At 53.2% G+C, this 71,300-nt stretch overlaps 2 protein-coding genes across 9 annotated transcripts; one reads left to right on the forward strand and one right to left on the reverse strand.

Moving 5' to 3' along the window:
- The first annotated feature begins 3,471 nt into the window (after positions 1 to 3,471).
- On the forward strand, positions 3,472 to 27,157 carry PAN2 (poly(A) specific ribonuclease subunit PAN2). Of its 8 annotated transcripts, XM_078871118.1 has the most exons (27): positions 3,472 to 3,617; positions 5,269 to 5,574; positions 7,555 to 7,680; positions 10,240 to 10,409; positions 11,883 to 12,003; positions 12,206 to 12,283; positions 12,443 to 12,710; positions 13,520 to 13,686; positions 13,914 to 14,089; positions 14,420 to 14,516; positions 15,568 to 15,687; positions 16,016 to 16,135; positions 16,735 to 16,863; positions 17,084 to 17,283; positions 17,923 to 18,065; positions 19,763 to 19,869; positions 20,312 to 20,410; positions 20,589 to 20,665; positions 20,817 to 20,952; positions 21,524 to 21,661; positions 22,133 to 22,192; positions 23,132 to 23,222; positions 24,048 to 24,205; positions 24,701 to 24,844; positions 24,931 to 25,110; positions 25,458 to 25,551; positions 26,382 to 26,702. In XM_078871118.1, exons 2-27 carry the CDS (start codon positions 5,407 to 5,409, stop codon positions 26,555 to 26,557), a joined length of 3,543 nt encoding a protein of 1,180 aa, XP_078727244.1. In that variant the 5' UTR covers positions 3,472 to 3,617; positions 5,269 to 5,406; the 3' UTR covers positions 26,558 to 26,702. The 8 variants fall into 8 exon arrangements, with proteins under 8 accessions (XP_078727244.1, XP_078727239.1, XP_078727243.1 ...); XM_078871113.1 differs by lacking the exon at positions 25,458 to 25,551 and having other exon boundaries at positions 26,382 to 27,157; XM_078871117.1 differs by lacking the exon at positions 25,458 to 25,551 and having other exon boundaries at positions 5,347 to 5,574; positions 26,382 to 27,157.
- Positions 27,158 to 29,707: 2,550 nt separating this feature from the next.
- Positions 29,708 to 43,335, reverse strand: LOC144943547 (uncharacterized). Its single transcript, XM_078871121.1, has 3 exons — positions 43,211 to 43,335; positions 32,426 to 32,833; positions 29,708 to 31,740 (listed from the first exon to the last, which is right to left on the reverse strand). The coding sequence occupies exons 1-3, from the start codon at positions 43,240 to 43,242 to the stop codon at positions 30,768 to 30,770; spliced, it is 1,413 nt and encodes a 470-aa protein (XP_078727247.1). The 5' UTR covers positions 43,243 to 43,335; the 3' UTR covers positions 29,708 to 30,767.
- Between the last annotated feature and the right edge of the window lie 27,965 nt (positions 43,336 to 71,300).

The raw sequence follows: 71,300 nt of genomic DNA on the forward strand, positions 1-71,300 counted from the left end.
ATCTGGAATAATAAATTAAGAAAAAAACATTGCTGCGAGGTTTAACCAGCGAAGCTCATTTTAAATCGACTCTTTTCGGCTACGCGTCGTGTCGGCGTCACCCGTCTGTGTTTTTCACAACCATGACACCAGCGCAGCTTTTAGCTCAATAACCTGTGGGATTCTCATCACACGTAGGACCACGATTGCAAGCGTCGTAATGTTGTTGAAGGGTACTCGTCTGACACCTAGTGGTGGGCTTGTGAGTATATGAGGCGTATATTGCCAACATGTTTACCGCCCATTAAATAGATTTATTTTTTACAAAATGGAAATTTTGCTCTCCAACACACCGGTGTGCTGTACGAGTGACGAATTGGCATGTTCCGTTTACGCGATTATGCGATCGCAAGATTTCACGCAAAATCAGCCAAAGTCCGCATATTTATGCGGGGGGCGCATTTTTTCAAATACGTCGCACTTTCGCCGCATAAATTGCAGATTTCTGCGCGCAAAATATGCGGGCTTGCATGATTTCATAATCCCCGCATTTTCGTTGCAAAAAGTCACATATATCTTAGCAGAAAGTTGAAAAATGTTGCGTTTACTTCACACAAGCGCAGCCATTTCCCCTGTTGCCATGGGAACGTTATGAAGTGACGTCACTCATTACGCGACATCATTGAAAAGCTGCAAACCCCGCGATGCCAATGAAACCATGATGAAGCCCGCAAATCTTTCTCATTGCCAACAAACATAAGCGCAAAAGACCACGCAAAGCAGTTCCCCAGTGTGTTACATGACAGTGGGGGCAAATTATTTTGCATAGCTACCTCTGTAAAACAGGAAGCACACATTTTATTTTTTTATATTTTATTTATTCATTTTTACAGAAGTTGTAGCATATTCATTTTTTAAAGCTACAGAACTTGTTCGACTCAATGTTTTGTAAGTTTGAGCCATCTGTTTGTTAAGGTCTGAAATAAAACAAGATGAGAACTTAAATATTCCCAGCACTTTCTGTGATGTAGTATGCTTGCTTATCATAGGAAGTAATAAGAAATGACTCTTTACATTAAAGTAGTAGCCTAGTGAATAGGGTGTTGGGGGAATCACTTTTCTTTCTCTTTTTCATCAAACCGCAGTTTTTGCAAGTTCCCGCAATTTTTGCAAGTTCCTGCAATTTTTGCAAGTTCCCGCAATTTAATCGCATAAAATTGCATAAATATCCCGCATATTCCATCGCATTTTTTAAGAAAACGTGCCGCATAATCAACGATTTTTGCCCGCAACAATCACCAAAAAACTCCGCGTTTTTCTGGAGGGACTGACTTTTACTCGTTGGCTGTATCGGGTGGTGGCGGGTTTAACGACACAGGAGGTACTCAGTTGGAACAAAATTCAACAAGGGGGTGTACAGCAGCCAAAAAAAGTTGACAACCACTGATCTATAATGAGCAGACAGGAAGCCAGGTTGTTTTCATTTAAACATAGTAATATAAAAAAGTCACCTGCATTATGCGGCCTTCCAAATCAATATTTGACATTACTATTTGTTTAAACAGCCCCAACTCTCTTGTGAAATGCTTTGCTGAACAAGCTGCTGATGATTTCCAGGGTTTAGAGCAAAGAACGCTTACAGAAGAAAAAAACTGCGGGACCCATTGAGAACAAAAACAGCAAAGCCGCATCACTCATTGTCCGCCGTGTACTGCACGCGGAGAGGAGTTTCCGTTGAAACCTCTACACGCTGTACACAACTAAACTTTTTTATTTGACCAGGTAAGGCCCACTGAGCTATATATAGCTTTTTTCCATAAGCGACCTGGCCACAAATGATAGCTCAACGAAGTGGTTTATCATTATACTCTAAGCGCACGTTTCTAAATGTAGAGGGAAACCCCTGAGGACTCGCGGAAAATCCACACGACCACGGGAAGAATGTGCAAACAAATATACAGCAGCAGGCGTCATGGTCGGGATCGAACCCCACGACCTCCTGCATACCATGCAAAGTAGTTAACATCTCACCACTGCGGCGCCCCGGTACAAAAGCAGGTAAATATCATTCCTCCTGTGACCAGACCATGAGCCACAGGCTGCGTGTTCTGAAATCAGCTGCCAAGCAGGGCTGTAGAGCGATTTACAGGGTGTGCCACTAACATCACCAACACCAGCCACTCTATATCAGCTACAGCAGGGGTGGGGAACCATTTTCTGCCAAGGGCCATTAGGATATTTATAACATCATTCGCGGGCCATACTAAATTATCAACTTAAAAATTAGCCTGTTATATTTGGTGAAACATTTAATTAACCTACCCCTAATGTGATGGCTGGAACTGCATCTCTTTAGTGAGGCGTGTGATGTTAGCTGGTATTGATGATGTTGCTACTCACAACTGCTGTTCCAGGTTTGCTCCTAGATTTATTGAATTTCGAGTCCCGCCTGCAGTTGCCTTGGCAGGGCCAGACCAAATAATTTTGCAGGCTTTATACGCCCCGCGGGCCGGACGTTCCCCACCCCTGCGCTACAGGATGGAAGTTTCACCGTGCCTTCACTCTCTCCCACAGTTATATGATATCGCAAGCTTTCACACGCCTTCACGTGATAGTACCGCATCTGATCACTCCATCTCCACGGTGGTCAACCCTGCTAAGTTCTCCTCATTGTCAGTCTTGTTCATGCACAGCGCAAACAACTGCGATTGCGCTCAGTGGGGCATGGCCCAGCAACAGCAATACGGGACATCGCTCGCAACAGCAACAGTATCATCATGGCCACCAATCTACGCTGAGCCGTGGACAAATATGGAGATGAGGAATTTACTGTGTAACTATCCTTAATCTGGGTCCATACCTGATCGATCAGTTGCCAACTCGGTTACATGAAACTGAATAGGTTATGTGTGGACGTCTCTGCAAGTGGTTGCGAGCAGTTGTAAACAAATGTAAAATAATACAGGTTTTTGTGAGTTAGATCGCGTAAATATAAATGTGTCGTTAAACCCGTCACCACCCGACGCAGCCTATTAGTAAGGTTTGTTACATAAACAGAACGTGCCAATTTGTTACTAGTACAGCACACCGGTGTGTTGGAGAGCAAATCCACAACATTTACAACCCGAGTACGATTAGTCATTCAGTTGCATATGATGAAACTGAATGGCTAATCAGTTAAATACTAAAACAGTAATATATTTAGCATTAAATACTACATTTATTACCATTGAATTGTAAACTGAATTTAACTACGTATTAAATACAACATTTTATAGTATTTAGTATTTAAAACACTAAATCACATTAAATACTATTCCTACATGTAGTGCTCCTACATCGTCACGTGCTTCGTCCCGGTTTAAACCCTGCCCGCGCCGCCTCCTGATTGGCCACACGAGCACGAGGTCACGCGACAGCCGCTCGACGATGCCATTGGTCTCGTGGGTGACCCCCCCCCCCCCCCCGTGGCATTCCCTCGTGTTACCCGTTCAGCGCTGAGGGCCGCGTCTCTCGCCGGGGTTGTCTCACGGCGCCGTCCTCAGGCACGACTTTGAACGCGTTCGGAACCCTTCGGGGTCGTCGCCGACGCGTCACCCGCCTCCCCGATAGCAGCCAGGAGCCTGCGTCGCTGCGAGGTAGAATCCCTCTGTTCTGGCACCACCCCGCGCACCGCGGGTCAGGCGTCACAGCGGCCTGGGAATCATCTCCTCGGCGCTGCAGTTCTGCGATTTATCGGCCCTGCGTGATCGTGGCCAGCCCGCTTGTACTCCCCTCTCATGTGAGCGTGCTCCACCCCCCCCCCCCCGGACCAGCCCTCACGTTTCAGAAGCGATCCCTTCACCACCCCACCGCGAGAGCCCCGCGCGGCGCCGTCTCTGGGGTTCGTTTCCCGGTAGCCGAATCAGGCCAAAGCAGGCTTCGCGCGGGGCCTGCCTAGTGTTATTCTTCTTTGGCCGAGCTTATTAACTAACCCGAGCTTATTAACTAACTGTAGTAGTTAGCGGCTCGCGTAACGAGCCTCTAACTACTATAGACAGATAGTCACCCGAATGAGTTATCGAATTGATCGCTTAATATGTAAACTGAATCGCAAGCTCGTAATATTGAGGGACTGCGCGTGTTTATCTTTGTGTGGTCTGGGAACTGCTGTTGTTGTTTTAGTCCCCTTGCCCAATCTTGATGCATTGGACTGATATAATCGAATTATTTATATTTAGTGACTTGCTTACCATTTTCTTCAGTTTTTGCACTCGTATCGTTTGTTGTATTGTTTGCTGTTGTAACTGACCGTCCGATACTTGAAGCCTTTCAAAACGAGCTTTATAGCTCATCGGATTCCTCGTGCACTCAAAATACAAGATTCTGATTGTGAAGTCATCAGTCGGGCACCACCAGCTGACTACCGGACTAAGTAACGATTTAATTGGCTCGCTCAGTCACGTAGCTAATCACACAACTAATTATAATTATTACCCTGTGATGGACTCAATCGCAGGACACGCGAATTCTCACTGGGGCCCCATTCCGCTGTGAGAGCTGAAACGATGTATATAGTGGAAATTCGATATTCCTATGACAGGAGCCACATTCTTCTTCACCCCTCGTTACTAACAATTTCCCATCGCTACTCCCCACTGGTACTCATTCTCCTTGAGTACTTGGGGACTCCCCTGTCAGTGCTACAGTCTCCGTTATCTAATCTTCCTCGTAAGTATTATACGTATTCAACTAAACCTCGTATGTTACCTAGTAAGGCCCACTGAGCTACGTATCTCTCTTTCAGGAACGACCTGGCCACAAATTAAAGCTCAACGAAGTGGCTTATCGCGTGGAAATGTATCGCAGCCAAATACTCTAAACGCGTGTTTCTAAATGTGGCGGGGAAACCCAGAGGACTCGGAGAAAAAAATCAACGCTACCACAGGGAGAACGTGCAAGCTCCAAATATACACGGGTCCGGATCGAAACCACGACATCTTGTATACCAGGCGAGGTCGTTAACATCTCGCCACCGTGGCACTACAACAGTGGGGGGATATTAGTACTGTAGTTCCCCAATCAGTACCAGCGGCCCTGTTAGTATTCTCACCCCCATCAGTACTAATATCCCCCCCCCTATTCTGTCAATAACTCCTCGTCAGATCTCACTACCCCCTCGTAAATCTCCTATCCAGCCGGTATTAAATTATGTGTTTTTTGTTAGTGACTTGAGTAAATTAACTCTTCTTTTGTATTCATGCCTTCTCTGGGAAGGGCAGCCACATATCTAAGTGTCTCTCTTTCCAGGCTGTCATGTGGTCCACACATTTGCTAGAGCGCGTGCTGAACGGATAATAAAGTGGTGATGGGCGCTGGTCGGTGAAGGCAACAGCACGGGCGCAACCTGAACGGACGAAGAACACTGTGCCTTGCGTTTCACCAACCATGGAGTACAACGCGCTGAACGGCAGCCTGGGCAACTACGCTGGGGCTTTGCACCCCGGAATGGACTCCAGCCTGGACCCAGCCCTGCACGGTGGCCTGGAGCCCGTGGGCCTTGGTGCTACAATGATGGATGGAGATGGAATGCCTATCGACAGCCTGCCTGTCGGGGTGAGCGTCATTAATATTGAATAATATTAATGATTACTTCTCTATAGAAAAAGCCGAGCTATAGGACTTTTTTTGAGGGCCCTGCATTGGGTTTTTCAGATGTTTTCAACCAAGTATTGAGTGTGCACATGTGTGGGAGGAAACTAGAGCATCCAGAGTAAACCCACATGTATGATGGGGCAGCACTCTATCTGTACAGATGGAATCAGAGCAGTCCACTTGCTGTACTGCTTTCTCCTGGCGAGTCAGTGTGGCACCTACCAAAATAATCACAACTGTGACCTCCGTTCAACCACATGTAGTCACATGATGTGACCCCCACACAGGTACATATAGTAGCGCATGACGTGACCCTCACAGGAAGGGAGTTTGACAACATTTGCGTGATCACCAACTCTCGCGTTCACAGTGCTGGATTACAGGCGTATGCCACCGCCCAGTCCCCGTTGATCACCAAACATCACCACACTCCAATAAGGCAGTGTGGCTAATGGGATGTGCTCAAACTTACACTGTTTTTATGTGGAGAGACAAATATAAGGAGGTGATCTCTCTGCTCATTTAATTTGTTACGTATATTCTCCATAACGTTGCTTAATTAATATGTACTATTTCCCTTACACGCAAGTTACTTGGGACATAAATTATCACTCATGGGTTGTTAAAGTAGACAATGGGTCACTACAATAAGATTCTACACTGCAACATGGTTACCAGGGTACCATGTGCAAGCTACTATTGATATGCGTTCATAATGTTTGGATTTGATATTGCTCAAAGCAGAATTTTGGTCATTGTGAAGCCATCCTTACCCCCATAATTTCCCTTCCCACGACTACCACTTGTGTGTGCACCACTCCCACCCCTGACACAACCACCGCCACTGCTCGAACCAGCCCAATCTGGTGTCTGGAGGAAGGGGTGTGGGCCTGAAAAAAGGGCTTGGTCCTAAAAAGGAGAGGTGCTATCATTCTGCTGGCTCCTTCTTACTGTCTTACATGTGTGGAAAAAAAGCCTCATGGCTCATCGCATTCCTCCAGGTTAAAGATTCTGAATTCTGAAAGATTCCGAACGACCGGTGAGCTACGGACCACAGGTTGAGAACCACTGCTCTATGTAACAGTTAAAAATACATGTTATAATGAACGGAGTGTTTCAATTAAACCTTTTACCACTTACATTTGTGTCATTGAACACATAGCCATGTATTTAATGTAAATTGGTGGATTTTTAGGTGTGAAAACGTTTAAATAACCCAGGGGACTGAATATTTTTGGAAAGTAACATTAGGATTTGCAGTCAAACATCATTGGTTTTCCAAGAGAGCAAACCAAAATTATATATCCGGTTAAATGTTGGCTAGGGGAACACTTCCCATAAAAAGCATGTATTTAATGTTATTTATCTCCCTGCTATGTATTTTTTATCTCACTGCTTCTGTTGTGCTGTATATCTCTCTTCAAATTTACTGTCGCTCCATTTCGAAGCCCTCTGTGCTGTGTCTGCTTCTCTGTCAAGATATCTCCTTGCCATGTGTATCTGCTTGCCATTCACCACACACCTCCATGCTGTGCCTCTCTGTCCATACGCTTCCCACACCGTGTGTGTGTCTGCTGCTCTTTGTAAGTCTGTTCCATGTCTGTCTCTGCTTCTGTCAATCGAATTACCTCCCACCTCTACATTTTGTGCGGTCGGGAGGGGGTGGGGAATGTTTTTAGCTGGAACATAACATTGTCTGAGTGGGGAAGTTTTAGAACAAAAGAGAGGCGACATACAGGTGAGGTTTCACTGTCAAGGAATATTAATTATTACAAATTATGTCCAGTGATACAATTCCACATTTGCAATATAAAGGACAGAACATTTATATATTTCAAGTTTGACGTAAGATACACGATTAGGTGAATTGTATCACTCGTCATTCAGAATGTTTAGTCTACCATTGCATGAGGTGCATGGTGGTGCACGGTGTGTGTGAAGGAGGGACTTCCGCTGATGGAGGGTGCCTACTCGGAGCTGCACAGCATCATCTCGGAAGTGGGCGTGCCCATCAGCACCTCACACTTCGACGTCCACGAGGAGCTGCTCTGGGTTGGCAACCAGGGGGTATGAGCAAGCACCATGCACACACCCACACCCTGGCAGGACCAACAGCAACCGCCGTTCGGCACTAGGTGGTGGTGACGTCACCACGACGCTGGTGCCATGCTAGGTGCACTTTGAGGCCACGTCAAGTGTAGAAGGCCTCGCTGGCAGGAGGTCACGGAACAGACCCAGGTGCCATGGGTTCACTGACTGAACAAAAGCTTCATAGCTCATCAGATTTCTCGAGGATAAATCAAGATTCTGATAAAGATTCAGATTCTCACCGAGAAGCTGACACACTCACTGGAACACGCTTGCACACTCTGCCAGGCTCTTGTACACCTTAGCATACCCAGGTATACTCTATCAAGAGTTGCACGAGCATCCGCAGAAGTGAGTTTTGTACCTTCCTACTCATGGCCGGCGCTAGGGGGTGTGACGTGTGGCGCGCAGGGCGATCAGAGGAGGCTCTTTTTATTTATGGATAATGTGTAGTTATGTTTGTGATCTATTGTGCGTATAATCGCGCCACCTTGTGGTGGGTCTGTGGGAATTGCATGACTGCAGCAAATTGGAAGATGTGCAATATGTATGTTGAACTTCATCTTCGCTTCTGCAGCCGTCTGGAACACTCTTCCGATATTAGGAAGCCACTGGAGCTATGCACTTTTAAATCTATAGTAGAGTGAAAACTATTTTTTTTAGAACTGATGTTTGTGTTTAGTTTGTTGTCCTTCCCCCGCACCTTCGATCAGCATGATTGGCTATGTACAGTGCGAAAGAAGTTCAGCATACATACATGCACCTTATGTAGCCAACCGCACTAATCGGAGGTGCGGGCAAAGTGCAACAAACTAAGCACAGCAGTGAGTTCCATTTAGATTTAAAAGTGCATGGCTCCAGTCGCTTCCTAATATTGGAAGGAAGAGCGATCCAGACAGCCACAGAAGCGGATCTGAAAGCACGCAATGCAGTGACCGTCTTTGTTCGACGGCTAGCCAATAGCCGCTGGGAAGATAGCCGGAATTCGTGTGATGATTTATGCCCCTCGGCGAGATCGGCAAGTTGTTGTGGTTCATTTGTGGTAAGAACTTTGTGTGTAATGAGCTCGACCTTTTAAAAATAGCAGCGTGACCAATGGCGGAGCCAGGATTTTCAGGTAGGGGGGCAACCCCTCCAGCAATGAAAAATGATAGCAGTTGTTAGTAAGTAAGGACTTGTCCCTTGCTTTTTATTCGACGTGTGTGCGGCGATGGCGCAGCCATTGATCGAGGGTCAAATTCGAACTGCTTTGTGTGATCGCGCTCGCTGAAGGTGAATGCCTTCAGGGAAGTCGTGTGCTATATACGCAACTCCGTACAATTCTGAGTCACCTATAACCGCTTTGCCGTTACTTTTTGCCAATTATGGACTCAGACTATTGTCAGATCATCTCATAGAGTCCCTGGCACGTAATAATATGCTACACAGTGGCAGTGGGGGTTGCAAAATGCCAATTTATTACTAATAAACCCCAATGATCCGATCGAAATTATGGATTTCGATCGGATCATTGGGGGGACACGTGCCACCCTACCCCCCCACTGGCTCCGCCATGTGGGCGTGACTAACTCTGTGTCGCAATTGGCTGTGGACAGATGTGTGGTGCTCTAGACTCCGCACTTTCCACCTGATTTATGTTTAAAATTGTAAACCTAGCCATTTCTGAAACCTTCATTAAGACCACACGAATACACGAATTGGGGGCGGCAGGTTGCAGGGGAGACTAAAGCAAAGTGTGCTACCCACGAGCCATAACAGTGATGCCTTGGATATGATGCAGTGTGCATTGTGCTAAGGGAATGTAATGGAAACAAAATAGCTCGTGTATGTATGTTGAGCTTCTTTCGCACTGTACTTAGCCAACTGTACTAATCAGAGGTGCGAGGGATGATGGACAACAAACGACACACAAACAGCAGTTCTGAAGAAATGAGTCTTCAATCTGCATTTAAAAGTACATGGCTCCAGTGGCAGCCATGACCTATTCACTGCTGGATGAAGGCCTCCTCACGACGTCGCCATCCCTCATAGTCTTACGATGCCATGATATCGCTCCTGCATGTGAGACGACATTATTGCCCCATCTCCATAGCGGTGGGCCTCTCTGGCATGTTCTCTCTCATTTGGTTGCCATTCCATCACCAGTGCATGTCTCTCTGCATGATGGGAATTATAATGGGCGTTACAGTGGAACATGTCTCTTGGAGACTGGGGTCTCGTGGTTGAGCGCTCTATTCCCTTTGCCACTACCAATCATTCTCTTGACGAGCAGCGTGGCTTAAGCTGCCAGTAGCGATTATGAGAGCTTAGAGGTGGGGGAGCTTTTATTGGTGAACGCTTATTGAATTTCTTCTCGCGTTAAAGACAGCAGCTTTAGGAAGTCTTTATACTTGCCGCCTCCGCCTGTGTTGGTGCGAGGGTTGTACCGGACGACGTGACTGCCTCTCGCGTGAGCGGCGTGGAGGATTGGCCTGCGGCTTGATGTACGTAGAACTTCTTTCCCATCGTACGTAGCCAACCGTGCCGCTTCCCTTGCAGGGCCGCGTCGCCTCGTACTATGGGCCAGCGATGGAGCGCTACTCGGCGTTCGTCGTGCACCCCGCGGACGAAGTGCGGCAAGTGCAGAGCCTGGACAATGGCGTGCTCCTCCTTACCAAAAACAACCTCAAGTGCTTCTCACGAGGCGGCCTCATCATGTGTGACTACATGTGCGTGAGTAGGGGTCACATCGTGTGTGACTACATGTGCGTGACTAGGGGGTCACATCATGTGTGACTACATGTACGTGAGTAGGGGTCATTACGTGTGTGACTACATGTGCGTGAGTAGGGGGTCACATCGTGTGTGACTACATGTACGTGAGTAGGGGTCATTACGTGTGTGACTACATGTACGTGAGTAGGGGTCATTACGTGTGTGACTACATGTACGTGAGTAGGGGTCATTACGTGTGTGCCTACATGTACGTGAGTAGGGGTCATTGTGTGTGTGCCTACATGTACGTGAGTAGGGATAACATCGTCTGTGACTAATGACTACATGTGCGTGAGTGGGGGTCACAGTTGTGATTCTTTCGGTCGCTTCATTTGTGACTGTGTTGAGTGAGCAGCCCCTCACAGGACTATGTGAAAGGATGTCCCTTGGTATGTGATGGTTTTGCACGCACGAATGGATTTTATTTTGACATTTACCCACAAGCGTGGACTTGGTTTATGTTTCCCTCCTACGTTAGAATTTTTCTTGTAGCACTAAGGGTTTCATTTCACATCAGGGTGCTGATCTAATCAGTTTTGTGATCTTGCACCTGCCTTGCAATGATGTTGCTGGGCTCGGTGGTAAAAAATAATATTTGTTTTGCCAAAATAGTGTTCTTTTTATAATCTCCACTACGCTTAAGAAAACAGCATTGTTGAGAATTTTAAGCACCGAGTTTATATGAACACAATGTTCCAAGAAAAGTTGTTCCTCTTAACCTTTTTAGTGGGACACATATGCACCTTGCCCTGAGTCTGAAGAGATTATGGAGTCTTCATAACATATTACATTGGTTAGATGTATTTTTGGATTCCAGAGATTGTGTTTGAATGTCGTAGTAATATCGAGAATATCAAATGCAGGAGAAGATCCGATGGGATTTTAGATTTACATCTACATTGCCTCTTTCCCTGGTGCACATTAATAACAACCCTGACTCCAGGAATTGCTGACTTCAGAACGGTGGGCACAGCACCTAGCCTTGCATTCAGCCACTTCGCTTGTGTTGAGCGCTAAAAAAAAAAAGCAGTTACATGGTGGCATACTCGTGCGTGATATAATAAATCCTAGCACGCGACGTATGGTGAAAATGAGCTGTCGTGAGTCAGGAACTTGAGTGTGTCTGGGCTGCTGACTATAATCCGCCCATGTCTCGGATAAACAGATTGGAAGAAGGTACACTTTTTGGCTCTTAGCAGCAACTGCACAGGTGCATTTATCACAAGGGCCAGAAGAGACTTAAGCTCTTTTAATAACTTAGCGGGCCATTGGTGTTTCAAGAGCACTCGTGGGATATGATGCCAGTGCACTTTGTTAAGTGTTCAGATTTACAGCGGCCCGTGCCAACACAGTAAACTCCACCCGGCATTCGTTTCTTGCAGCCGCGCTGTGTGAACAGAAGATGTAGACATGTCCTTTGTTTTTAGGACGGAGGAGGCTCATGAAATGCACTGCATGTTGCTCACGACCAACAACTCGCTGCTGATTGGAGGCCAGCAGAACCACATTCTTGAGCTGGACCTGAGCAGTGCCCAGGAGATGCAGAAGGTGCGTGGTACCGCCCTGGCGGCACTAAGCACGGATATATGGATGCCTTTGTATAAAATAAGATTGGCACCCACAGCCATTGATAACTGGTATAAAAATTAAGATCTGTTTCACTGTTTTGAGCGCTGTTGGGCATTGGACTTGGCAGTCGCGTTGACAGCACCTTCTCCGATTTGTCCCGCACCTGTGTTCTCATTGGCAGTACGATGTCGAAACCACAGGGGTGACCATCATGAAGCAAGCCAACAGGTTCTTCTTCTGTGGCCACGCTGGAGGCAAGGTACCAAAATGGCAACATTGCCTCAGGATGTACGGTCTTGAAATATTAGCCGCTGTCTATTAACCAAAGTCGCACTGCGTCGGCACATCTCACAAGTGGTGTGCTGTGAAGTGGTAGCTCTGTATGCGATGTTCACCTCCGCCATTACGCCTCGCCTAGGTGACCCTGCATGACCCGCGCACCTTCAAGCCGGAGCACGAGTTTGAGGCCCACGCGAACAACCTGTCGGACTTCGACGTGCACGGCAACTTGCTGGTCACTTGCGGGCTCACGGCGCGCCTCAACCGGCTGGCGTGTGACCGCTTCCTCATGGTGTACGACATGCGCATGATGCGCGCCGTCACGCCGCTGCAAGTGCACCTGGAGCCCGCGTTCGTACGCTTCATCCCCACCTACACCTCACGCCTCGCCATCATCTCCCAGACTGGTGAGCACTGCCCTCGCAGGCACGCGCCCAAGGTGGCCGGGGCGCTCGAAGGCACGCCATTTCTAAAGCGTGCGCGCGTTATCTCTAAATTAACAACATCAAAAAAATCTAGGCGCTCACGAGACATCTAAACTGGGGGGCGGGGGTGGGAAAGAAATCGGAGCTCTTTAGTGTAAGAGTGGGGGAAAGTGCCTCACCCAGTCATGCAATTCAAATGAAGCTCAAGAGACTATCAGCGTGGTTTAGAAGCACACTCTTAGAATACTTATCATCGTCATTAACACTGCCTTGCAGAAACACGTATATAAAACTGAAATTAGAGATTTAACTCAACCGTCTTACATTTGCATGGAATTGTCATATTTCTCATTGGCAATGCAGTGTTAATGTCAGGTAAAAAAAATTTGCAGGCTGTGATAATGATGCTGATCTTCAATGATTCTCCCTGACATTAGCAAAGCCTGCATGCAAGTGTGCCTGTGCACTCCAAAGACAAAGATCCCCCGTATAGCCTGAACAGAATGGTGGGGCAAATGCTGTTAGCGAGCACCTATGCAGGCTGGCACGGCACACAAGGGGGTGGGTGGCCAACACCACGCCCGGCCGCCTTTGTCTCCCAAGTGGTGATTTTTACACACCCTACCAGGTACTCACTTGAGGCTGAGTCGACCTAGGGAGGTCCATAACCAGTTCAGATAACCGTCACTGGCATTGTCCGTGAACGGGAATCAAACTCGGGTCGCTGAGTTCAAAGTGCGGCGAGCTAACCGCTATGCGACCACTCCCCCCCCACACCTCCCCACACACAGGGCAGTGCCAGTTCTGTGAGCCGACAGGCCTGGCCAACCCGGCCGACATGATGCACGTGGACACGGTGGGCCAGCTCATCATGGCCTTCGACGTCTCCTCCAGCCGCCAGGCCCTGGCCTTCGGAGACTCTGGCGGCTGTCTGCATCTCTGGGCGGATAGCCCACAGGTACGTCGTCACCTCGAACGGCACACACGGCGCATGGGTTGTGTTGCGACGTTCTGAGCACTCTTTTGTTATTGTGCTTGTGTGTGTGTGTGTGGCTTGCTTTTGGCCACGCACCCGCTCGTGTGACATGCCGGCTTTCATAGGTGCTCGCGAACAACACTTGCCCCAACAGTCTGTTAAGGCTATACAGGTGGATCTTTGTCTTTGTGGCGTGGCGTGATGCACAGGTGACCTTTAACGAGTACTCCCGCGAAACGGAGTTTCCGTTGCCGTGCATGTCGGACAGCGTGCCCCACTTGGACTGGAGCGACGACTTGGCACCTCTGTCCCTCGTTTCCATGCCGTACACCAGCGACGCGTTGCTGTCCGACTGGCCCACCTCCAACTGCGCCGCCATCCGCCGGTCAGTGAAGACCCGGAGCCATTGCGCATGTTCGCGACAACCACTGTGTTTTGCTCTTTGACGGTGGCACTTGAAAGTTTTCGGAAAATTCAATCGTTGTACATCTTAATTGACCTCGTCGTATTCTCGCTGCAACTTAATGTGCCGGGTGGTCAAGGTGGCTATGTGTACGTGGCTTGTAATCCAGCCATGTGGAGGCGAGGGCTGGCGGATCACTCTAATGTTCTGAAGCTCCCTTCCTGTGGGCATCGCGGTGCCACAACTCTGGCCCGCCAGGAGGTGGGGGGTGTCGTTGTTGTTAGTGTGGCTCAATGCTGTCTTGCCCCGCAGGAGGGCCCCTCCCGTAGACCCCGAGATTCTGCGCTCCATGAAGATGGTCGGCTTCATCGGCTACGCCCCCAACCCTCGCACCAAACTGCGTAACCAGGTAACCCCACGCAGCCACCGCGTGTGCGCCCCGCACGGCACAAACACCGGCACCTGTGCTGCTCGAGATTGCGGGGCTTTGGCGTTCGGCCCGTGGGAGAGAAAAATAGGTTGTGGACATAGGTGGTGCCATGGCAACAAGAGGGGGCATTTGGGAGTGCTGGAGCTATAATGGGGTCGGGCGTTGTGTTCAGAAACAGAATATTTATTCTGGAGGATGAGCCATGACGCTCTTTTTCTCAGCCGTGGCTGATCATTATTTTAGCGCTGTGGGCACACGCGAAATTGATTTTGCCAAGACGAAGGTACTCTGCAAACCCACTGGCTATCAGCAAAGATTCGTTCATGAAGCCATCCAGATATGTAAACACAGACACAATTTCAGCTGAGAAGATGGGTACAAACTGAGCAATCATTGGAAGGACGTTATTAACCAGTTTAGGTCATAACTGGCTGTGTTGTTCCCTTCCTGCCTGCCTATGTTAGCAGTTATTTTCGACTCTGAGTTACATTCACTAACACAGTCACCGTTAGCTGTTTTAGTAAATGGCGGCTTGCCATTCTTTTCCACCTTCATGTGGTGATGGCTCTTTCCGAGCTCTCTCCGAGCTTACATTTACAAGCAAACATTGACATGCTAATCTCTCACAATACATTGGCCACCCCCACAGCTTCGTTTGTCAAGATTTACCCCATCTTACATTTACATGCAAATTTCATCTCTAGCCCCGCCCACTAACCCTTGGGCTACACCCATCTCAAACCTTTATAACGCCCTGCCTCATCAGCACTCCTGCCATATATTTTTTCCTGCCTCAGCAGCTCTCCCGCTATATATTTCACCTGATGACGATTGCTTGTGTTGCGATCGAAACATCGTGATATTGTTATTTTTTTATTTCATTTTTTCTATCTACGTGGCTTTACTGAAAGACCCAAAGAATATTTTTCACCTGCATGGTGAGTCCAGCCTGTGGTGGCACGAGTGGACGTTTTCCCTGCGACAGACAGTCAGTTAGGCCTGCCTCTGTGTCCGCGTGAAACATGAGCAGATGCCCTATAAGCTGAACGAGGCGGATGGGGAGGCGGACGGCTACTCCCAGGTGCCCGAGTCGCCCATTGGAAGGGAGGAGGAGCCGCACCTCTACATGGTGCCCAAGAAGTACAGGAAGGTGGGTTTCTGGCAGCAGCTTGGTCCAGTGGTTTTAGCAGGTGGGAGGGGGGGGGCACTTGCTTATGCGTGGGAGCCGTGTGCCGTCGTCTCTAGGGGCAGCCCAATCACTCACGCACTCGAGTCGGCAACACGAGCCTTTTCACAAGTACGGGATCGCCTCCTTTAATGTCCGGGACATTCAATATTGCATTTAAATAACCTTTGTGAACAAAGGAAAGGTATCCTATGGACCCAGCTCACATGTTTGAACGTTGTGAGCAATCGGGGGATACCTTGGGTTTACGTTTCCTCCGTGTAAGGTGTTAAGTTATTCTTTTTGTTCACAGGTGACTATCAAGTATTCTAAACTTGGCCTGGAGGATTTTGATTTCAAGCATTACAACAAGACCATGTTTGCAGGGCTGGAGACCCACATTCCCAACGCTTACTGCAACTCCATGATCCAGGCAAGCAAGCGAGTGGTGTTTGTCTATGTGGCATGAAGTGTATATGTATCACCTGGTTTGTGAGTCAGATGGTGTGGATGTTAGGTGGTGTGTGGGGAGCGATGGGGTAGTGGTTAGCACACTTCGCCATGAACTTGCCAACCTGAGTTAAATTTCCAGACCTCGATAATATCAGTGTTGAACATCTGAAATAGTTCTGGGCCTCCACCTGGTCAACTCAGACTTAAATGAGAACCTCGCATGGTGCGTAAACATCAGCACTGGGGAGACAAAGGTGGTCAGGCACGGTGCTGGTCATGCATTACCACTCCTCCGCCAGTCCAGCCTTCATAGGTACTCGCTTAACAGAATTTGTCCCAACAGCTTACTAAATAAGGCTGCACGGGAGGATCTTGTCTTTGTTAAGTGGTGTGTGTTGTGTGTGCTTTGTTCTGGCCACACCACCCCCTCGTGTGCCTTGCCAGCCTTCATATGGAGTGCTGATACTTGCTAACAGCAGTCACCCCAACATCCTGTGTAAGCTATAGTGGGGGGTTGGGGGATTCTTCGTCTTTGCCGTATGTTGACCGAGTGCTGTGTTCGATCCGCACATCTTGCAGGTGCTTTACTTCTTGGAGCCAGTGCGCCGCTCCATCCAGAGCCACCTGTGCCAGAAGGAGTTCTGCCTCGCCTGCGAGCTGGGATTCCTCTTCTACATGCTCGATCTCTCCAAAGGGGACCCGTGCCAGGCAAGATCGTCGCCTGCTCGGGCCACACTTGACATCACCACGTGGCGCACGCATTATCTTATGTTTGTAGTGTGATTGCACTTGGGCACATCACCTCTGATTAGCACGGGTGGCTACGTACAGTGCGAAATAAATTCAAGATATATGCAGTATTAACATAGCCTCGACTGTGAGGATGGGAAATGCATAATTGCCATCTAATTCCGCTTTCGCTGCACAGGCCAGTAACTTCCTGCGTGCTTTCCGCACCATTCCGGAGGCGTCGGCCCTTAGTCTCATCTTGGCGGACTCCGACGAGGCAACGGGCAAAGTGAATCTGGGTCAACTCATCCAAAGCTGGAATCGCTTCATCCTCACGCAGCTGCACCAGGAGATGCAGGAGCAAGAGGGCATGCCAGCCTACCGCAGCATAACTGGCAGGTGCCAGCCTCCTCTTGGCCACTCCCTGATGCAGCCTAGTTGCCTCTTCCCTCAACAGTGATACCTAAACATGCTACTACTAAAGTCACTAACCAAGCGGTGGTGTGATTTTATCTTCATCGCCTGGTATGCAGGATATCGAGGGTTCGATCCTGACCCTGACTCCTGCTTTATGTTCTTCCTATGGTCATGTGGATTTTTTCTTCAGCTCTTTTGGTTTTTCCCTCCACATTTGGAAACATGCATTGAGATTATTTAGAGATTTTTTCGGCTATAAATGTCCAAATGATAAGCCACTTTGTTGAGCTATCATTTGTGACCAGGTTGCTTCTGAAAAATAAGTTAATACCTCAGTGGGCTTTGCCTGGTCGGATGGGGATGGTTTAGTTTTATTTGTATGAGTATGGGTGATTTATTTACCTTTCTTGGACTACGATCATGTTTTTGTATTGTTGTAAAAATTTTACCCCACCTTACTGTACATCTGTGAAAAAGAGCTTTATAGCTCGTTGGATTTAATTCTTCCAATATAAATAAATATTCAGACTCTAATTCTGAACTGCTGTGGGTTAGGTGTACCCGTAACCATTGCTGTAACGGCGCGGTGGAACTAGTGAGGTGACGCTGTTGTGCGTGCAGCGCGCAGGCCTCCAGCGAGTCGGTGGTGAGCCAATTGTTCGGCACAGAGTTGGACAACTGCAGCACGTGCCGCTGTGGGAAGGAAACGTCGCGAGTTTCCTCCGCGCTGCTCTTCACGCTGCACCACCCGGACACCAGCAAAGGTGCTAAAGCCTGAAACCGCACATGCCAGTACTAACTCTGGCCCTGGCGAGCCCAGAAAATCACCAACAACACCAGTAGTCATACCCCGGCGATGCAAAGACGTGTATTTGTGTCACCTACTTCGCGGAGATCGTGATAAAACCATGCCCATAGGATGTTGTGCAGTCATGCTTTGAACTTTGAACTTTGTTCAAATTCAGGGGCATTCATAATCCAAGGCTGCGAGAAATGTTTAAATATCTGTTTAAGTTTGCTTTTCCAGCCAACTGTGGAGAGTCAAGAGGCAGAGGGGGTGGTGACAGAATGGGGACCAGGCCCACAGAGCCTCGCATATCATGAGGTGTGGGGACACGGTTCCACCACTGTGCTGTTGGAATGCTACCAAAGCCACTTCTGGACTGGCGGGCCCACTGCCCTCTTAGCCAGGGGGCTTACAAGGGTAAGACCTCGTGTAGGGTGGAGAGAACTTGCGGATTAGTCTATGGGCCAGAGCACAAATTGGTGCCAGCTATGGTGGAATATGTTGTAATGCCACTTGATTTGTGGCTGCTATGACTTTATTGTTGACCCACTCATTTCAAATCGTTGTCAAATAATTCACTGTTATTGACCCCATAAAAAAATTAGAACCCCTAAAGTGATGCCACACCATCTGAGACATCTAGTCTGGGCTCGGGGACTATGTTGACCACTGGTTGTTTAATATTTACTGCAGTGTGCTGACTCACGTATGTGTAGTGGGTAATAATCGACGGAGAACTTCTTGTGAGGCAACACGATATTTATTAGGACAAGGTTTCTAACACAAAGGGGTAGCGGCCCCTTTACCCGATACGTGGGGAGGTATGGCCTCTGGACTACACCGGCCCTAGTACTGGGAAACCCGTTAACTTCCCGTCCTCCGGCTGGAGCCCTAGGGGAGGCTACGCTGACCCGACCGTGCCAGGTCTACGGGTCCTGACCACTGGCCTCACTGAGCTCCGGCCCTTAGAAGGACGACGGAGTTTGGGGCCCAGGGTCCTAACCTCAGCCCAGGTCTTCAGTATTCGGCTTGGAGATGACTGAGCCAGACCCTTGAGAGGGTCCGGCTTATATACCAGTTCGTGGCTTGCTCCGCCCTAGCCACGCCTCCCTTCCAGAACTTTCTGGAAGGTGACATCATCCCCCAGTCCCCCCTCCCGGGGTCCGGGGAATGTGTCCCAGGATCCGCTTCCCAGGGATTGTCGTTGGCCCTTTGGGCCATGGTCACTAACAGTGGCGTGTTAGCGCTGCCGCCCCCTGTTGACGAGAAGGGAGAGCTTCCAGCCAACAGGATGGGGAGTGCTGATTAACACCCCCTACATATGTAATGATTCAACGATTAAATTAATTGTTATCCTCAAGATAATGCATCGAATCGGGTGTTTAAGAATCGTTTACATTTGACACGTGTTTACATGAGGTTAATAGTCTCAATCAGGCATAACATAGAGCTCAAATGAGACGGTACAAATGACAAACCAATGATTCTTGAAACCAAGCGGGACTTCAAAATGCTGAGGGATGTTACATGGGTACCAGCAGCAGATACATTCTAGATATCTGTAGGTTGTCACAGCACATCATTAATGCAGAAATAATGCATCTGTCGGCTCATTATTGGATGCTGATGCTGACGGTGATAATTTGTCTCACGTCCACCGTCGTCTCCCACCAGATGATCCGGGGAAGTTTTATGAATTTGTGGAGCTGCTTCGCAGGAGCATTTGCTTGGACCAGAGCACCCAGGCGTGGTGTGAGGTGTGCGAAAAGTACCAGCCCACGGTGAGTCGGCCCCGAAGGGCACACGCATGCTTACACGTCTGCGCACACACAACTTCTGTCGTGCACGTGCTTTGCGCTGCTTTGGAGAAAAAAATTGACCTGCGAAATCAAGCTATGCTCGTTGGCATAAGGTGCAGTAGTAGTGTGACAGGTTGGTTATAGTGGATACTTCTTGCTGCTTTGGGCTATCACGAGCATGATGAAATGTTAAACATTCTGACGCATTTATAGATGGTCATGCATCGCCCTATCAGAGGTTTGCAGATTGGGTTGAACATGCAGGAGGAGGGCATTTCGATCGCTAGGCTAACCCAGTTGATCCATGTCGCTACATTGGGTGAAACCTGCACATGTGTCCTCGTGGTGTCTGCACTGGTACAATGCAGCAGCTTCCTCTGCGTGTTGTTACTGTGTTGTGGAATACTGCCTCCGTGACCCACAGGTGCAGACCAGAAAGCTGCGCCGACTGCCTGACGTGCTCGTTATAAACTGCCAGGTCAACTCTCCCAAGGACTGTGAGTTCTGGAGGAATCAGTCGGAGGTACGTACGGAGTCCACAGGGGAAACTCCTGCTTGCCATGAAATATATTACATCTGCATTAAATAACTTTGATTTTCTTTTCCGTAATCAAATAATTATCAGTGTGTCGACACGGTGACCCGGTGTGGTTGAGAGCTTGAGTTCTCCGGTGTGCCGGTGGCTCTCTCCTTCCCTGCAGATCGCCTACCGCAGGCTCGTCGCCAAGGAGGAGGCCGAGGGCACCAAGGCCCACCCCCCCGCCAAGATCCCCGAATGGTACCCACCGCCACCACCACCACCACGCTCGCACCCCTTCTCATCTACTGGGGGAGAAAACAAATGTGTCGTGCCTTCCATTTTACAGTCGACGCCTTGTCGCGGGCGGGTAGGGCACGAGTGAAGCGGTGCGTTGTAATTGCTGACCCAGGCCCATGGCGGCCGAGGGGCTGGAGCTGGGTTCCAACCTGGATGAGATGAAGAACGTGTGGATTCCCTACGCCTTTCGCACCAAGCTCGCGGAAGACCGCAGCCTGGACATCACGCCCTGGAACGAACTCGACAAGGTGCGCGCGCCGTCTTCACTCGGCTGCCCGGCACATGGCTCGCAGCTGGTGGCTGCGGGTGGTTCCACGTGGAGGTTGCATGTGTGCACGTATGTTGAACTCCTTTCGCACCGTACCTAGCCAACTGCTACTTGGAGGTGCAGCGGAAGGACAACAAACTAAACACAAGAAGCAGTTCTAAAGAAATGAGTTTTCAATCGAGATCATTTAAAAGTGCATAGCTCAAGTGGCTTCCGAATATTGGAAGGAAGAACATTCCAGACGACTGCAGAAGTGCATCTGAATGCGCGCGATGCAGAGACAGTCTTTGTTCGATGGCTAGCCAAAGCCGCTGCGAGGATGCATGATGGTTTATGTTCTTTGCCGAGATCAACAAGGTATTGTGGTTCATTTGTAGCAAGCACTTTGTGTGTGTAATGAGTGCAACCTCGTAATATATTCGTTCGGCAACCAGAAGCCAATGCGGCTCGGCGAGGCCTGGACGGACATTGTAAGATCTTGCAGTTCCCGTCACGACACGCGCCAAAGAGTTTTGCTAGTGGATGAGCACAACGCGCTGTGGTTGGTGCAGGTGGAGGACGGCGAGGAAGATGGGGGCGGAGGGGTGTACCACCTGGCCGCGTCCGTGGCACACGTGCTGGACCAGCGCACCGGGGGAAACCTGATGGCGCACGTGCGTGTCGGTGAAACCTATCACCATCGGAAGGAGGTGAGAATCCACACGCCCCGGAGGGGGATGGAGGGCAGCATAGGAGAGGGGCGACAGCACGGTCATCAGTCACATGGTGGAGGTGCACTCTGTGGTTTTGTGCCCCCTGATTGTATGGGGCAGGTGTGACAGGCACGGTCACTGCATTTGTCTTTAAACGAAGCGCAAGGGGAATTTAATTGTCTGCATTCCTACCAACGGGTGGGGTGAGTGTTGGCACAATGGTTATCACACTGTGGTTCAAACCACGGCTAAGATCGGTGGTGAGTGATAAATAAACCGTCGCATCCCGTGCCCCACCCCCTTCACCAGCCTGCACTGATTGGCGTGGTGAAATATGGTCAAACAACTCCCATGACTGATGGTGTGAAAGGCCTTCACCCAGCACTAGAGGCAGGGCTGTACATTATTGTCGTTAACATTGTGCCTGCTGATGCTGTCTCTGACATCTAACACGTGTTTGTTCCCCAGGGTGTCACACACTTCCAGTGGTATCTGTTTAACGACTTTCTCATTGAACCTATTGATAAAGTAAGTGACCTCATTTTTCTATTATTGCAGACACTTTGAAGCATTTATGTTTAAGAACAAATTGTGCTCCCAGTGTGTAGCTTTTGTTTATGGCTGTCCTGTCACATGTGTGAGCAACCCCTGGCTCCAGGTCACACTGATTTTCTGAACTGTAGCTTATTTCCACTGTAGGATAATGCGTCTGCATACTTCCTTGCACTGACGCACTGAAAGCTGATTTTAGAGTATCTAAATACATTTACATATATATAGCGCTGTACTTTTAAAACATGACTAGAACGCAGCTTGTAATTGTAGCAGAGTGTTAATCGAAATATAATTCAACAAGCAGTTGGGAAAACAACCTCATAAGCCTACAGTGTGTGTTGCACGAAGAACTGCGGCTTGCGTATTCCGAGCAAGCTCTGATGTGAACGAGCGAAAGTGGGCGTCCGCTCTTGCAAGACCCGTTGCCTGGTGGCTCGGCGGTCGAGCGAGCGGCTCGCAATCCGAGAGTTATGGAGTTTCATTTCCTGGGTGGGGGTTAACTCAGGCCATCGGCTCTCTGGGGTCGATAAAATTAGTATCACCTTGTAGGGAAGTCCGGTTTGTCCTATGGAACGACTTGTCCGCCCCCCCCCCCCCATAAAATAGGTGGCTCAGAGCTGTAAAAAGGAGATGAGGACCACCTCAGTGCTCAATTGAGCAGGAAATCACTTGGATTTTTTGAATGAGCTTCAGAAGTTTATTATCCGAGTAAATTACCTGTTGAGCTACAACAGCTCTTTTTTTTTAAGGGTGACTCGGCCAGCTCAGACAGATACAGCAGCAAGTGTTAATAAACTAAATAAAACATATAAAAAATATAAAGTAATTAAAACCAAATCATCGTACAAAACAATTACGTACGTTCGCATTTGTATTGTTTCTACCTCAAATATGAAAGTCTCTGCCCACCAGTTTGAAGCGGTGCAGTTTGACGTGAGCTGGAAGATCCCGTGCGTGTTGTACTTTGTGCGGCAAGACCTCAACTCCAAGTACAATGTATCAAGTGAGTGAATACCAGTGAGAGATTCGGCAAGTGGCTATGTGAGAACCAGGGAACTTGCATAGCCCTTCTTGATGCCAGCTGTCTCCGGCATTGGTGAGACGTTTACTCCCTCACCTGGTATACAGGAGGTCGTGGGTTCAAACCCGACCCTGATGCCTGCACTTGCATGTTCTCCCCGTGATCATGTGGATTTTTGTCCGGGTCCTCTGGTTTTTCCCACCACATTTAGAAACACGCGTTTAAGATTACTTGGCTGCTATAAGTTTCCACGCGATAAGCCGCTTCGTTGAGCAATCATTTGTGATAGCCAGGTCCCTTATGGAAAAGAGCTACATAGCTCAGTTGGCCTAACCTGGTACGGTAAAAATAGTTTAATAGTTTTATAGTATTTACACCATTGGGTCGTGTCAGTTTTGTTGCCAGATAGAAGGGTAAAAAAACAATTATCATTTTTTACTGGCAAATGAGGTTCCAATGGTGTAAATGCTTACCCCGAGCTCTCATACTCTGATGGTGCATTGTCTTTGAGTTGTGCGCCTTTTGGCGTCATCTGGTCCAACACCATGTGAGACTAGGCTCTAAGGAAAGCTGTCTCGGGTGTGGACCAATCAATTTCAAGGACAAGTGCATACATTATCAGAGTTGTGTTTTTTGTTTGCATTATGACTGCAGGTATTGTGGTCTATGCAAACATGACTCCTTTTAAAAAAAAGGGTGTCAGTTTTGTTGCCAGATAAAAGGGTAAAAAAACTATTATCAGTTTTCTCGTAGTACAGTGACGGTGGCGCTCGGTCACGTGACACGGCTGTACCTCTTGGCCCCCAGTCAAGAATCCGATCGAGCCGAGTGTGCTGCTGGCGGAGGCGTCTCTGGCCAGGAAGCAGCGCAAGCGCAACGCCACCTTCATGCCACTGCAGATCTCGGAGCTGCCGCACAAGGGAGACCTGGTCGGCCTCGACGCAGAGTTTGTCACACTCAATCAGGTACGGAATTTGCGTACAGCGCGTGCATTACACCCGGTACACGGCACGCCCTGTTAAGCGTGTACTCCTGCCGTAGATGCACTTTGCCCCGCTCTCACCCAGACAGTAGACGTGTAAATAATTAATAGATTAAAATAAAAGTCAACGATACACGCATCAAATCATACGTGTAAGAATATTTCACGATTGATGAAGATGATATACACACAGACAATTGAGCGATCGGAACAGAACAAGCAAGGCAGATAATGCAAACGATATGGATAATATCGGTGAGACAGGAGAATTGATCCGTGAAGCGAGGCACGGGCGGGGTGAATTGTGATACCTCCCAGATATGTCGCATACAAATGGGACATCTTCCAGCAGGACACAGAATGCCTCTGCTGGGTGAAAGATTTGTATTATGATCGGGAAAAGAGAAATTCATCTTCATCCCGGCATGAGTGAGGAGGGATCGGCCTGTGTAGTGCTCACATGCGCTGCATCTTCCAGGAAGAAGCGGAGCTTAGGAGCGATGGAACAAAGTCGACCATCAAACCCAGCCAGATGTCGGTGGCAAGGATCACGTGTGTGCGCGGGCAGGGCGCCCACGAGGGCATTCCCTTCATCGACGACTACATCTCTACTCAGGAGCAGGTAAACACTCTCACTAACCTCACCGCATCTGTTAAAGATCTGCCTGCACAACACCCATGATAAACACGCTGAATCATCCCACGTAGGTCGTGGACTACTTGACCCAGTTTTCGGGCATCAAACCAGGAGACTTGGATGCTAAGGTCTCATCCAAGCACCTGACCACCCTCAAGTCCACATACCTCAAGCTGCGCTTCCTCATCGACAATGGAGTCAAGTTTGTTGGGCACGGGCTGCGCAAGGACTTCCGTGTCATCAACCTCATGGTAGGGTCGTGTGTGGAACGCGTTGGCGGTGTTCGGTGGCTGTGCACGTTTTTGTACGTGGATGTGCAATGCACTTCACCAACGATTTTATAAAAAAATAAAAACTCCACCCCAGTACAGTCAATTATTCGACATTCGCTATTCGGTGAATACGTATTTTTTTAGATACATTGTATAGGTTGACAACTTAATGTATGTTGTACTTATGTAAAGTAGTTGACGTTTGTGCACGAACTGAAGTTGAATTGTAACGAAAAACTGTGAACTCAAATGGATGCTGAACCTTCGAATGGGTTTTGTGCTCTCCAGTTGCCTTTCGGATTCACTCCGTGTGTTGCACTGGTTAGGTCCCAAAGGAACAAGTCATCGACACGGTCATCCTCTTCCACATACCCAGGAAGAGAATGATTTCTTTGAGGTTCCTGGCCTGGCATTTCCTTGGTACGTAACTATATATGACGCATTTACAAATTACTGTTGCTTTGTGCAGCAAATAGCCGCATTTAAGGTGACATTGATAATGCTGACGCGCCAGCATTACACGGGGGTGTTTAGTGATCAGTTTTAAGCGGCCAGAGGAATATGTTAAACTCATTCAGCATTTTCCAGGATGGAACAAGACTATAAAAAACCTCCGCACTAATCACTAACAGCAAGCACGTACATTGTAAATGTTGTGGATTTGCTCTCCAACACACCGGTGTGCTGTATTAGTAACGAATTGGCACGTTCTGTTTACATGACAAACCTTACTAGTTGGCTGTGTCGGGTGGTGGCGGGTTTAACGACACATTTCTATTTCCGTGATCTAACCCCAAAAAAACCTGTATTATGGACATACGCTATCCTAGCATATCAGGTAAACAGAGAAAATTGTGTCAATGAAGTTTCTGTTGATATGATGACTCGAGGTTTCCGCTTAGTTTCTTTGCAGTTGTACTGTTGTCCAAACAACACGTGGTAAAATCCGGAAACACATTGGAGAACGGTGACCTGGAAGATTTGGTTTGTTATTGGTATGTTGAGCCATGTGCTTTGGCAAGAGGTAATCGGGATCCCGGCGTGCCGTTACCCTGCACGTGCTGGAGGAGGAGGCTGTCATGGCCCTGTGGCTATGTGGGGGGGGGGGCTGACGTCACTCGCATAACATTGGCATACATATGTATAAATGTAATTATCCATGTTTCTTGTGTATCCGGTGCTCCGCACACAAGTCAAGTGTCGAAGCATTCGCTAAATAATCGGCATCCCCCCTCCCTGTGCCCTGGCAGAGCTGCACATCCAGGCGGAGACGCACGACAGCATTGAGGACGCCAACACCGCCCTGCAGCTCTACAGGAAGTACCTGGCGCTCAGTAACAACGGTCACGACGTCGACGGCTTCCGCAAGACGCTCAAGCAGCTGTATGAGGAGGGACGCAAGCGTGACTGGAAGGTCCCCGAGTAGCCATGCTCTGCACCGCGCACGCCCCAGGCTCCTCGGCCTGCACCGCCCGGAGCAGCCTGCACCACCCGGAGCAGCCTGCATGCGCTGCACGAGCCGCTGCACGAGCCGCTGCACGAGCCGCTGCACGAGCCGCTGCACGAGCCGCTGCACGAGCCGCTGCACGAGCCGCTGCACGAGCCGCTGCACGAGCCGCTGCACGAGCCGCTGCACGAGCCGCTGCACGAGCCGCTGCACAGCTTGGCACGGCTCCAGGCGGCTTTGCGAGCAGGGAATGCGAGTGAGAGGTCAACCCTTTTTAAGCGTCATCCTAAGGCCACCTGTCAGCCAATATACACTACTGTACTTTTGCCACACTGCTACAAACACAACTCTTATTGTTGGCTGTCTTTTATTTTAGTTGGAAGTTTTTTTGCGATTTGGACCCCCTCGTTAATTTTGAAGATATATTGATGTGGCAATTTTGTAAATACTGCCTTTTATAATGTTAAGTGTTTATGCGCACGCCACTTGCAAAATACATTTTTAAATGAAACCCTTTTGGTCGACGATAGTTGTCTGATGTACATGCGCCTATGTACTTAAATAAATGTGCAGATTGTTGGTTTGCGTTGATCCCGTTTATTTCAGGTCCCGATGAGGGTCCGTGGTTGTCCTGACTGGGTGTACGTTTGTTCCACATCTCAGTGCCATGTCTGGAAGGTGGTCGGCCTTCTGCTCCCAGCGCAGCCTCATGTATTGTAGGTCGTAGGAATTGAGAGCTGTAACTTGCGTTGCACTTTGAGCTTCAAGAGTCATTCTTTATTTGTTATAAGACAGTCAATATTTGAACATGTCCAATGAAATGGGGGGGTGTGCTTTCACCATTGTTGATGTAGTACACATTTGCCTTTTTTCATGGTTAAACATTCCTACGATTTAGTTTTTCATTTATGTTTATACATAAACATGTGGATGTGAGGAGTGGAATGCATTACTTATTATGCTCGACTAGCTGTACTACCCGGCTTCGCCCGGGACTTGGATCCACCACGCCCGGCCGCCTTTGTCTCCCCAGTGGCAATGTTCACACACCACACCAGTTACTCGTTTGAGGCTGAGTCAACCTAGGGGAGGCCCAGGAGCAGTTGAAATAATCGTTACCGGTGGTGGCCATGAGCGGGAATTGAACTCGGGTCGCCAGGTTCGTAGCGCAGCGCGCTAATTACTACACTACAACGCGTTACGCTTCCACATGCGCGGGTCACGTGACAGATTTGACGTCACAGCTCACTTGCTGTGCAAAAAATATATGCATTATTGAGCTCCCCCCCCCCCAAAAAAAAACCCGTGTCTTTTTATAATTTTTGCATGGTGTACAGTCTGGAAAGTACCCACATGGCAAATTTCCAGTTTGTCGCATGTCAGGAAGTACGCTAAACATTTTGAACAGACACACAATCACAACTTTGCCTTATATATATGGACATTACCCAGAAAAGCCTAGATGGGGGGGTCCTGCCAGGTGCTTGCAGTAGGGGGCGCCAGTTAACCCAATTGAGTAATTTGCAGGTAATTTTTCACCGTTTGGATGTGTGGCCATCACCAGTTGCGTTGTGTGAAGACATTGAAGAGAACGTGGAGGAATGGGTGCACAACAGGGGGAGAAAATACAAAGGTGCCCAAGTTGGGAATCAAACCCAGAGCGTTGTGGACAAGGAGGCATGAGCGCTACCTCTGCGGCCACCCTACCGCCCCGATGAATAACATTGAGGTCAATAAAATTGTCTCGTGTAAACATCAGAGCTGGAAGAATGGAATGCAAGCCGTGGCAGTCATCTGTAAAAATGTTCTCAACATATTATTGGTTCTTTCGGTAAAGTCACGTCGAAGGGAAATAAAATAAAAAAATATAAAACTATTTTATTGTTTCCCTTCTACGTGACTTTACCGATAGAATCAAGAATATGAATCCCTGCAGTCACGAAAGCTTTAAATTAAAATGTTCTCAACAGTTAAACTATATTTTACCGGGTGAGGCCTACCACGGAGCTCTAATGCTCTTTTTCAGAAGCGGCCTGGACACAAATAATAGCTCAACAAAGTGGCTTATCACGTGGAAATTTATAGCAGCCAAATACTCTTAAACGCATGTTGATTCTAACTGTGGAGGGAAAAACTGGAGAACCCGGAGAGAAATCCACACGGCCACGTGGAGACACACGCAAGATTGAACTCGCAACCTCCTGTATACCAGGTGAGGTAGTTAACACCTTGCCACTCACCTGGGATGATACGCTCATGACAACTGGAATTTCTTTGTTTCATTGATAGCTGCGTGAAAGGCTTCCAATATTGGACAATTAGTGACATGGAAGAGCAGTCATTGTATATTATTCAAAGGCACAGTTATGCAGAATCTTAAAGGAAAAGTGATTCGGTGCGTGCATCTCAATCGACTGGTGCAGCTCGCAAACCTGTGAACGGCGAATCAGTGCCTTTATTACAGACCAAATCAGACCTTATTGGTCACCCCGTGCCCTTCATCCTACAAAGTCCCACCACATGGGAGAAACACAGAAAAAAACTTGCTTTTGCCTGCATTGAAACGGCTGTACGCCGTATGGACCTGGAAACTCAATTTCCCTGTACAAGAATACGGGGTAAGCCGCATGGGTTGACGGGTATGAGCTCGGAGCTGGCTCCCTCAGCAAAGCTGAGCCACTCGGCAGAGGCCTCGCTGAGGGCACACGAGGCGAGTGGCACGTCCATCATCACCGCAGTCCTCAGCCACTCGTCTTAGCGGCTTGCAATGACAACAGTCCATTAGGGGGGACCGTCTTGTCCTCGGGGTGGCCTGAAGGCTGCGATGAGAATATCACAAGCGGTGGTGCTGTGCTGTGCGTGTGTACATCGTCATTTTTACCGCTGCCGTGTGTATTGGCCTGTAGCGTGTCCTGAATAACGGGTGACGCAGACACCACGGACAACAAAAAATAATCTTGATCACACGTTCAGGGAGACGCTGCAAAGCTCAGCTGGTCCCGTGCTGCAAATAGACGACCGTGATTATGAAGACAGGCCTGCCGCACGTCACCCACACTGTGTGTTTACAACAGACTCGTCCACGCAACTTTCACGATCGTCAGAAAAAAGTCACTCATCGAGCATTCGTTTTTTAGAAACCCCGGACAGTGCAAACATTTAATATACATTACGTATACAGTAAGTGCGTTACGTATAAGAATAGGTTTTACTACTGGTAGGATAGGCAAGGGGCCGTCAGTTTATGCTTTCCTCTGTTTACGTAAACATCGCAAAATAAAAAGCAGGAAACCGCTCGTGTTGGATTACATTTTTTGTAGCAAAAACGCGGCTTTATAAATCCTTCATGTTCTTCCCACCAGAATATCTGGTTAACTTTTTTTTTTGCAAATAAATAACTACTGCATGAAGGCCTCGATATGCACAGCGTTCGACACTGGCCAATAAAAGACTACGGATAAATGAGATACAATAAATGAGATACTAGTTACCTATTACTGTATACGTTATTGCAAAGCTTTGTACTGTGCAGAAATCTTATAAACAAAGCTAAACATAGAAAATGTCGGGACGTAGTTTTTAAACATTACTGCAGAATACACTTGTAGATATATCTGCAAGCAGTTAATCAGAAAGACTGGTTAAATAGGTGGACACTAAAAACATCTCGGGTTGACAACTTCACTGGTGCATGAGTCAAATGGAAGAATTCGAAATCACCGGCACGTAAATGTGTATTACAGGTCAGGAGAGATACCCACAAGGTACACATACAAATCTCAGGAAATATCTATTGCATGTAGGTCATGGATGGATAGCTTTCGGTGCAGATATGTGTTTTTGGGTCGTGATGTTAAGGATAATCGTATGGTCCAAAACATACAGAAAAACAATCATATCCTAACAATAGAAATGACTTTGCAAATAAAGTTGAAAATACTTTCGATGCAATACATTCAAAGTGTTAACAAAAGAAGTGTTTTGTCAAACACTGTACAACGTTAAGTAAAAGACTGATCACTAGCAACCTAACTTCTGGGAAAGCTAGGAAAACGTGTGTCAGGTCAAGCCCTACGGTTTATAGAAAGCGAGAATGCCAAAAGATCCTCCCACCCCCCCCCCGACCCCCCGTCACACACACGAGCGTCCACCGCGGGCACCGAGCCGGCCTCCCCGGCCGACACTGCCCTCAGTTTCCATCCTGGGCGTTCTTGGCCTCGACAGCCTTGGCCTGGTCCGGCTGCGAGGGCGACGAGCTGCTGTCTGGCACGGCGACCGCAGACTCCGTGGGCTGCTCCTTGGCGGCGGTCGCGGCGCACTCCTTCAGCTTGCCCTCCTCCGCAGGCTTCTGGGCGCCATCGTCCACCTTGATGGAAATGGACAGTACCTTTGGCTGCTTCGGCTCTTCCTTCTTCTTGGGCTTCTCCGTCACGTTATTCTTGGACCTCTGCTTGTAGAACTTGAGGTTGACCTTGGGCGGCGCGCCCAGGTCTGGCTGGCTCGCTTGCGGCTGCGCCTCTGGGGAGCTGCCCACCGTGGGCTCCTGAGCGGCGGCGGCGGGGACGGCGGCGGCGGCTGCGGCGACATTTCTGGAAGAAACCTCTGTGGAAGATGACGGCGGCTTCCCATCCTCGCGTTGCTTGCCGACTGCGGGCGTAACAGTTTCTAGCCTCGGCTTCTTTGGCGGGGGGACCGATTTCAGCAGCGGGTCTTTGTTTAACTTGGGTCGTCCGCGCTTTCGTTTAACCGGAACGCTCACGGCGGACCCGCCCGTTGCTGCCGCCGCCGCCGCCCCCGCCAGGGCGAAGGGCAGCTTCACCACGATGCTCTGAACGAGGGGGCTGGCTTGCTGGTCGTTCCGGGGTCTGCCGGGGGACCCGCGTCCCCTGCCGATGGTGCGGAGCACCGCCAGGGTGGTCCCCCTGCCACGGCCCCGCCCTCGGCCCCGGCCCCTCCCCCTTCCTCTCCCCCTCCCGAAACCCAAAGTGCCGGAGGCCGTTTTGGGAAGCCGTGGGAGTCGTGGAGACCGGTTACCACGGCCGTCCGAGCTTCCTCGCCCTGCCACCGTGAAGTCAAAGTCCTCCGGCTTGAGCACCACCTCTCCCGTTTTGCCAAAGTAACTCCTCAGCTCGGCGTGGGAGCGAAATTGCTTCCCTTGGGGGCTGCCAACGAGAGGTTAGACATCGCACGGAAGGTTGTATTTTAAAGCCACAATATCCATGGCAATAAAGTCGACCAACCGCAGGTGGAACAATAAACAAGCCGCTTCCCACTGGCAAGACTGCACAAAGTCTGTCAAGTAGTTGGTCGTGTTCATTTTATTGTTGGTGAGAGTGGCCGCTAGGCAACCCTTGGCAGGGGACGCACTCCCATTAGGTGTTCATTTCAAAAGCAAACAGAGTCTTATGCAAGAGCAACAGCACTTAAATAGTGACATTAAGTGAAACTTGGGTAGCTAGCCAAAAAAAATAGGTTGAAAATGTTTTCAACGACCAAAAGCTTACTTAAAACATAAAAAATCTCCATATAAATACCGACCAGATGGCTCCGTGGTAGAACCAACTCGCAATAAGGTTACAAATTCAAATTCCAGTGAGCAGTTGACCCATAATCCCTGCTAAAATGAGTACAGCTTTGTGGGTAAGTTAACAGTGGTCGTCCTATGAAAGAGACTGCCTGTCATCATGGGAATGTGGAATGTTCACCAGTGTCTCAGGGCTGTAAGCAGAAGGTCACCGCCTCAACGCTTTTTTGAACAGGAAATCACTTTGACATTAATGTCTCAAGGCCTTATCAAATGGCATCCTGTGAACTCCCAACACCAGAAAACTACGGGAATGCACTCACTTGAATATGTACACGTCGTACTTCCCCGCGGACCTCCCGGCCTTCCTCTGCTTCAGCCTCCTGACCCAGCCCTCCGGGAGCGACGGGTCGTCAAAGAGGGGTGGAGGCGGCCCCCGGCTGCTCCTTTTCCTCTTCAGGGGCGACGAGCCGATTCCGATCCCCTTCACGACGCTCTCGACGACGGCGTCCACCGAGTTGCCCTCGCCCTCGCCCTGGCCTCTGGGCTCGTGGATGAACAGCTTGTCGCTCTCCTCCTCCTCCTCCTCCTCGCGCTCAACGGCCCCGTCCTCTCCCTCTGCCGCCGCAGCCGCTGCGGCCGCCGCTGCCGCCGCCACCTCTTTGCCATCGTTGGAGCGCTCGTGGCAGCTCTTGTCCACTTTTGGCTTGTCCGTTTTTACAAATTCCTCACTGCAGAAACAATTCCAAGCCCACGTCGGACACTGTATTAGATCCTTCCGATGTGCAATGCACCGTCAACAAGCTGAGCCGGTACGGTACAGTCTGTTCTCCTACAACGTGCGTTTCCATCACGCGAATAGGATATAACGCGATAAATGTATTGCAACCGATTTTTTTATAACGCGGATGCGAATTGGATACAATGGCAGTCCTCGACTTCCGAACGCCTGACTTATGAACACCCGTACTTACGAACCATCTTCCATGATGGAAAAAAATGTAACATTGACTTAAAACACAAAATTGTAATAACCGCAGAATTATTTTGTTCAGAGGAGCGATCCTCAGCGAGATGCAGTGAGTCGGCCTCGCACTGGGAGTGTTTGCGTGCGTGTGCGCGAGCGGACGTGTGTGTGTGAAAGTTTCAGTGTGGGGAGTGGTAGTGTAGCGGCTAGCGCGCTGCTCTACGAAAGCGGCGACCTGAGTTCGATTCTTGCTCACGGTCTGTAAACATCACCACTGGGGAGACAAAGGCGGCCGGGCATGGTTTTGGCCAACACCCACTCATGTGCCATACCGGCCTTCATAAGTGAAACTCGCAAGCAGCACCTGCTTCTACAGTGTGTTACAGGCTATACGGGGGGGCCTGTCTTTGTGCGCATGCATGTGTGTGGGGGGGGGAGCGGTCGTGCAACTGTGAGCGCGCTGCCCTACGAACCTGGCAACCCAAGTTCGATTCCTGCTCACGGCTAACACCCGTGACGATTATCTGAATGGGACCTTGGCCTCCCCCAGGTCGACTCAGCCTCAAATGAGTACCTGGTGCGGTGTATAAACATCACCGCTGGGGAGACAAAGGAAGCTGGGTGTGGTGCTGACCACCCACCCCTCGTGTGCCGTACCCGGCCTTCATAGGTGCTGCTCACTAACAGCACTTGCCCCAACAGTCTGTTACAGGCTATACGGGTAATCGTTGTCGTTGGGGTGTGTGTGTGTCTTTGTGTGTGTATGCCCCGTGTGTGTGTATGCCCCGTGTGTGTGTATGCCCCGTGTGTGTGTGCCCCGTGTGTGTGTGTGTGTGTGCCCCGTGTGTGTGTGTGTGTATGCCCCGTGTGTGTGTGCCCCGTGTGTGTGTGCCCCGTGTGTGTCTGTGCCCCGTGTGTGTGTGTATGCCCCGTGTGTGTGTGTGTATGTGCCCTGTGTGTGTGTGCCCCGTGTGTGTGTGCCCCGTGTGTGTGTGCCCCGTGTGTGTGTGTGTGTGCCCCGTGTGTGTGTGTGTGCGCCCCGTGTATGTGTGTGTGCCCCGTGTATGTGTGTGTATTCCCCGTGTGTGTGTATGTGCCCTGTGTGTGTGTATGCCCCGTGTGTGTGTGTGTGTATGCCCCGTGTGTGTGTGTGTGTATGCCCCGTGTGTGTGTGTGTGTATGCCCCGTGTGTGTGTGCCCCGTGTGTGTGTGCCCTGTGTGTGTGTGTGTGCCCTGTGTGTGTGTGTGCCCCGTGTGTGTGCCCCGTGTATGTGTGTGTGTATGCCCCGTGTGTGTGTGCCCCGTGTGTGTGTGTGCCCCGTGTGTGTGTGTGCCCCGTGTGTGTGTGTGTGCCCCGTGTGTGTGCCCCGTGTGTGTGCCCCGTGTGTGTGTGTGCCCCGTGTATGTGTGTGTGTGTATGCCCCGTGTGTGTGTGTGTATGCCCCGTGTGTGTGTGTGTGTATGCCCCGTGTGTGTGTGCCCCGTGTGTGTGTGTGTGTATGCCCCGTGTGTGTGTGCCCCGTGTGTGTGTGCCCCGTGTGTGTGTGCCCCGTGTGTGTCTGTGCCCCGTGTGTGTCTGTGCCCCGTGTGTGTGTGTGTATGCCCCGTGTGTGTGTGCCCCGTGTGTGTGTGCCCCGTGTGTGTGTGCCCCGTGTGTGTGTGCCCCGTGTGTGTGTGCCCCGTGTGTGTGTGCCCCGTGTGTGTGTGCCCCGTGTGTGTGTGTGTGCCCCGTGTGTGTGTGTGTGCCCCGTGTGTGTGTGTGTGCCCCGTGTGTGTGTGTGCCCCGTGTGTGTGTGTGTGCGCCCCGTGTGTGTGTGTGCCCCGTGTGTGTGTGTGCCCCGTGTGTGTGTGTGTGCCCCGTGTGTGTGCCCCGTGTGTGTGCCCCGTGTGTGTGTGTGTGCCCCGTGTGTGTGTGTGTGTATGCCCCGTGTGTGTGTGTGTATGCCCCGTGTGTGTGTGTGTATGCCCCGTGTGTGTATGTGTATGCCCCGTGTGTGTGTGCCCCGTGTGTGTGTGTGTGCCCCGTGTGTGTGTGTGTGTATGCCCCGTGTGTGTGTGCCCCGTGTGTGTGTGCCCCGTGTGTGTGTGCCCCGTGTGTGTCTGTGCCCCGTGTGTGTGTGTGTATGCCCCGTGTGTGTGTGTGTATGTGCCCTGTGTGTGTGTGCCCCGTGTGTGTGTGCCCCGTGTGTGTGTGCCCCGTGTGTGTGTGCCCCGTGTGTGTGTGCCCCGTGTGTGTGTGCCCCGTGTGTGTGTGTGTGTGCCCCGTGTGTGTGTGTGCCCCGTGTGTGTGTGTGTGCGCCCCGTGTATGTGTGTGTGCCCCGTGTATGTGTGTGTATTCCCCGTGTGTGTGTATGTGCCCTGTGTGTGTGTATGCCCCGTGTGTGTGTGTGTATGCCCCGTGTGTGTGTGTGTGTATGCCCCGTGTGTGTGTGTGTATGCCCCGTGTGTGTGTGTGTGTATGCCCCGTGTGTGTGTGTGTGTGTGCCCCGTGTATGTGTGTGTATTCCCCGTGTGTGTGTATGTGCCCTGTGTGTGTGTGTGTATGCCCCGTGTGTGTGTGTATGCCCCGTGTGTGTGTGTGTGTATGCCCCGTGTGTGTGTGTGTATGCCCCGTGTGTGTGTGTGTGTATGCCCCGTGTGTGTGTGTGTGTGTATGCCCCGTGTGTGTGTGTGTGTGTATGCCCCGTGTGTGTGTGTGTGTATGCCCCGTGTGTGTGTATGCCCCGTGTGTGTGTGTATGCCCCGTGTGTGTGTGTGTGTATGCCCCGTGTGTGTGTGCCCCGTGTGTGTGTGCCCCGTGTGTGTGTGTGTGCCCTGTGTGTGTGTGCCCTGTGTGTGTGTGTGCCCCGTGTGTGTGCCCCGTGTATGTGTGTGTGTATGCCCCGTGTGTGTGTGTGTGCCCCGTGTGTGTGTGTGCCCCGTGTGTGTGTGTGCCCCGTGTGTGTGTGTGTGCCCCGTGTGTGTGCCCCGTGTGTGTGCCCCGTGTGTGTGCCCCGTGTGTGTGTGCCCCGTGTATGTGTGTGTGTGTGTGCCCCGTGTATGTGTGTGTGTATGCCCCGTGTGTGTGTGTATGCCCCGTGTGTGTGTGTGTATGTGCCCTGTGTGTGTGTGTGTGCCCCGTGTGTGTGTGTGCCCCGTGTGTGTGTGTGTATGCCCCGTGTGTGTGTGTGTGCCCCGTGTGTGTGTGTGTGTGCCCCGTGTGTGTGTGTGCCCCGTGTGTGTGTGTGTGTATGCCCCGTGTATGTGTGTGTATGCCCTGTGTGTGTGTGTATGTGCCCCGTGTGTGTGTGTGCCCCGTGTGTGTGTGCCCCGTGTGTGTGTGTGCCCCGTGTGTGTGTGTGTGTGTATGCCCCGTGTGTGTGTGTGTATGCCCCGTGTGTGTGTGTGCCCCGTGTGTGTGTGTGTGCCCCGTGTGTGTGTGTGTATTCCCCGTGTGTGTGTGTGTGCCCCGTGTGTGTGTGTGTGTATGCCCCGTGTGTGTGTGTGTGTATGCCCCGTGTGTGTGTGTGTGTGCCCCGTGTGTGTGTGTGCCCCGTGTGTGTGTGTGCCCCGTGTATGTGTGTGTGTATGCCCCGTGTGTGTGTGTGCCCCGTGTGTGTGTGTGTGCCCCGTGTGTGTGCCGTGTGTGTGTGCGCCCCGTGTATGTGTGTGTGTATGCCCCGTGTGTGTGTGTGTATGCCCCGTGTGTGTGTGTGTGTGCCCCGTGTGTGTGTGTGCCCCGTGTGTGTGTGTGCCCCGTGTGTGTGTGTGTGTGTATGCCCCGTGTGTGTGTGTGTGTGCCCCGTGTGTGTGTGTGTGTGTCCCGTGTGTGTGTGTATGCCCCGTGTATGTGTGTGTATGCCCTGTGTGTGTGTGTATGTGTGTGTGCCCCGTGTGTGTGTGCCCCGTGTGTGTGTGTGTGCCCCGTGTGTGTGTGTGTATGCCCCGTGTGTGTGTGTGCCCCGTGTGTGTGTGTGTGCCCCGTGTGTGTGTGTATTCCCCGTGTGTGTGTGTGTGCCCCGTGTGTGTGTGTATGCCCCGTGTGTGTGTGTGTATGCCCCGTGTGTGTGTGTGTGTGCCCCGTGTGTGTGTGTATGCCCCGTGTGTGTGTGTATGCAATTGTGGGGACTCATTGGCCCCCTTCCGACTACAAGCTTGCATCAGGACTCCAGGCAAGTGGAAATTTTAACAAAAATCCTATTTGTGTTACTTTATTTTATGTTTGATTTACTCTCCAGTATTATTTACAGTGTTACATGCCAATGTACAATATTATTATTTATGAGTTTAACAATGCTTCCCTTTGTTGTTGAACTGTAAAACATTTCATAACACCGACCGAAAAAGGCATTTAAATACGGTGCATTGTTGTGTTCCGACTTACGAACCGTTCGACTTAAGAACAGGTCTCTAGAACGAATTAGGTTCGTAACCCGAGTACTGCCCGTAACGTGATCGAGTTAACAGAACTACGTCACAGCGCAAGTAGGAATAAGCAGTTGTACGGCTGCCTCGGCGTAGCATCACGCAAGGCATTGGGATGCTGCTGGAAACTTGTAGATGCTACCCACGCGCCTCAGTCTTTGTTCAGCCTGCGTACACATCTCACGTGTTATCGCGGACTGCGCTTTGCCCTCTATGATATATTATTTATTATAACGTGGTTTTCCATAAAGCGGTGTTCTTCAGGAACGCAACTACTACCGCGTGACATGTACGCATGTTGAAATTTTGTCCCACCGCACATCGCCAACCATGCTGGGGGAAGGACAACAACCCAAACACAAAAAACCAGTTTGAAGAAATGAGTTTTCAATCTCGATTTCAATGTGCATAGAGCTCCAGTGGCTTCCTAATATCGGGAGGAAGAGCTATATGAGAGCAGACTGCACTTGTGATGCCCCTTCGCTGCTGGGACATCCAAGCTCAGCCAGCAAGGGGCCATCGTGGCACAGATGGTTTTCCGCCGGCTATTGGCTGTGCCTAGCCAGGAACCAAACCATGATAGCTGTCCTCACACGGCACCGGTGATCTGGCTCGGAGCCAAGTCGTGGAAGGAGGTGGGGAGGCTCATGACTCATTCATTGCAGTGACGCGGTACCCTATTCTCACTCAGTGTCGCCACCATCGACAGGCCGACTAAACCCGCTCTCGTTCGTGGCACGTCAGACCACATGCGTCCTTGTTGTATTTTCTCATTTGTTTGTCCCGATTGTGGCCTTGGTGTCACGCCATGAGTTGAAGTGCCCAGCCGGGCAGGAACTCTCGCAGAGCAATGTGAGAGAATGCCCCCATACAAGTGGACATCACAGAGCCAACTCTGAGACCCCTTTTAGCGATCTCTAGGCGGCGAACAAGAGGGCAGTACTTTCCCGTCCGCTTTACTTGGGAGTAATTTTTTGTCGCTGTAACAGTCAAACAAATTAAGTGCGGAACCAAATGTAACGCGATGTTCTTTTTGTGCAGTCACGGGTGACGGGGCTGAGACCAGCCATTCGTTACACTTGAGAACCCAGTGTAATCTCAGGTAACTGCCTGGATTCTAACCCAGGATTTCAGCGGTGCCAACACGGCTCCCTGACCTCTGAGCCACTCAGCCTCTCCTCCTCCAGCCACATCGCCAGGAAAATTGCAGACGTTGCTTTCGAGCGTTTCTTTTATTGCTCCCACGTAAATGTAATCTAAACTGCGCCTTTTGTTTTTTCAGTTGGCTGGCACATACTCCAGTTGTGTATTTTTAACGATAACGACTGGCTTCAACGCACAGCGCTAAACTTGACAAGTGCACCCGAGGCGCATCGCATGATGACAGCAAATCAGCGTCCAAACTGAAACCAGAGAGGCACGTGAATCTGCCATATTTTGCACCGCCTTCTGCCTTGCGAGCCCACGCCAACTACGAGCCAGGAGGGCACAGCAGCTCGCAAACGCGTCGCAAGCGGCGACTCCTTTGCTTGGTTGCTTTTGTCGAGGATGACCCCGACACGCGCGTGCACAAGCTACGGCGATGATGGTTGCCGCGTGTGGTTTGACGAGCACAACACCTCTGCTGCAAAACAAGCTTCATCGGAAGAAAAAAAAATCCACATTTTAAGCCACGAGACTATAACAAATTATTCAGTGTTAATGTAGGTTAACAGACATCGGAAAACCGTAATCCATCGGTCATGCCCTCCTTATGTAAGCACTTGAAACGTGCACCTAGGCTACAGTGAGCGATAATATAATTGTTCTTTCACAAGGCTAAAGGCTGCAATATTATTAATCTATATTACAAATTAATTGATGCGGTTTAATACGATCTCAGTTGATATTGATATCTTTAAAGTGGAAATCATTCCCCGGTGAAGTGAACTCCGTGTTCAATGAGCTCAGTAATCCAAATACAAACCTTACCCTCGTATGAGTAATCACCTGCAGTATTAACCAGCAGTATCAACAGCAGTATTAACAGCAGTATTAACCAGCAGTATTAGCCAGCAGTATTTAACCGGCAGTATTAACCAGGGCAGTGCCAGATGCGAACTGCAAACCTCTGCAACAAGCGGCGAACGCACTACTGCTGGACGTCACTGCCCCATCTGCTGTAAGAAACGGTACGATCCTATAGGGAATGGTGTGATGTTATAAATGCTATAGGAACCAATGTGATGTTATAGATGCTACAGGAAACGGTGTGATGCTGCCCTTTGCCCATGGCATCACACGTGCAGACTCCTCGAAGCAAGGCTGAGCAGATTCCATGTTGAGGTTTAAAATCTAGGAGTCTTGGCTTTGCCAGGTAATGCTTAATTTCCTGGTGCAATTGACTTAAACTCTTTAACGAGAACTACTGCACAGTTTAACCAAATTATACACGTCACTTAATCCGTGCCAGCCGGACTAATTTAGCCACTAAATATACATATATAAATGGAGGTACCCATACAAAGAGACTGATTAAGTGGAGCACAAATAGGAAGTTGGAACTTCATTCTTGCCCGGACGCCATCACCAATTACTGGAGATATCAAATGGCACGGACATCACACCTCGCTTACTAAATTACTTGAAGTAGACGTTACCAAGTAGGGCAAAGACTCGCCATCAGAGGGACTTCATGGTGGCGCACTGCAGACAAGCACGCGTCAAACACTGCGGGGCTGACTGTGCCAAAGACGTTATCTTCACATCCCGTCTGGATGTGTGCTACATTCATAACCACAGCCACGACCAAAGGCCCACTGACGAATTCCATCAGCAGGCTCTCCTCGTCTCGGGAGGTTCCCATCATGGGAGGTGAGGGGGGGAGGTGTCAGGGTTTGATGGCCGAGGGTGCGTGAGCACGAGGTGTTACGTGGGCCCCGCTCAACCTTCACCACGCACTGCCGCTTTGGCGCTATCGGTGGTCCCCTCAATAGCAGGGCCGCCCGGAGGTTCCCAGAAGCCCAGGGCTGCCATGCCCCTTATTCCACCGTCCACTTTGTTCAAACCTACATCCCATGTCCCCAAGGCAAAAGACCGCTTATTTTTGGGCAATTATGCATTTATCACAAGCGAGTACACTTATATTTGCCAAAATTTTAAATAGCAAACTTTTGCGATGCAAAAATCCTGTAGTGGAGCCCTCGTGTTTTTTTGTGAGGCCCGAAAGAAATTGCCACTTTTGCCTCCGTGCTAATCAGCGCCGACCCTAACTCAGCCCCAACCCAGCCCGAAATCAGCCCTCACCCAGCCACAACCCAGCCCTAACTCAGCCCTAAACCAGCCCTAACCCAGCAACAACCCTCCCCTAACCCAGCCCTCACCCAGCCACAACCCAGCCCTAACCCAGCCACAACCCAGCCCTAACCCGGCCACAACCCAGCCCTCACCCAGCCACAACCCAGCTCTAACCAAGACACAACCCAGCCCTAACTCGGCCACAACCCAGCCTTAACCCAGCTACAACCCAGCCCTAACTCGGCCACAACCAAGCTCTAACCAAGACACAACCCAGCCCTAACCAAGCCACAACCCGGCCACAACCCAGCACTCACCCAGCACTCACCCAGCACAACCCAGCCCTAACGCCGGCCACAACCCAGCCCAATCGGTACCCTCGTTCCCCTATGCCAGGGGTCGGCAACCAAAATAACAAGAAGAGCCATTTCTTTCCAATTCGGTACAAAAATCAGTATTTCAAGAGCCGCAATGCATCTGAGTACATACTGTACATACGTACATATCGTCAAGAAGCAGCCCGTAAAGAGCCGCATGCGGCTCCGGAGCCGTAGGTTGCCGACCCCTGCCCTATGCAATATCCACGTCGCGCCCATCACTGCGTCCGTGTGAGCCTCAACAGAATTCGCTACCACGGAAAGTGTAAACTATGTCGTGTATACCGGTTTGTGTATACGTACGGACAATCACGTCAAGTTTATTTCGAGCAAGCCGTGGTGAGCCTTTTCCAATCGGGAGCAATGGGGCAAACGAAAGTGGATTATGTTTTGCAATACTTTTTAGTCGTGCTATTTACATCTTTTTAATTAGCAACTAAAATGTTGGCTGTGCATTCTAAAGCTGGTACCAACAAGTAAAATTGGTCTTGTTGGTACCATTCTAAAGCTGGTACCAACAAGTAAAATTGGTCTTGTTGGTACCATTCTAAAGCTGGTACCAACAAGTAAAATTGTTCTTGTTGGTACCATTCTAAAGCTGATACCAACAAGTAAAATTGGTCTTGTTGGTACCATTCTAAAGCTGGTACCAACAAGTAAAATTGGTCTTGTTGGTACCATTCTAAAGCTGGTACCAACAAGTAAAATTGGTCTTGTTGGTACCATTCTAAAGCTGGTACCAACAAGTAAAATTGGTCTTGTTGGTACCATTCTAAAGCTGGTACCAACAAGTAAAATTGTTCTTGTTGGTACCATTCTAAAGCTGATACCAACAAGTAAAATTGGTCTTGTTGGTACCATTCTAAAGCTGATACCAACAAGTAAAATTGGTCTTGTTGGTACCATTCTAAAGCTGATACCAACAAGTAAAATTGTTCTTGTTGGTACCATTCTAAAGCTGGTACCAACAAGTAAAATTGGTCTTGTTGGTACCATTCTAAAGCTGGTACCAACAAGTAAAATTGGTCTTGTTGGTACCATTCTAAAGCTGGTACCAACAAGTAAAATTGGTCTTGTTGGTACCATTCTAAAGCTGGTACCAACAAGTAAAATTGGTCTTGTTGGTACCATTCTAAAGCTGGTACCAAAAATTGGTCTTTGGTTTTGTTTGGGGGGGGGGGTCCCATGGAACTATTGGACAGCTTTGTCGCTGTTCCTCCCGCCTGGCCTCCACAGAGGCCACGCTGGGCGTGGGGGGCACGCTCAGCGTGGGGGGCCACGCGTCCCCTTCCCCGTGATGCCTCATCACGACCCCGTGACCCCTGGCGGACCCCGAAACAGATCGCCGCGATATCTGACTTGGGATGAACGGCGCGGCTGGGATTCCCGCCCAACGCGCAAAACGTCTCCCACAACCACCACAACAACCAACACAACTACAACAACCACCACCACCACCACTCCCGTCAGAGGCGCTCAAATCTGCCCCGAGCGAACGGCGCCATTGACAAGGGAGGGCCCCCGTGGGCCCCCCACAACTGAGCCCCCCACCCCCCCAACTAACACCCACCCAGACCCCATTCTGAACAAGAACGCGACGGAGCCACGAATTCTACAAAACTCTAGAGCCCCGACATCACCCCGCTCGCTCACGGCAGCGCTCGGAGGGGTTTGGGGTGGGGGGGGGTCTCCCCTCCTGCTTCTTCATCCCCTTCGCTTGACGGCGCTGGAAGGGAGCCGCTCATGCCACCACCACCACCGCCTGCAGTTGAGAGCCGCGGGCGGCGGTGAGAGACTACGAGATGGGCGCGCTGGGGCCCACGGGGGCCCCCCGGTCTCCATGGGGATGCGGCCACCAAGGGGCCACCCCCTGCAAGCTGCTCGCGGCGGCCGCCACTGCGGCGAGAGGAGGGCCACGCAGAGGAGACCGAGAGGGAGACGGGAGAGAGACGAGAGAGGGGAGAGAGACGCCGCGGAGCGCGTCGCGAGCGAGCCGAAGGCGGTTGCGACGTCGCCTCCGTTGAGTTGCGGACGAGGGGAGACGCCGCGCGGGGGGGCCCGGGCCCGGGCCGGGTGCCCTCACCTCAACTTAGTTTCGCTCGCAGTCGCTGCCATCTTAGCGAGGCCGAGCTGCTTGGCTGCTATCGCGAGAGAAGCCGCCCGTGACGCAGTCCCACGCCGCCGCCGCCGCCTCCTCCTCCTCGCCTCCCGCCGCTGCCGCCAGGTGGCGCACGGCGGGCGCGGGAACTCCTCAACAGTGGGCAATAACCACGCCACGTGACACTGGGCAATAACCACGCCACGTGACACTGGGCAATAACCACGCCACGTGACACTGGGCAATAACCACGCCACGTGACACTGGGCAATAACCACGCCACGTGACACTGGGCAATAACCACGCCACGTGACACTGGGCAATAACCACGTCACGTGACACTGGGCAATAACCACGTCACGTGACACTGGGCAATAACCACGTCACGTGACACTGGGCAATAACCACGTCACGTGACACTGGGCAATAACCACGTCACGTGACACTGGGCAATAACCACGTCACGTGACACTGGGCAATAACCAGGCCACGTGACACTGGGCAATAACCACGTCACGTGACACTGGGCAATAACCACACCACGTGACACTGGGCAATAACCAGGCCACGTGACACTGGGCAATAACCAGGCCACGTGACACTGGGCAATAACCACGTCACGTGACACTGGGCAATAACCACGTCACGTGACACTGGGCAATAACCAGGCCACGTGACACTGGGCAATAACCACGTCACGTGACACTGGGCAATAACCACGTCACGTGACACTGGGCAATAACCAGGCCACGTGACACTGGGCAATAACCACGTCACGTGACACTGGGCAATAACCACACCACGTGACACTGGGCAATAACCACGCCACGTGACACTGGGCAATAACCACACCACGTGACACTGGGCAAGAGCCACGCAACGTGACAATGGGCAAGAGCCACGCCACGTGACACTGGGCAAGAGCCACGCCACGTGACACTGGGCAATAACCACACCATGCGACACTGGGCAATAACCACGCCACGTGACACTGGGCAATAACCACGCCACGTGACACTGGGCAATAACCACGCCACGTGACACTGGGCAAGAGCCACGCCACGTGACACTGGGCAATAACCATGCCACGTGACACTGGGCAATAACCACGCCACGTGACACTGGGCAAGAGCCACGCCACGTGACACTGGGCAAGAGCCACACCACGTGACACTGGGCAATAACCACGCCACGTGACACTGGGCAAGAGCCACGCCACGTGACACTGGGCAAGAGCCACACCACGTGACACTGGGCAATAACCACGCCACGTGACACTGGGCAATAACCACGCCACGTGACACTGGGCAAGAGCCACGCCACGTGACACTGGGCAAGAGCCACGCCACGTGACACTGGGCAATAACCACGCCACGTGACACTGGGCAAGAGCCACGCCACGTGACACTGGGCAAGAGCCACGCCACGTGACACTGGGCAATAACCACGCCACGTGACACTGGGCAATAACCACGCCACGTGAAACTGGGCAAGAGCCACGCCACGTGACACTGGGCAAGAGCCACGCCACGTGACACTGGGCAATAACCACGTCACGTGACACTGGGCAATAACCACGTCACGTGACACTGGGCAATAACCACACCACGTGACACTGGGCAAGAGCCACGCAACGTGACACTGGGCAATAACCAAACCACGTGACACTGGGCAAGAGCCACGCCACGTGACACTGGGCAATAACCACACCACGTGACACTGGGCAAGAGCCACGCCACGTGACACTGGGCAATAACCAAACCACGTGACACTGGGCAAGAGCCACGCAACGTGACACTGGGCAATAACCACACCACGTGACACTGGGCAAGAGCCACGCCACGTGACACTGGGCAAAAACCAAACCACGTGACACTGGGCAAGAGCCACACCACGTGACACTGGGCAAGGGCCACGCTACGTGACACTGGGCAAGAGCCACGCCACGTGACACTGGGCAATAACCACATCACGTGACACTGGGCAATAACCACGCCACGTGACACTGGGCAAGAGCCATGCCACGTGACACTGGGCAATAACCACATCACGTGACACTGGGCAATAACCACGCCACATGACACTGGGCAAGAGCCACGCCACGTGACACTGGGCAATAACCACGTCACGTGACACTGGGCAATAACCACGCCACGTGACACTGGGCAAAAACCACGCCACGTGACACTGGGCAATAACCACGCCACGTGACACTGGGCAATAACCACGCCACGTGACACTGGGCAATAACCAAGCCACGTGACACTGGCCAATAACCACGCCACGTGACACTGGGCAAAAACCACGCCACTTGACACTGGCCAATAACCACGCCACGTGACACTGGGCAATAACCACGCCACGTGACACTGGCCAATAACCACGCCACGTGACACTGGGCAATAACCACGCCACGTGACACTGGGCAAAAACCACGCCACTTGACACTGGCCAATAACCACGCCACGTGACACTGGGCAATAACCACGCCACGTGACACTGGCCAATAACCACGCCACGTGACACTGGCCAATAACCACGCCACGTGACACTGGGCAATAAACACGCCACGTGACACTGGGCAATAACCAAGCCACGTGACACTGGGCAATAACCACGCCACGTGACACTGGGCAAGAGCCACGCCACGTGACACTGGGCAAGAGCCACACCACGTGACACTGGGCAATAACCACACCACGTGACACTGGGAAAGAGCCAAACCACGTGACACTGGGCAAGAGCCACGCCACGTGACACTGGGCAATAACCACTCCACGTGACACTGGGAAAGAGCCACGCCATGTGACACTGGGCAAGAGCCACGCCACGTGACACTGGGCAATAACCACACCACGTGACACTGGGAAAGAGCCAAACCACGTGACACTGGGCAAGAGCCACGCCACGTGACACTGGGCAATAACCACATCACGTGACACTGGGCAAGAGCCACGCCACGTGACACTGGGCAAGAGCCATGCCACGTGACACTGGGCTATAACCACATCACGTGACACTGGGCAAGAGCCACGCCACGTGACACTGGGCAATAACCACATCACGTGACACTGGGCAAGAGCCACGCCACGTGACACTGGGCAAGAGCCATGCCACGTGACACTGGGCAATAACCACATCACGTGACACTGGGCAAGAGCCACGCCACGTGACACTGGGCAAGAGCCATGCCACGTGACACTGGGCTATAACCACATCACGTGACACTGGGAAAGAGCCATGCCACGTGACACTGGGCAATAACCACATCACGTGACACTGGGCAAGAGCCACGCCACGTGACACTGGGAAAGAGCCATGCCACGTGACTCTGGGCAATAACCACGCCACGTGACACTGGGCAAGAGCCACGCCACGTGACACTGGGCAAGAGCCACACCACGTGACACTGGGCAATAACCACGCCACGTGACACTGGGAAAGAGCCATGCCACGTGACACTGGGCAAGAGCCACGCCACGTGACACTGGGAAAGAGCCATGCCACGTGACACTGGGCAATAACCACATCACGTGACACTGGGCAATAACCACGCCACGTGACACTGGGAAAGAGCCATGCCACGTGACACTGGGCAATAACCACGCCACGTGACACTGGGAAAGAGCCATGCCACGTGACACTGGGCAATAACCACGCCACGTGACACTGGGAAAGAGCCATGCCACGTGACACTGGGCAATAACCACTCCACGTGACACTGGGAAAGAGCCATGCCACGTGACACTGGGCAATAACCACATCACGTGACACTGGGCAATAACCACGCCACGTGACACTGGGCAATAACCACGCCATGTGACACTGGGCAATAACCACGCCACGTGACACTGGGCAATAACCACGCCACGTGACACTGGGCAAGAGCCACGCCACGTGACACTGGGCAAGAGCCACACCACGTGACACTGGGCAATAACCACACCACGTGACACTGGGCAAGAGCCACGCCACGTGACACTGGGCAATAACCACGCCACGTGACACTGGGCAAGAGCCACACCACGTGACACTGGGCAATAACCACACCACGTGACACTGGGCAAGAGCCACGCCACGTGACACTGGGCAATAACCACGCCACGTGACACTGGGCAAGAGCCACACCACGTGACACTGGGCAATAACCACGCCACGTGACACTGGGCAATAACCACGCCATGTGACACTGGGCAAGAGCCACGCCACGTGACACTGGGCAAGAACCACACCACGTGACACTGGGCAATAACCACGCCACGTGACACTGGGCAATAACCACACCACGTGACACTGGGCAAGAACCACACCACGTGACACTGGGCAATAACCACGCCACGTGACACTGGGCAATAACCACGCCACGTGACACTGGGCAAGAGCCACACCACGTGACACTGGGCAATAACCATGCCACGTGACACTGGGCAAGAGCCACGCCACGTGACACTGGGCAAGAGCCACACCACGTGACACTGGGCAATAACCACGCCACGTGACACTGGGCAATAACCACGCCATGTGACACTGGGCAAGAGCCACGCCACGTGACACTGGGCAAGAACCACACCACGTGACACTGGGCAATAACCACGCCACGTGACACTGGGCAATAACCACGCCACGTGACACTGGGCAAGAGCCACGCCACGTGACACTGGGCAATAACCACGCCACGTGACACTGGGCAATAACCACGCCACGTGACACTGGGCGAAAACCACGCCACGTGACACTGGGCAAGAGCCACGCCACGTGACACTGGGCAATAACCACGCCACGTGACACTGGGCAAGAGCCACGCCACGTGACACTGGGCAATAACCACGCCACGTGACACTGGGCAATAACCACGCCACGTGACACTGGGCAATAACCACGCCACGTGACACTGGGCAAGAGCCACGCCACCTGACACTGGGCAATAGCCATGCCACGTGACACTGGGCAATAACCACGCCACGTGACACTGGGCGATAACCACGCCACGTGACACTGGGCAAGAGCCACGCCACGTGACACTGGGCAATAACCATGCCACGTGACACTGGGCAATCACCACGCCACGTGACACTGGGCAAGAGCCACGCCACGTGACACTGGGCAATAACCACACCACGTGACACTGGGCAATAACCACGCCACGTGACACTGGGCAAGAACCACGCCACGTGACACTGGGCAATAACCACGTCACGTGACACTGGACAAGATCCATGCCACGTGACACTGGGCAATGACCACGCCACGTGACACTGGGCAAGAGCCACGCCACGTGACACTGGGCAATAACCACGCCACGTGACACTGGGCAAGAGCCACACAACGTGACACTGGGCAATAACCATGCCACGTGACACTGGGCAAGAGCCACACCACGTGACACTGGGCAAGAGCCACACCACGTGACACTGGGCAAGAGCCACACCACGTGACACTGGGCAATAACCACACCATGTGACACTGGGCAAGAGCCACACCACGTGACACTGGGCAATAACCACACCACTTGACACTGGGCAATAACCACGCCACGTGACACTGGGCAAGAGCCACGCCACCTAACACTAGGCAATAACCACGCCACGTGACACTGGGCAATAACCACGCCACGTGACACTGGGCAAGAGCCACGCCACGTGACACTGAGCAAGAGCCACACAACGTGGCACTGGGCAAGAGCCACGCCACGTGACACTGGGCAATTACCACACCACGTGACACTGGGCAATAACCACGCCACGTGACACTGGGCAAGAGCCACGCCACGTGACACTGGGCAATAACCACGCCACGTGACACTGGGCAATAACCACGCCACCTAACACTGGGCAAGAGCCACGCCACGTGACACTGGGCAATAACCACGCCACGTGACACTGGGCGATAACCACGCCACGTGACACTGGGCAAGAGCCACGCCACGTGACACTGGACAATAACCACGCCACGTGACACTGGGCAAGAGCCATGCCACGTGACACTGGGCAATAACCACGCCACGTGACACTGGGCAATAACCACACCACGTGACACTGGGCGATAACCACGCCACGTGACACTGGGCAAGAGCCACGCCACGTGACACTGGGCAATAACCACGCCACGTGACACTGGGCAAGAACCACGCCACGTGACACTGGGCAATAACCACGCCACGTGACACTGGGCAAGAACCACGCCACGTGACACTGGGCACAAGCCACGCCACGTGACATTGGGCAATAACCACGCAACGTGACACTGGGCAATAACCACGCCACGTGACACTGGGCAAGAGCCACGCCACGTGACACTGGGCAAGAGCCACGCCACGTGACACTGGGCAATAACCACACCACGTGACACTGGGCAATAACCACGCCACGTGACACTGGGCAAGAGCCACACCACGTGACACTGGGCAATAACCACGCAACGTGACACTGGGCAATAACCACGCCACGTGACACTGGGCAAGAGCCATTCCACGTGACACTGGGCAAGAGCCACGCCACGTGACACTGGGCAATAACCACACCACGTGACACTGGGCAATAACCACGCCACGTGACACTGGGCAAGAGCCACACCACGTGACACTGGGCAATAACCACACCACGTGACACTGGACAAGAGCCATGGGACCTCAGCATTGCGCAATAGCCATGGGAGACCTCAACACAGAAGTATGGCCATTGCTCAGTTACCGTGGAGGCCTCGGTCGCCAAGCGAGTTGTCGCTGGCTCGGTGGGTTTGGCTGATGTTGTTTAGGAGGCGAATCTTGTCGCCCCGTGTAGATGCCGAGCCTGTACACGTTGCGTTGTCTGGACATTGCTTTCAACGTCACGGTGTCAGCACCTTTCGATTTGAAGCTTTCGTGACTGCAGGGATTCATCTTCTTGGTTCTTTCGGTAAAGTCACGTAGAAGGGAAATAATAAAATAATAAAAATAAAACTAAAACATAATAAAATACAATTCTCACAACGGCTGCTTGCGTTGTGGCCGAAACGTCGTGATAATTGTATTTTATAGTTTTATTTTTATTATTTTATTATTTCCCTTCTACGTGACTTTACCGAAAGAACCAAGAAGGTGTCAGCACCCCCTTCGAAAGCCGATTCATCCTCACGAACGGTTTGGCTCTTCTTGCCCCAAGGAGGCGCTTGCATAACCAGCACCACGGGCTGTCATCGCAGCTGACTGACGAAATGGTCCCGACTAGTGCAGTCAGCTCGCCCTGGTGAGGATTCATAATGGGCTGGATGGGTCCCGACAGGACTAAAATCCATCGGGCTCGGCTCTGTGTGCCGGACGTTGTAGTGGTCTGCACGCTCTATTAATCTATCGCTAATCTATTCATAGAGCGTGCACACGAGGATTTATTGTGGTCCGCGATAGTGGCGGGTTACGTTCATGGTAGAAGAAGAAGGTGGGGGGGGAGGGGGACAGATGAATGCAGCTGAAATCTGCAACGCTGAGCGGCGCGCAGGCGCTCAGGATTCGCCATGCAGATGTCTGTACAGTCCCCGACCAACATGATTAGGGTGAGATGGCGCGGGTTTAGAGGCAGGCGTCCAGCAGCAGGAAGCCAGATTTGGAGGTTTTACCGGACCGGTATCGCGTAGTCGTGCACCATTGGGCCATGTGACTTTTTTGGCCCCGATTTCAATCTCCAGCTTCCACCCGCCCTCATTCGCGTGCCCTCTCTTCTCATTAATCCCCGCACGCTAGAAGCCACGCGTCCCCTTTTGACCTAGCCGCGTTCTGCGGCCCCGAAGCAGCAAAACGGCCCCGCGGTGGCTGGAATTTCAACAAAACGTTAACAACAATGAATTTTTAAAAAAACATTCCCAAATGCGGAAAATTTACTTTTTTTCTGCGACAAGACTCGAGAGGCACCTGCCATTCCGCACAAGGACGCCGTTTTCGTTGTTCAGAAAAGAAAATAAACGATTCCACCTTTTGTATCTTTTAAATATTCACTTGTAACACTGTAGATGCCATTGACCATTGAGGCTCCGGTCATTGCTTATGCTAAGGTGTGAGATCAAATGTCTGTTTGAACCCGCTGTGTAAAGGATAACAGTTCTCAGATTTACTGACCGGTAAGTTTCCATTAGACTCATTAATGACTGACGTCCAATTCAATATTCATGAGCAGTTTTCACACAACTCGATTGCTTCCAGGGCAGGTATCAGACCGCTGGCACAGGCGCGGGTTGGGCTCAGATGAAATCGCAGGGCAAGGCGGGGGGGCCGCGCAGCTGTGCACAGCACGGCAACCTGTCACTCACTCTGCTTACCTGTCAATCACTCTGCTCACCTCTCACTCACTCTGCTCGCCTGTCACTCACTCTGCTCACCTCTCACTCACTCTGCTCACCTCTCACTCACTCTGCTCGCCTGTCACTCACTCTGCTCACCTCTCACTCACTCTGCTCACCTCTCACTCACTCTGCTTACCTGTCACTCACTCTGCTGACCTGTCACTCACTCTGCTCACCTCTCACTCACTCTGCTAACCTCTCACTCACTCTGCTTACCTGTCACTCACTCTGCTCACCTCTCACTCACTCTGCTCACCTGTCACTCACTCTGCTCACCTGTCACTCACTCTGCTCACCTCTCACTCACTCTGCTCACCTGTCACTCACTCTGCTCACCTGTCACTCACTCTGCTGACCTGTCACTCACTCTGCTCACCTCTCACTCACTCTGCTGACCTGTCACTCACTCTGCTCACCTCTCACTCACTCTGCTCACCTGTCACTCACTCTGCTCACCTGTCACTCACTCTGCCGACCTGTCACTCACTCTGCTGACCTGTCACTCACTCTGCTCACCTCTCACTCACTCTGCTGACCTGTCACTCACTCTGCTCACCTCTCACTCACTTTGCTCACCCGTCACTCACTCTGCTGACCTGTCACTCACTCTGCTGACCTGTCACTCACTCTGCTCACCTCTCACTCACTTTGCTCATCCGTCACTCACTCTGCTCACCTCTCACTCACTCTGCTGACCTGTCACTCACTCTGCTGACCTGTCACTCACTCTGCTCACCTGTCACTCACTCTGCTCACCTGTCACTCACTCTGCTCACCTCTCACTCACTCTGCTCACCTGTCACTCACTCTGCTCACCTGTCACTCACTCTGCTGACCTGTCACTCACTCTGCTCACCTCTCACTCACTCTGCTGACCTGTCACTCACTCTGCTCACCTCTCACTCACTCTGCTCACCTGTCACTCACTCTGCTCACCTGTCACTCACTCTGCCGACCTGTCACTCACTCTGCTGACCTGTCACTCACTCTGCTCACCTCTCACTCACTCTGCTGACCTGTCACTCACTCTGCTCACCTCTCACTCACTTTGCTCACCCGTCACTCACTCTGCTGACCTGTCACTCACTCTGCTGACCTGTCACTCACTCTGCTCACCTCTCACTCACTTTGCTCATCCGTCACTCACTCTGCTCACCTCTCACTCACTCTGCTGACCTGTCACTCACTCTGCTGACCTGTCACTCACTCTGCTCACCTCTCACTCACTTTGCTCATCCGTCACTCACTCTGCTCACCTCTCACTCACTCTGCTGACCCGTCACTCACTCTGCTGACCTGTCACTCACTCTGCTCACCTCTCACTCACTTTGCTCATCCGTCACTCACTCTGCTCGCCTGTCACTCACTCTGCTGACCTGTCACTCACTCTGCTCGCCTCTCACTCACTCTGCTCACCTCTCACTCACTCTGCTCACCCGTCACTCACTCTGCTCACCTCTCACTCACTCTGCTGACCTGTCACTCACTCACTCACTCACTCACCTGCCACTCACTCTGCTCACCTCTCACTCACTCTGCTGACCTGGCACTCACTCTGCTCACCTGTCACTCACTCTGCTCACCTGTCACTCACTCTGCTGATCTGTCACTCACTCTGCTCACCTGCCACTCACTCTGCTCGCCTCTCACTCACTCTGCTGACCTGGCACTCACTCTGCTCACCCGTCACTCACTCTGCTCACCCGTCACTCACTCTGCTCACCTCTCACTCACTCTGCTGACCTGTCACTCACTCTGCTCGCCTCTCACTCACTCTGCTCGCCTGTCACTCACTCTGCTCACCAATCACTCACTCTGCTGACCTGTCACTCACTCTGCTCGCCTGTCACTCACTCTGCTCACCTCTCACTCACTCTGCTGACCTGTCACTCACTCTGCTCGCCTCTCACTCACTCTGCTCGCCTGTCACTCACTCTGCTCACCTCTCACTCACTCTGCTCGCCTGTCACTCACTCTGCTCACCTCTCACTCACTCTGCTGACCTGTCACTCACTCTGCTCGCCTGTCACTCACTCTGCTCACCTGTCACTCACTCTGTACCCTGCACAGGTGTCACTCTGCTTAACCAAGACGCGTTCACACGTTAACATGACACGATCTCCCGAATGTCTCTGCACTTTGAGTGGCGGTGGAGTTAGACTTTTATTTCTTGTTTGGTTCAGACCAAACGAGCACAAATGCTGTGCTGGTCACTTCAAACTCCAATGAACCTTCACGTTTCGGAGGATTTCGCCTTTTCATCACCGTCGAACCCTGAAGCTGTTTCCGAGGCCGCCCGCGCCCTCACGAGTCACGCGGACACCGACACAAGAAGCGAGCAGGCACATCTCGATGGCACTCGACGGCTGTGACACGTGGACATCCCCCCCCCCCCCCGTCTTATCTCATTCTCTTCCTTCGGTTGCTTTCCTCCAGCCAAGTGCTGAATCTTTCATGAGCCTATGACCCATCTGCCTCCTACGGGTCAACTGCGTGGAATAACGCAATGGTCTTGTTACGGTCCGCGCGGCGCTTGTCAGGAAGAAGGAAGAGTTATAGTATTTGGTTGTTTCGGTAAAGTCACGGAGATAGAAGAAAAATAATCATTAAAAAAATACAAAAGAAAGTAAATAAAAAATGAAAACAAAACACCAATAATTTAGACTGTAGCCTGGTTCTTAGGGGGTTATCTGCTGACACACTTGGGCAATGCCCATCTCTAAACCTTATAAACAATTCGCCTTTAGAGGCTAACCCCCCTTTGCCTGATGACGACCGCTTGTGTAGCGATCGAAACGTCGTGGTTTTTGTTTTAATATTTTTTTTTTCATATTTAAATTACTGAAAGAACCAAGAATAAGTCGACATTATAGACTGCCAGTACACTTACTCAGTTTAATAACCATTGCTACAGTCTACATCATAGACTGCCAATACGCTCGCCAGCTTAAAAACCAGGCTATAGTCTACATTATAGACTGCCAGTACACTCACCCAGCTTAATAACCAGGCTACAGTCTACATTATAGACTGCCAGTACACTTACTCAGTTTAATAACCATTGCTACAGTCTACATCATAGACTGCCAATACGCTCACCAGCTTAAAAACCAGGCTACAGTTTACATTATAGACTGCCAGTACACTCACCAAACTTAATAACCAGGCTACAGTTTACATTATAGACTGCCAGTACACTCACCAAACTTAATACCCAGACTACAGTCTACATTATAGACTGCCAGAACAATCACCCAGACTAATAACAATTTCTACAGTCTACATTATAGACTGTCAGTACAATCACTCCGAATAAGAACCAGGCTACAGTCTACATTATTGTTTTTATTATTTATATATTTGAATTCACTTTATTTATTTATTATTCGTTTTTATGTCTATGTGACTTTACCGAAAGAACCAAAGAATGTGAATTCCTGCAGTCACGAACGTTTTAAGTGGGAGCTACGTATTCCCCACGAAGATGGCCGGAATGACCAACAGGGGGCAATTATGTAAAGTGCTCTGCTGAAGTGGGAAGGAACAAATCGTTGCGTTGGTCCATTTTGTTGTTGGTTCAAATGCAAAGAGCTGCGTGCTCATTTCCATTGCTGCGGGCACGGAATGGGGTTTGCGATTGCGTAATTAGGGTCATTTGCGAAAACGACATCTGCCACCCATAGAAATGGCATTCGGGGAATCCTGCACGCGAGGGTTTCAGACACGGGAGATTCTGTGAGATTTCAGACACGGGAGATTCTGTGAGATTTCAGACACGGGAGATGCTGTGAGGATTTCAGACACGGGAGATTCTGTGAGATTTCAGACACGGGAGATGCTGTGAGGATTTCAGACACAGGAGATTCTGTGAGATTTCAGACACGGGAGATGTTGTGAGGATTTCAGACACGGGAGATTCTGTGAGATTTCAGACACGGGAGATGCTGTGAGGATTTCAGACACGGGAGATTCTGTGAGATTTCAGACACGGGAGATGCTGTGAGGATTTCAGACACGGGAGATTCTGTGAGATTTCAGACACGGGAGATGCTGTGAGGATTTCAGACACGGGAGATGCTGTGAGGATTTCAGACACGGGAGATTCTGTGAGATTTCAGACACGGGAGATTCTGTGAGATTTCAGACACGGGAGATGCTGTGAGGATTTCAGACACGGGAGATTCTGTGAGATTTCAGACACGGGAGATTCTGTGAGATTTCAGACACGGGAGATGCTGTGAGAATTTCAGACACGAGAGATTCTGTGAGATTTCAGACACGGGAGATTCTGCGATGCGGTGCTCTCCCGGAACGGGCCACGCGCCCCACTCACCGACCGTCATCTCCCATCGTCGGGGTCAACAGCAAACGCGACGGGAGGGTGGGGGCAGCCAAAATACCTTTGCAACAAACGGAAACAAAAGCGACGACACGTGTACGACATTGCCAAAATAAACACGCGCGCCCGCGCGCTACGCACAGACAGACCGCGATGTAAGTGGGGGGGGGGGGGGGGTGTGAGGGGTGGGGGGTGCGTGCGCACTCGTCACAGTCGCGGCGACTTCTCATTCGCGATCTTTCCGCCGTGGCGTTGCGCTCGGGGTCCCCGGCGCCGCCGCCGCGTCTCAGCGACGAGCGCCGCGTAATCCGAGAGGTCACGCGACACCGGCGCTGCGCGTCGCCAGAATCTCCTCACAATGGCTCCAATGGAAACCCTTTCTCGAAACGCTCTCAGGCAACAGGAGCAGGGTGGTGGCGTGGTCACGGAGCGAACCCGCCCTGGCTCACGCGCCTCATGGATTATGAATGCGCTCGGGACCCCTCACCCCCCACTCGAGCGGCTGGGCATCGGCGAGGGCGGGTCACGCGTGAGCCGCCCGCCCGCCCGCCGCTGTTTATCTCCCAACGATCCGCGCAGCGCCCCTCGCCCACGACGAAGCCCGTCGCCTCCCCTGCCCGCTCGAGCGCGCTCTGCTCGAGACGGCGCCCAAAGTTCGCGCGCCACCGGCTGCCGGCCGAGTCGCGTCTCGAGGAGGCAACGATTGACGCGGACACGACGGCGCATGGCAGGCGGATATAATCGCCCTCGCCATAGCAACGTGGAATTTACGTTCGACGGCTCGCGGCTTCTTTCGCCCGCATGTCTGACATAGAGCGACAATTATAAATGTCCAGTCCGAGGTTGGTTGGCCGCTGCGTTTGCGTCACCGTGAGCGCTGTGGAGTCCTGCCAGAGAGCCCCCCCCCCCCAGCTCGTCGCGATGGCTCGGGGTGGCCACATCCTCATGCGGGAGTGCCTCTAGACTCTTCCAGGCTCGGGGCTGCACAGCGGGAGGGGTGAGCACCGCCACGCTCGTTATTTGAGACGGGAATGGTTGTGCTATCGGCCGAGGACTGGACGGCTGACAACGCAGTCCCTAACGAGTCACCAGGTCGCTGAACAAGAGCCACCGACCGGACACACCGACGAGGCAATTGTCCTGCTACGAAAGAAGGCCATTGGCAAAAACGTCGCCTCTAATCAAATGCTGCCTCTGTCGGCCAGCGGTGTTGACACATGTGATGAGTTGTTATGTTGTGTGTGTCTGTGTGTCTGCGTGTGTGTCTGCATGTGCTTGTGCACCACTGCACACGCAGTATCACGATGTTTCGTTCAACTCTCGGCAACGGCTGTGTGTGTGTGTGTCTTGGTGTGTGTATGTGTCTTGGTGTTTATTGACCTGGTCAAGGCCTATGATACCATCAGTAGGCCTGGGCTCTGGATTGTTCTTCGTGCTTTCGGAATCCCTGACCCTCTGCTCACGATCTTCATGATGATGAGCGGGCCCGGATAACACTACGTGGCCGGGAGTCGGAGCCATTCCCTGTACACCTTGGGGTGCGACAGGGATGTCCTCTGGCTCCCACATTATTTAACATCTATTTTGATCACGTCGTTCGTGAAGCCTTCAATAGCTGTACCGGAGGAATTTACATCTGTTACAGATGCAATGGGAGGCTGATCGATGCCCGGGTGCTTAACCATATCATGTATGCCGATTATCTGGTAATTGCTGCTCACTCAGAGCAGGAGTTGGAGGCGCTGCTGCTGAACCTAGAGCTTGCAACTCAGAGGTGGGGCCTTATCATCAGCCCCACTAAATCTAAGCACCTGCCTGGGTATTTTGTACCATGGGACAATCCACCCACACAACTCCCAATTGGTGATGGGGCAGTTGTGGAGAGAGTGGAGAGTTTCCCATACCTGGGCAGTGTGCTCATGACCGGCTCCGGTTTAACAGCAGAGGTCTCACTTTGAATCAGTCGAGCGGCATTATCCTTTCATCAGTTGTGTAACGCTGGATTGTGTAAGGAGCTCACAAATCCTTGAAAGATCTGGAAAAAGTCCCAACGGTGAGCTCCTCCGGCAGGCAAGGCTGCATTGGCTGGGTCATGTAGCCCACATGCCCAGCCACCGCATGTCCAAACAGCTTTTGTTCGGCCGGATCGAGGGGGCTAAACGGGCGCGGCACGGGCTAGAGAAGAGATGGAGTGATGTGGTACAGGAGGATGTGGAGCTGAGTGGACTTGCCGATGACTGGTACCAGCGGTGTCAAGATCGGTCTCTGTGGAGGAGGCTCGTGAAGGACGCTACTGGGCAGTTGGAGGCAGTCGCCGTCCAACAACAACGGAGGGGGGAGGAGCGACGCTCACAACAACGAGCGGAGCGCCGGGTGACTAAAGCAAAGCAAGTTGGCATAGTAGGGGGCACAGGTGGTGCATCAGCCACTCATCTCAGTTAGTCGACCCGTGGCACCTGGGTCTGCCCCGTGACCTCCTGCCAGCGGGCGTTCAACACTTCACGTGTTCTCAACGTGCACATGGCCTGGCACAAGCGTCGTGGTGACGTCACCGCGGTTGTTGTTGTCTTGGTGTTTGTGTCTTGGTGTGTGTGGAGCGGTAGTGTAGCGGTTAGCGTGCTGCGCTATGAACCCGGTTCGATTCCAGCTCATGGCCAACACCAGTGACGAATATCTGAACCGGTTCTGGGCCTCCCCTAGATCGACTCAGCCTTAAATGAATATCTGGTGCGGTGTGAAATCATCCACGCTGGGGAGACAAAGGCGGCCGGGCGTGATGTTACCCACCCCCTCGTGTGCCGCGCCGGCCTTCATAGGCGCTCGCTAACAGCACTTGTCCCAACAGCCTCTTAATATTTTACGGGGGATTTTTGTCTTTTAAAGACCGCCCATTTCCTGCACCGTCGGCCGATTGCCGTGCGAATCGCCCGGCGGGGAGTCGCCGCTGCACCCACTGCCGACCCCGCACTCTCCCCAGGCCCCCGGGGGGGGGGCTGGGGGGGTGCTGGGGGGCTGTGTGCCGCACACCCCGCTGCGCTCACTTGGGCGCCACCGTTGAGCCGCACACGTGGCCACGCGCACGTGGCCACGCCGCGCACGTGGCACGCCGAGCGCGTGTATGGGGGGGGGTGGGGGCGGGTTCCGTGGGGGCTCTCAGGGCTCTTGCCGTCGCTGCCACTGAGCCCTGCGATCGCCGCCTCGTCACCGAGTGCCCTGCTTAGTCCAGCCATTGGGTTCATGCCGGGAACACCCCGCCCCCCCATCCCCCTCCCTCCTGCTCGTGATGCGCACTTCGCGGTGCAGGTGACCCGCAGGGCCGCTCACGTTGGATGCGAGGAGGAGTTGTGTGGGGGGCAAAGGGTTAATATGCCGCCCCCCCCCCATTCCTCACACAAAGAAGGGGACACCCACGTGGCATCCTGCCCGGGCCCTCTATGATCCCCTGGGCGCGCCCGGGTCACATTGACAACGCTCCACGCGTGTGGAATCAACGCGAATCCATCCGGTGACAGCTGCACCGGATGAGCCGATCGGGGAATCCCTGACGATTGAGGGGGGGACAACGTGGAGCCCAGTTGCGCTACCACTGATGCCGCGCGCATGATGGGATGTGTAAATGAACATGCTTCGATGCGTGTATTTGTGTTTCTCGTTCTGCCGAGGGACAGAGATGTGCAGGCGGCGGTTGTTGTCCGCTGATGTTACGACGGATATTCGGCACAACGACGCCAATGCTTGTGTTGTTGCACTGCGGATGGTGCGGCATTTGGACGGAAGCGAAACGCAGCCGTGGACATTGGCCCCGAATTCCACCTCCACGTCGAGATCCCAGAGCGCGCGCGTGACAGAGAGAGAGAGACAGAGATAGAGAGGACGGGTTTTTTTTGTTTGTTTCCATAGCCACAAGATCACGATTCGTGCGCTGATTTTCTGCCACAAGATCGCGATTCGTGCGCTGATTTTCTGCCACAAGATCACGATTCGTGCGCTGATTTTCTGCCACAAGATCACGATTCGTGCGCTAATCCTGGCCGTGCCTGCTGCGCACGCGACTGCGTTTTAATGGGGAATGTTGCGCGACTTTGTGACCCCGCTTCTGGCTGGGCCGCCCCCCTCCCCCTACCTCCCCCCTCCTCCTCCCTCCTCCTCCTCCCCCCCGCTCCGCTCGCGTTTTAAAACGTTCTGTGCACGGACCGCACGCTCCAACCTTACACCACAAAGCCGTGCCCCCCGCGCCCAGCCACGCCGCCTCCCAATCCCTCCCTCCCTCGTGCTCCCCAACTCGCCTCTCCTCCCTTCCCCAGACAGTCACATGGCGGAGCGCAAAGCAGCCAGTCCCGACCTTCGCGTAGCCGCAGCGGACCGAGGCGGTCCGCTCCGCGCTAAGCCCCCAGCCCCCCCCCCCCCGGCCGCGTCGCAACGAACCCGCCACGTTTCGCAGCGCGACCCCCGCGGTGAGCATCGCGTTCAGTTCGGAATCCTCCCGGTTGCCGTGGCTGCGTCTGAATATCAAATGCGTAGCGATCTGCGTCGTGGTTAGCGCGCCGCACTGTGGACCCAGCCACCCTCAGTTCGAGTCCCAGGCCGCGGCTGACACCGATCGCGGGGGAACCTCCTGTCATCTTCGCCGAACTGCCCTGACCCGCGGTGGTCAAACGCGCGGTCAAACAGCACCCCGCATTCACACGGCACGGGGCAGGTCTTCATCCAGCACGTGGATTGATGAAAGTGCGTGCGTTGTATAGGTCTACGGTGTTGTCGTTTGAGACACCACAGCATGTCTGCGGTGGTGGCCGTGCATGGACTGCACGCAGCTCGCTCGCGCGGAGCGAGGCAGAGCCGTGCGGGGTTGTTCTCAGATCCGATTACCAGATTCACGATGAAACGAATCGGGAGTCGAATCCGGGAGGATTTGTTTAAGTCGGAACGGGTGGGGGGTTGTTGGGCGGAACGATTAATCGATTTAAAATCGAAATCGCAATTTGAAACAATGCGATTAGCAAATCGCAAACGCTGCGATTTGAAAAGCCCAACATATTTTTATTGGAATTGTTTTATTTTTAATAAGTATAACTTTATTTATTTAACTTAACAATTGTTCTATGTTTTCTCGTTCTATTTCAATGAAAAAAATATTGGAAGCAATTAATATCTTTAAGTTCTCATGCTTAATAGAATATATAGAGCAGTTCATATTTTGATGGTATCATGTGGTAATGCTCCATCATATTTTTTAAAATCTATCACACAGTGAATATTGAACCGAAACTTGACTTTAAAAAAATGAATCGCAAATCAAATCGCAATCGCAATATCTGTCAGAAAAATCCCAATTAGATATTTTCCCCCAAATCGTTCAGCCCAGAGGGTTGTACCCACACACTTCAGCTCGTCGCACGCGACCTGGCGATCGACTGCGCTCTGCCCGTGTCACCCTGCGAGGTGGTGGACACAGAGGTGGCGTGGGGCGTAGGGCGGCCCCAGGAGATGGAATCCAACCGGTGAGACCAAGCCCGTTGCCCATTCACAAGCGCGGCAGCTCGCCTGTGACTGGCCGCGTCTACACGCCAGGGAAAGCCGCCGATTTATCTGTGTTCTCCGCCGCGGTGTTTTCGTGGATTAACGAGCACGCAGGAGAGAGAGAGGGACACACAACAACAACCAGCTACGAAATCCCAACAACCAGAGTGGAAATTCTGTGTGAATGAAGTGGGGGCCTTGGGGGGTGCGGTGATGGTGGGGGGGGGTACAGCACTCCGCTTCCCCTGTGATCCCCCCACGCCCTCCCCACGCCCTCCCCACCGTGGAGCACACCCGGCACGGGAGGGTTGTGAGGCCCCTGTGGGCATCCTCATCGCTCCGCATCTATTTATAGCCACCTCACCGGACCCGGCGCTAAAGTTTCTCTGACAGTTTTGTGATTGTGCGCGTGCGCGTAAAAGCGTCCGCGCCGCTGGTTGGTCGCGTGAACAACAAAGGAAGGTCCCCGTGAACAGCGCGTCGGTGGGGGGGGGCTGGGGGGATTTGGAGTTGCGCTCTCACGGCCAACCGAGACGTCGAGACATCCACCCCCCCCCCGAGACGCTCACCACCGGCAGAGTCGCCGCTCACCGCGCACGACACTTCACCGAGCGCCATTGCCCACGTGGACCCGCCCCCCCCGCTGCACGGCATCCCGCACCCCTGAGGTTACAGGCGCAGCCCTGCAACTGCTCGCTCGCGACGCTGCTGGCGGAAGCGCTTCGACCGGAGCGAACTCGAGCTGGCGCTTGGTCTCCTCTTCCACGACGACCCAGGCGTCGCTGGGCCCGCCACGCAACGCGCACCGTCGTTGTGAACTGCCGCGCCGGGAAATCGAGTCGAAGGGGCCTCCACTCCGGAGTGCGAGTCGATAGGGGGGGTAGGAGGGGGGGGGCAACGAGCCGGTTGGCCCAGGGTGGCAGCCTCCCTCCTTAGAGGAGGTTCGTGCGCCACGTCCTCCTCCTCCTCCGGCCCTCGGGGTAACCGAAGCCCTCCCACCACCACCACCTCTCGTCTCGTGCCCGGCTCCGCCACTAAGTGCTTCTCGCCCCATTCACTGCAGAATCAATCGCGGCGACGCTTCTCAGCTTCAGCCGCGCACGCAGCGCGAGGGGCATTGTTGCGTTTCACTTTTTTATTTTTAAAGCGCTCCGCCACCCCCCCGCCCCCATCCATTCATCGTCGTCTCGCACGCGTGGCTGCGAGTATCCGGAGGAGAGAGAAAAACAAAATGATCCACGAGACGACGCGGGGAGAGGGAGCGAGAGAGGAGCACGCAGAGCCCAACACAATGTCCAGACTCAGTGAGGCTTCCGGCTGTTGAACACTTTTGTAAGCAAAGCGCTGATTTCGCGATTCTAAATGCACGTGAGCACAACCTGGGATACCAAGGTGTGTACAAATGCCGGGTTGTACTGGTAGGAACCTCCTGGTTACACCAGCCCACAGGGGATTATTGTGTCCGTCCGTCCGTCGTGCAGGGTGGGGCTGGGTGGGGAGGGAGGGGCTGGGTGGCGAGGGGAGGGTGGGGAGGGGCTAGGTGGGGAGGGTGGGGCTGGGTGGAGAGGGGAGGGTGGGGAGGGACTGGGTGGGGAGGGTGGGGAGGGGCTGGGTGGAGAGGGTGGGGCTGGGTGGAGAGGGTGGGGCTGGGTGGGGGGTGGGAGGGAGGGCTAGGGCTGGGTGGAGAGGGGCTGGGTGGAGAGGGGCTGGTCACCCCGTGGTGTCCTTATAAAACTCAACGTTTAACCGACTCACGCCGGCTTGTGCCCGCCCTCACAGTCGGACATATTTGCGGAATACACCACGCCGCCGTTGACCCTGGCCATTGACCGAGCAACCCAACGTTCCTACCAGCTCCCTCCGCAGGAATGTGTTTATTGCTGTTGTTGTAGGGAGGAGGGTGTTCACTATCACCGCTCGGACATCCCGCACCCCCGATTGGCACGGTTGGCTACGTACGGTGCGAAAGAAGTTCAACACACACGCCGTACAGGAGAGCGGAGGCGTGGGCGAGTGGTGTGTGTGGCGACGATGATGATGTCCATGTTGGTGTTGATTCAGCTGCTGTTATGGCGCTGCACCGGGGATGTTGTGCACGGCCGAGTGGGGCCTTAATTACGGGCCCCTCTACCCCAGGCCAGGGCCCACTCAGTGCCTCACCGAGGCCCACTCCTCACCCGACACCTACCGGTCAAACCCTAACACCCCCCCCCTCACCCCCCCCCCCCCCCCTCACGGGTTCACGGCTGTGAAGTTCACGGGTTCATTCAGACTCTGTCTTCTCGACAGACCTGTTCTCCACCTGAGGACGGCTGCTTGCGTTGTGGCCGAAACGTCGTGAGAATTATTTTATTATGTTTTATTTTTATTATTTTATTATTTCCATTCTACGTGACTTTACCGAAAAAACCACGAAAGCTTTAAATCGAAATTTAGGGTTCACGGCTGTGGAGTTCACGGGTTCACGGCTGTGAACTTCACGGGTTCACGGCTGTGAAGTTCACGGGTTCACGGCTGTGAAGTTCACGGGTTCACGGCTGTGAAGTTCACGGGTTCACAGCTGTGAAGTTCACGGGTTCACGGCTGTGAAGTTCACGGTGCCCGGATGTGAACTTTGGCCCACCGCGAGACTCCGAGCGGCGGCTCCTGTGCCGTCAGCCCCTGCCCGGGTGCTCGTGGCGGTGACGGAGTGAGCTGAGCAACCTGGCATCTGCTCTTGCAGGTGGGGGGGGGGGCGGTTAGGGGGTGTCTGCTCCCCCGATTCTCCCGGGTGAGTCTGTCGATGGGACGTGAAGCACGCGGGCAGAAGCATGGAGAATGCTCGGGGGGGGAGGGTGCGTTGGAGTCCCGCACCATCGGCAGCCGCGGTGGCTGCTCGCCCGCGTCGCCCGTATACATTTCAGCGCCGCTTATCTGGCGCGATAACTGACGGTCGCGACTGTGCGCCGGAGATCGATTTCAACAGATCTGCGAATCGAGACCGTTAAATCATCAGGCACGATGACACCGTTAATAAGAGCCCCCCCTCCCCACGCCATCCACCCGCACCCATCCATCCCCAGGGCTGCTGCATTGTGTACATTAATTAAACTCGCGCGGCCCAATTTGCTTATTTATTTTCGTGATGCCCTCTGCCACAGCGGGCACCGGCCAAGTGATCGCATCACCCGAGACGAAGGCAACAAACCGCAAACGGCGGACGCGACGGGGGCACGCTCACTGCGCTATGAGCACGACACGGGGGGGGGGGGTGGTGGAGGTGGTGGAGGTGGTGGAGTAGGAGGGATACGTGTCAACTTCCTACTAAAGGGGGATATCATTGGAATCGAAACACGTGTCGGTGATTGTTCCGGCCGCAGCCTGGGTTTGCAACTCTTTCCGTGACACGGCGAGGGAGGAGGGCACGCACGGCAGCTCGCTTCGCCGTGGACGTTTGCCAGCGGTGTAAGACAACACTTTGCCCGGCGCGCAAGGGCGCCCTGTGATGGGGACAGCTGTCTGACAGCGGGACAGCTGTTATATGCTGGTAGAGCTGTCCGACACGAAGACAGCCATCTCGGAGTGTGGGACACCTGTACTGGGGACACTTTGTCGCGATGTACCACACTGAAATAGCTGCCCCGCACAGAAACAGCTGTCCGACACGAAGACAGCCATATCGGAGTGTGGGACACCTGTACTGGGACACTTTGTCCCGATGTCCCACAATGAAACAGCTGGCACGTGGCAGAGTGGTGGTGGTGAGACGTTGATGAGGGAGGCAGTACAGCATGCAGGGCATCTGACCCGTCTGTGGGCAGACTGGATCACGCTTTGGTGTCCTGCTACACGCAGATATTGGCCAAGCGTCGCGGTGCAGGACTCTCCTGAAAAAAAAGAGTCATGGGACTCCAAACTGAAGAATGTTTTTATTTTACCAGATTAGGCCCAACACTGAGATCTCTTGTTCAGAAGCGACCTGGCCACAGATGATAGCCCAAAGAAAGTGGCTTATCGTGTGGACATTTGCGGCATCCAAATACTCTAAACGCGTGATGTTGATTCTAAACTTGGAGGTGAAACCCGGAGGACCCAGAAAAAAATCCGCGGGACCACGGGTAGAGAGACACGCAAACTCCGCATCTACAGGATCGGCGAGGCTCCCTGGTGTCAAACACTTCCAACTTTTGTAAACAAAACATTTAACTTTGCGATTCCAAATGCACGTGAACACAAACTGGGATGGGATCGTGTATATAAATGCGGGGGTTGTTGTTGTTGTGAGTAGGGTGTTCAATGTGTTCCCACGGACATCCCGCACCTCCGATTAGCACGGTTGGCTACGTACAGTGCGAAAAAAGTTCAACACTCACACACACGCGCCCTGCACGGGAGAGTGGTGGCGAGTGCCGTCTGGGGAGGGGGGGGGTCCATGGAGAGACAAGTTCTGCGAGCTTAGAGAAACCCCCCTGGGTGGAAAGGAAATGTTGACGCACGCCGCGATTTCCGGCACCTTCACCATTCCTCGCCATTCTTCACAACCATCGCCTTACCCCGCCCTTCTCCGCTCTCACAGAACTCCAAAACATGTATTGGCAAGTTCAACATTCGTACTCTTACAGAATTGCGGCAGTTATGGGTCCTCACCCGAACCACCGTTACGTATGACCACATTGGCTACCGGTCTTGAAACGAGTCGAGTTTTCTTCTGCGAGTCTTTGTAAATCCGTGCGTGGGCCGGCACCACCACCACGTGGTCACGAGCAAATCCATCCGTACAGCCCCTCAATGTCGTTAAGATCTACAGACCTTCTGCGCGTAGCTCGATCTCGACTGCGTTCCTGTGGTGCGCGGGCATTTGTGCCTCGCTTGCGTGGAATTCCCCCCCGTTGGAAGCCGACAATGTGGACACTTTTAAGTCGCGTTTTAAAAAAAACACATTTTCTTAAGTCCGTTTAGTCTCTCTTGCTCCTCCTTCTCCCTTGGCCTTTCCTTAACCCGAATCTTAGCAGGGCGCCGTGAGACGTGAGTGGAAGGCGCCTTACAAATAAATGTGAATCACAATTATTATGAGTATTATGAGTATTGTTATTGTTGCTCCGTACGCAGGGTACGTGGCGGTGTCCGGCGCGAGTCTGGCGTTGTCAACCTTCGCGCGCTGCCCCCTCCTTGAGAGAAGCGCTCCGTGCGGAGTGGGCAGCTTGTGGGGCCCGCGGCTTCACCGCAGGCTGCCCGCTACGCAGCGGTGGGAGATGCGGGGAGATGTGGGGAGACGCGGGGAGACGCGGGGAGACGTGGGGAGACGTGGGGAGACGCGGGGAGACGTGGGGAGACGTGGGGAGACGTGGGGAGACGCGGGGAGACGTGGGGAGACGTGGGGAGACGCGGGGAGACGCGGGGAGACGTGGGGAGACGTGGGGAGACGTGGGGAGACGTGGGGAGACGCGGGGAGACGTGGGGAGACGCGGGGAGACGTGGGGAGACGTGGGGAGACGTGGGGAGACGCGGGGAGACGTGGGGAGACGTGGGGAGACGTGGGGAGACGCGGGTAGACGTGGGGAGACGCGGGGAGACGCGGGGAGACGCGGGGAGACGTGGGGAGACGTGGGGAGACGTGGGGAGACGTGGGGAGACGCGGGTAGACGTGGGGAGACGCGGGGAGACGCGGGGAGACGTGGGGAGACGCGGGGAGACGTGGGGAGACGTGGGGAGACGCGGGGAGACGCGGGGAGACGTGGGGAGACGCGGGGAGACGCGGGGAGACGTGGGGAGACGCGGGGAGACGTGGGGAGACGCGGGGAGACGTGAGGAGACGCGGGGAGACGCGGGGAGACGTGTGGAGACGCGGGGAGACGCGGGGAGACGTGTGGAGACGCGGGGAGACGTGAGGAGACGCGGGGAGACGCGGGGAGACGTGGGGAGACGTGGGGAGACGCGGGGAGACGCGGGGAGACGTGAGGAGACGCGGGGAGACGTGGGGAGACGCGGGGAGACGTGGGGAGACGCGGGGAGACGTGAGGAGACGCGGGGAGACGTGGGGAGACGCGGGGAGACGCGGGGAGACGCGGGGAGACGTGAGGAGACGCGGGGAGACGTGGGGAGACGCGGGGAGACGCGGGGAGACGTGGGGAGACGCGGGGAGACGCGGGGAGACGTGGGGAGATGCGGGGAGACGTGTGGAGACGCGGGGAGACGCGGGGAGACGTGGGGAGATGCGAGGAGACGCGGGGAGACGTGGGGAGATGCGGGGAGACGTGTGGAGACGCGGGGAGACGCGGGGAGACGTGGGGAGATGCGGGGAGACGCGGGGAGACGTGGGGAGACGCGGGGAGACGCGGGGAGACGTGGGGAGACGTGGGGAGACGCGGGGAGACGCGGGGAGACGTGGGGAGATGCGGGGAGACGCGGGGAGACGTGGGGAGACGCGGGGAGACGCGGGGAGATGCGGGGAGACGCGGGGAGTTATTTTAGACCCGAGCTGGTGACGGCGCAGATTGTTCCGCGGGAGGCGACTCGCACTGACAGCGGACACAGAGTCGGCGCGGTCTCCAAGCGCCGCTCCGGACTCCATCCTCCACTCCACCCTCCACTCCACCCTGCACTCCACCCTCCACTCCACCCTCCACTCCACCATCCACTCCACCCTCCACTCCACCATCCACTCCACCCTCCACTCCACCATCCACTCCACCCTCCACTCCACCATCCACTCCACCCTCCACTCCACCATCCACTCCACCCTCCACTCCACCATCCACTCCACCCTCCACTGCACCCTCTGTCTTCACAGACCACCCTCCACTCCATCCTCCACTCTACCCTGCAATCCACCCTCTGTTCTCACAGACCACCATCCACCCAATCCCACGTTCAACTTTCCACTCCACCCGACACACTGCATCCTTCACCCAAATTGTATTTACCTTCAACGCTCCACCCTGCACCCCACACCCTGCACCCCACACCCTGCACACCCTGCACCCTACACCTTGCAACCCACACCCTGCACACCCTGCACCCCACACTCTGCACCCCACACACTCCACAGGCTACACTCGTTGTGTATTGTGAGAAGAGTGATGCCCACAAGGCAGCCACCGCTCCACGTGGCCACCGGCCTCGCAGGTAGTTCCTCGCGACGCGAGTGAGGGGTCGAGATACGTAGCTACGTCGCGGAGGGCTTCAGTGGCGATGTGGAGGGTGCAGTGACGACGTGGAGGGTGCAGTGGCGATGTGGAGGGTGCAGTGGCGATGTGGAGGGTGCAGTGGTGATGTGGAGGGTGCAGTGGCGATGTGGAGGGTGCAGTGATGAAGTGGAGGGTGCAGTGGCGATGTGGAGGGTGCAGTGGCGATGTGGAGGGTGCAGTGGCGATGTGGAGGGTGCAGTGGCGATGTGGAGGGTGCAGTGGCGATGTGGAGGGTGCAGTGGCGATGTGGAGGGTGCAGTGATGAAGTGGAGGGTGCAGTGATGAAGTGGAGGGTGCAGTGGCGATGTGGAGGGTGCAGTGGCGATGTGGAGGGTGCAGTGGCGATGTGGAGGGTGCAGTGGCGATGTGGAGGGTGCAGTGGCGATGTGGAGGGTGCAGTGGCGATGTGGAGGGTGCAGTGGCGATGTGGAGGGTGCAGTGGTGATGTGGAGGGTGCAGTGGCGATGTGGAGGGTGCAGTGGCGATGTGGAGGGTGCAGTGATGAAGTGGAGGGTGCAGTGGCGATGTGGAGGGTGCAGTGGCGATGTGGAGGGTGCAGTGGCGATGTGGAGGGTGCAGTGATGAAGTGGAGGGTGCAGTGGCGATGTGGAGGGTGCAGTGATGAAGTGGAGGGTGCAGTGGCGATGTGGAGGGTGCAGTGATGACGTGGAGGGTGCAGTGACGATGTGGAGGGTGCAGTGACGATGTGGAGGGTGCAGTGATGAAGTGGAGGGTGCAGTGATGACGTGGAGGGTGCAGTGACGATGTGGAGGGTGCAGTGATGAAGTGGAGGGTGCAGTGATGACGTGGAGGGTGCAGTGGCGATGTGGAGGGTGCAGTGACGATGTGGAGGGTGCAGTGATGACGTGGAGGGTGCAGTGGCGATGTGGAGGGTGCAGTGGCGATGTGGAGGGTGCAGTGATGACGTGGAGGGTGCAGTGGCGATGTGGAGGGTGCAGTGATGACGTGGAGGGTGCAGTGATGACGTGGAGGGTGCACTGGCGATGTGGAGGGTGCAGTGACGACGTGGAGGGTGCAGTGATGACGTGGAGGGTGCAGTGGTGATGTGGAGGGTGCAGTGACGACGTGGAGGGTGCAGTGATGACGTGGAGGGTGCAGTGGTGATGTGGAGGGTGCAGTGGTGATGTGGAGGGTGCAGTGACGACGTGGAGGGTGCAGTGGTGATGTGGAGGGTGCAGTGACGACGTGGAGGGTGCAGTGGTGACGTGGAGGGTGCAGTGGCGACGTGGAGGGTGCAGTGGCGATGTGGAGGGTGCAGTGGCGATGTGGAGGGTGCAGTGATGACGTGGAGGGTGCAGTGGCGATGTGGAGGGTGCAGTGATGACGTGGAGGGTGCAGTGATGACGTGGAGGGTGCACTGGCGATGTGGAGGGTGCAGTGACGACGTGGAGGGTGCAGTGATGACGTGGAGGGTGCAGTGGTGATGTGGAGGGTGCAGTGACGACGTGGAGGGTGCAGTGATGACGTGGAGGGTGCAGTGGTGATGTGGAGGGTGCAGTGGTGATGTGGAGGGTGCAGTGACGACGTGGAGGGTGCAGTGGTGATGTGGAGGGTGCAGTGACGACGTGGAGGGTGCAGTGGCGATGTGGAGGGTGCAGTGGCGATGTGGAGGGTGCAGTGGCGATGTGGAGGGTGCAGTGGTGACGTGGAGGGTGCAGTGGCGACGTGGAGGGTGCAGTGGCGATGTGGAGGGTGCAGTGGCGATGTGGAGTGTGCAGTGGTGACGTGGAGGGTGCAGTGGTGACGTGGAGGGTGCAGTGGCGATGTGGAGGGTGCAGTGGCGACGTGGAGGGTGCAGTGGCGATGTGGAGGGTGCAGTGGCGATGTGGAGTGTGCAGTGGTGACGTGGAGGGTGCAGTGGTGACGTGGAGGGTGCAGTGGCGATGTGGAGGGTGCAGTGGCGATGTGGAGGGTGCAGTGGCGATGTGGAGTGTGCAGTGGTGACGTGGAGTGTGCAGTGGTGACGTGGAGGGTGCAGTGGTGACGTGGAGGGTGCAGTGGCGATGTGGAGGGTGCAGTGGCGATGTGGAGTGTGCAGTGGTGACGTGGAGGGTGCAGTGGTGACGTGGAGGGTGCAGTGGCGATGTGGAGGGTGCAGTGGCGATGTGGAGGGTGCAGTGGCGATGTGGAGGGTGCAGTGGCGATGTGGAGTGTGCAGTGGTGACGTGGAGGGTGCAGTGGTGACGTGGAGGGTGCAGTGGCGATGTGGAGGGTGCAGTGGCGATGTGAGTTGTCTGGGTTTCGTGACGATGTGAGATGACCTCGGGGCTTGTTGTGTCGCGGCGTTCCTACCGTGCAGCCCGTCCCACCAGCCCCGCTGGCAGCCTTGCCACCCGCGACACCGCGGCAGCTGCGCGCCCTCTGCCCCCGCCGGACACTGGCAGCCCGGTGTGGATCTCCCCGTCCCGACGACCTTTTGTCGGCTACGTGCCGTCAGAGCCCCGTTGCGTTCACTCGCCGTACACTGCGGCTTTGTTCCACCCGAGATACGCGAAGACCGCGCTTGGGTTGTTTGTTGGTTCGTTTTTTTTTTGTTCAAAATACGCAGAAGTTGTGACAGGTTTCGAGCTGGGAATGTGTTTATTAAACGATATACACCTGACCTTTCGCGACGAGGCCGTCAGGAAGATTTGTTGGAGCGCAGAGCTTTGAACGTGAACATCGAACCGGTCCCCGCAACAACAAAAAAACACCCTTCCCGCCCCCCTCCCCCTCTCGG

This window comes from Lampetra fluviatilis, chromosome 31 (assembly GCF_964198595.1).
Source record: "Lampetra fluviatilis chromosome 31, kcLamFluv1.1, whole genome shotgun sequence".
Lineage (NCBI taxonomy): Eukaryota > Metazoa > Chordata > Hyperoartia > Petromyzontiformes > Petromyzontidae > Lampetra > Lampetra fluviatilis.

What these genes read in the sequence shown, in the direction of transcription:
- PAN2 (XM_078871113.1), top strand. Translation starts at nt 5,407, where the DNA reads ATGGAGTACAACGCGCTGAACGGCAGCCTGGGCAACTACGCTGGGGCT. An exon ending in GTGCCCAGGAGATGCAGAAG is followed by an intron (nt 12,004 to 12,205) that starts GTGCGTGGTACC and finishes TCTCATTGGCAG; the next exon opens with TACGATGTCGAAACCACAGG. An exon ending in TGCCCAAGAAGTACAGGAAG is followed by an intron (nt 15,688 to 16,015) that starts GTGGGTTTCTGG and finishes TTTTGTTCACAG; the next exon opens with GTGACTATCAAGTATTCTAA.
- LOC144943547 (XM_078871121.1), bottom strand. Translation starts at nt 43,242, where the DNA reads ATGGCAGCGACTGCGAGCGAAACTAAGTTGAG. An exon ending in GCGAGCGAAACTAAGTTGAG is followed by an intron (nt 32,834 to 43,210) that starts GTGAGGGCACCC and finishes TTGTTTCTGCAG; the next exon opens with TGAGGAATTTGTAAAAACGG. An exon ending in TACGACGTGTACATATTCAA is followed by an intron (nt 31,741 to 32,425) that starts GTGAGTGCATTC and finishes TCTCGTTGGCAG; the next exon opens with CCCCCAAGGGAAGCAATTTC.